The sequence below is a fragment of the Ceratotherium simum genome, chromosome 24, assembly GCF_057802395.1.
Source record: "Ceratotherium simum simum isolate JZ-2026a chromosome 24, ASM5780239v1, whole genome shotgun sequence".
Classification (NCBI taxonomy): Eukaryota; Metazoa; Chordata; class Mammalia; order Perissodactyla; family Rhinocerotidae; genus Ceratotherium; species Ceratotherium simum.
The window spans coordinates 47,719,623-47,791,711 of NC_141923.1; the positions used below are offsets into that span (position 1 = coordinate 47,719,623).

At 40.0% G+C, this 72,089-nt stretch overlaps 1 pseudogene; it reads right to left on the minus strand.

The window, feature by feature from the left end:
- Positions 1–20,256: 20,256 nt before the first annotated feature.
- On the minus strand, positions 20,257–47,372 carry LOC101404884 (small ribosomal subunit protein eS1 pseudogene; annotated as a pseudogene).
- Positions 47,373–72,089: the final 24,717 nt, after the last annotated feature.

Consider the following 72,089-nt stretch of genomic DNA (forward strand, 5'->3'; position numbering starts at 1 on the left):
GGGCTGATCTTCCTCGCAAAAAAAATAAATAAAATATCATTTAATTCAGTATATACTTGTTGAAAATCTCTCTGTGCAAAGCACTAAACATAATACCAAGATGAATAGAACGTCACAGGTTAAAAGACACATATATAGGCAGACAGTTATATAAAAAAGAATAGACAACATGCAATGAAAAGTGGTCACGTAGGAAATTAAGCACCCCAGGAGAATCTTCAAAGTCTGATGGAGGAAACGGCATTTGGGGAAGCATCGCTACGATTAGAGATGATGGCAGATATCCTGAAGAGGACACCTGAGCCTCAGTTCAGGAAGAAGGGGAATGTAGACACAGGTGAGAGAAGGAATGCGGTCTGCACGGTATACGTGGGAAACAACGTTAGTAGAGCCTGAGAGGCCAGATCCAAGGACTGCGAATGCTTATCTGATTCATTCTAGCTGGTCTCTCTGGTATTGTCAAGGGAAGTATTCACCCACGTTGCGTAAATAATCCCAGAAAATGCTGCATCACGTTGCTCATGAGAGAAGCAGCTCCATGGAAAATCAACACCTATTGCACACCAGAATCTGCAATTCAGAGAACCTGCCCTTTAACATTCAATTGGGGCTCAGATTGGAAGCCATTTTTTGTTTTCTTTGTCCATGGCTGATTTTCTTAGCTTTGCCTCTTCCAAGCAGGAGTCGTGCAGGCTGGCTCCAGCAGCAGGTTCCATCTGCTCTGAAGGTTAACTGCCTACACCACTGAGATGCCCTCTCGAGTGCCACCAGGGGCACTTTGTGTAGTCCACATGCCTCTGCGTCTTATATCATACCATCCTCAACATATCCTCCACACTGGATGAAAATCTTTCCATCCCACTTTCCATGATGCGGTAAGATTCAGACAACAGAAACTTAATTTTATTTATCTAGGTGACTAAAAAGCCACAGCAAGATTGGTGGCATGCATTAAAAGGCACATTCCAGCGGCAGTGGAGTTCACGGATACTAGAGCAGGTTGGGGCTGTTAGGAGGATTTTACAATGCTCCAGGCAAGAGGTAACAAGACCTGAATTACAGCAGCAAGACTTAAAAGAAGGGGCAGATGCAGGAGGCATTTGGAGATAGGATCAAAGGGCTTGGCAACTGATTGAAGGTGCAGCGAGAAGACGGCAGAAATGCTGGAGTGGTCCCGAAGGTGTGAGGCTGGGTTAATAGGAGGGTGACAACACCATTACATCAGACAGGGGCTCCAGAAGAGCAGTAATTCTGGCACTAAGGTGGATAACTTATTTAGAAAAAAACAAGAATATGCTTGGCTTCTATTTACTGAATTAGTTATAATTAGGGTGACTATATAATTTTATCCTCCAAACTGGGACACTGTTGGGAGAGAAAGGGGATACTTTCATAACTGCACCAGGACAACAGGTCTAAACCAAGATTGTTCCAAGTACATCCAGATGTTTGGTCTCCCTGTTTATAATACCTTTCAGTGGTGGCTCAGCTGGGGACCAGCGTTAGTGAAACTGGCTCATAGTTCATTGAACTTAGGATCTCAGAAGTAGAGGGCACCCTGGAAATCCACATAATGTAGCCTCCAGGCATGCCCAGAAAGTCCTCTCAACTCCATTCCCCAGGTCCAGCCCCTGCTGGAACAACTGCCAAGCACTGGGACTCACTATGACTTTCAAAAGCCCATTCTATCTTTGGACAGTGCTAAGTGTTCTACCTTATTATCCTTAGCTAAAAGTGACTTTCCTGTAAACTCCACACATTGGCTCTAATATAGTTCTAATAACAATAACACCACCAATATTAAAATAGCAACAGTTATTGAGCACCTACAAAGGGCCTAGCCATACATGTATTATTTCTGAAGCTCTCCAACAACTCGCTTTACATTGAAGCATCCCGTTGTACAGATGAGCAGCAGAGACTGAGAGGGAAAAACCCTGGACATAATCATCCACTTGGAGCCAACACCATCTGAGCTTAGCCTTTATCAGCCAAATCTCAGCTACCTGCAGAAATGTATGCAAGAAATAAATTGTTGTTATAAGCCACTGAGTTTTGGAATAATTTGTTATATGGCTTTATTAGAACAGTAGCTGACTGATACAGTCCACTAGTCCAGGGTTTCTCCATGTGTCTTTCACCCTCCTTGCACAAACAAACCTTACATACAAGACATGTTCTTCTCACAGCAAAAGGCAGGAGTGCAGCCTTTTCTGGATACTCAAGGATACTCAAGCCTCTTCTTCTATCCTATTTGCTAGCATTACATTCACCAAACAAGTCATGGCCAAGCCCACGGACAAGGGAATGGGAGTATACTCTGCCTACCACAAGGCCTGGGCAAGGATGTGGATGTCCAGCACTGCTACAAGAGTGAGGAATGATGACCGAGAAATAATTCAGTCTACCACAAGGATACAGTCAAGGCCAATGAAACGCAATTCCTGGACATTTGAGCTCTCCAAGAGCCAAACCCTATTTCCAACGGAGTGGGTGCTATGATGAAACGGGCCTAAAGTTTGGGACCACCACTCAGAGCCAGAATTGAGCCACCCAGAGTAAAGAGAGCCTATAGGTAGAGCCTAGTGACAGGAGTTGAGCTCTGAATCAATCTGTACCTGAAGTCAGAGCCACCTGTTGAATGTTATTCAGTTTAGTGAGCCAATCTACTCCCTGTTTTGCTTCAACCAAGTGAGTTGGGCTTTCTGTCCCTTGCAAACAATGGAGTCCTAACAGCTTAGTGAATGAGTAAAATTGTCCTCATGACTGAGCTATAGCACATGATTATTAAGCCTGTAACTGCTCTAGCCAGAGATTTTATAGTGTAGCCTTCTGGCCCATTTTTCACTACTGCAATCCTTCGTAGGTGGAGTGGTGGTGTGCAATGCAAGAAACTAGAAGACCGTTTCATTTTGTTTCCTTCAAAATCTTTTGAAACCATTTCTGATCATTAGTAGTCTAGACTGATTTTTAAGGATATTGTAACCTCTTAGAAAGCCCTTTTCACCTTACTTCACTTCAAATATTTCTTCAAGAAAAAATATGGAGGATGCAACTGAATTTACAATTCCAGCATAAAAGCTCAAAAGAAGACAGAGTTAGTATTTTTCAGGCAAAACAAGAAAAGCATTTTATAATTACATTGTATCCCTGGCCTGTGCAATTGAGTTTTTTGTTTCGACTATTTAAAAAATACAGTCCACTAGTCCAGGGTTTCTCCATGTCTTTCACCCTCCTTGCACAAACAAGACGGGTATTTAAAAAAGAAACAATATGGTGTGGTAGAAAGTACACAGTTTCAGAAGCCAGCAGATTTGTCATATCACATTAGTCTCTCTGAGTCTCAGTTTCCCCACCTGTCATAAAGGAGACAGTCTCTGTCTCATGTGAGCTTGTTACAATAATCATTGAAATGATGAATAAGAATGGGATATTATTTTTGTAATAATAAATCATTTCCTAAATGTAACAAGTTTAGAGAGAAATCACTTAGTTTGAGCTACTAGAATATAGTTTATAATGCAATATGCCATCTAGCTAGATGATTCCTACCATTACAACCTCAACAATGGAAACAAGGGGGCCATATCTTCTACTGCATTCTTAGGGGCAAGAAAGCCTTTCCCAGAAGCTCTCAATCAAGCCTCCCTTCATGATTCACTGGTCAGAGGTAGCTTTTATTTCCAATTCTTAAGCCAAACACTGGCAAGGAGAATGGAACAGCTAAGACTGCCTTAGAGCAGACCCGCTTTGCACCCAATACCACATGCAAGAGAGGGCATACGTGAACAATCAAGGTTTATTTCACAAGAAGGGGGAATGGCGCTGAGGTTGGAAGCCAACAGTGTCTGATACAGTACTTACCAAACTTCATTGTAAATTGTCTGTTCATGCATCTGAACCCCTCATTACTCTCTAATCTCTGGGGCAAGAGGGGCAAGGTCTTGCTGTATATCCCTAGCACCCAGTACAATTTTGAGTAAGCATTTTTTGAACTTTATTATCAGATTTTAAATGCATTTCAGCTCTAAGACTCTATGAACGTGTTTCAGTAGTAGGCTGACAATAGTTTTTGCACTTTTCTTGGTGCTGGGCAGAGACTTAGCATGGAGGAAGAAACATCTCATGGTATGTATAAAATTCCTGTTGACCTTCTGTGATTCTTTGATTTTTAGAATGATTTCAATTCCCTACCCGCTTTACATTATTATCTAAAACCTTTAGAACTAATTTGAAGTGGGAGGATCAAAGATGATATATTTTAAATTTGCTTCCCGCCTCACCCACTTAAAGTAAAGAATCCTGCATAGCCCATTAAGCTGGAGGTACTTGCTGACAGGAAGGAAACCATCTGGTGAACAACTTCTGTTAATTATGTTGGAACATACTAACGAGAATAAAGAACAGCCCTTAATGACCTTCCCCTTGGTAGCAGAATCCACTGCAGAGTAGACAGTCATGGCTCAGAGCCAAAAGTTAATGGTTAGTATTGGCACCAAGCACTCAGGCTCACTAGTACTTAATAATCTCCCGTCGATAGAGAAAGTATTTCAGGCATTCGCAGCATAAATCCTCCTAGCACCTGCATGTAACTGAGCTCCAAAACAGTCATTTAGGGCATTGCTTGGAATCCCTTAGTAAATGTGAATCTGGATGTCACCTTCTCTGGATCTCTCTTTGCATTTGGACACGTTGGATGAGGCCAGACAAACATTTGCATTTTGTTTCAACAAATAACAATATCTAAATGTTACTTGGCAAAGCATTGATGCAATTATTTCATATCCCAGAGGGATAAAGATACACAAAAATAATTATCCTCATTATGACCTGGATGAGTTAATTATTTATAGTAATATTAGTTTTAATTCCACTTTACCCTTGGAAATCTAAGCAACCCTGTGTCATCCATGCAAAAAAACAGACTTAAAGCCTTGGCATTTGTATCACGAGGTAGCTAGAGGTGTCAAAACATCAGTATTTCTTGTTTCCTCCATTGCTTTGCTGCTTGATTTGAGAACGAATTTTAAAATGGCTTACATATTATGATAAGATTAAGTAAAATTTAAAAGCAAACTATTTAAAATTTAAAAATTTAACATTAACAAATTTTTAAAGAACATTTAAAGAGAAAACAGAAGTAGGAACATAAACTCAAACCAGGAGTGAGACTAGCATACACATATGCATGTGAAGAAATCCTACACGTGACTGGAGGGGCCCAAACACGGCTCCAGCTTCCTGGCGGCCAACTAGGAAAGGCAAACCAGCGCCGCAGCGGGCGGCTGCAGGGCTCGGGCAAAAGTCTCAAAAACATCTCAAGCATAAGAGTTTCCCAGTGCTAAAAGTAGTTTAAGCTGATTCTATCAGCTAGTGCGTTCACAATGTGTATGCATAAAAAAAGAAACAACCCTAGAAATTACTGCTTCAAATCAGGTGGGAAATGTTATTTTAATAGAAATCTTAAGTAAAAGTTCTGTAACTAGGAACTGTCAACATTTAGCTCCTAAATTATAACAAACCTGTAAAGAATATGGATATGTAATGTATTAAAGTTTGATAACTCTAAATATTAGCCAAGAAACTGCTTTCTATATAATTTCTTGATGTATATTTAAGGCTTTTCATATGTACACCAAGAATATAATTTTTATAAAGGCAGGTACGTCCAAGAGTTTGCACAGAAGTAACAAAATAAAAGTTGTTTGTGCCTAAATCATCCCATCTGTGCCTCTTGGACAAAACTCAATCCTCTTCGCAACCACATGCATCAAGCAATTGGCTAAATATCCTTGTAGACAGGATGTGTCTTATTTGCATTTGAAGTGCTCTTTCTGTAAAATATAAATGCAATTAACTTGTGTTATTTATTTAACCTATCTTTGCATATTAATGTCACAAAAACTGAAAATAAATGTTAGATCATTATCAGCATACCTCAAAATATCTGTGTTCAGAGAATTTAAATGATTTTTTTTAAAAACCACCCTCAACTTTCTTTGAGGCTTTAAGCTTCCCCATCTCCTACTCTTCTTGGTGCCACACACCACTGTCTTTGAAGTTGGTTCATCTGGTAAGAGACTTACTTCAAACTGCAGTGCACACCTACCATTCAAAGAGGGAGATGTTGCCCATGTGACAGATTTAATCATTCCCTTGGTCTCTCAGACATGCAGCTGTTGGTGAATTCTTTTTTGCTAGTGTAATATTGTAAGTGTCTTAAGTTAAAATTAAAGCTGCCATTAAATTTTCATCTTGTTCTTCAAGAAGACTGTTTTCTGGAAGTAGCATGTGTGTACATTTTTAAGTGGCAGTGCCAAAGAGATATTTTATACTACATCAAATCTTTAGTGTTCAGAAAGAATGGCCCAATGTAATAGAAAAGTCAGTAAATAATCCAAGTCATTGGATCTGGGCAAAAGCAGGTCACCTAGAATTATTGGTAAAAATGAAAATATGACTCTCTTTGGCAGTTTTATGCTGCAGATGCTGCATTTAAGATGACAGCATTGAAATACAGAAACACATGTGGAATTTATAGAAATTCTCTTCATGTCCAGATAGCCTGGTCCCTACGAGTCAAAACGTCACTTCTGAAACACATCATTTACCAGTCCTTCAGCAAAGCAAACAACCTTAGAAAAGTTCCCCATAGACCCCACAAGGTGAAGAGCAGTAAAGGGGACATCACCACAGTCAGGAGAGAACAGAGCTTCCGACGTTGCCAGCTTTTTATGGAGGACTTAGAAAAGGAAAGGGAACTAAAATGGAATATCAGATAGAAAAAGGCCTTGAAACAACCAAATGAGTTTTTGGCAACCACCACCAAGTGTGTATCCGGGGGAGATGCTGGGTGTGGTCGTGAAGACTGAGGGACTGGTGGACAGTGGAATGCCTACCCTCTTCTGTCAAGAACAATGAGAGCTCCAGGGACCAGGAAACATTCTGGAGATAATGTTTCACTGTGGTCATTTCCCACTCTCCTACAAATCCTATATCTGGGCCCCTGGTGGGAGCCACTTTACAAATTTCTACTGCCATTTTGGTCAGGTGAAAAAAGTGTATGAAATGCTTAACCTCATTTTAATGGAAGCAAAAGCACAGAAAAAGACATAGAACACTTCTATTACTCCTTAGGGAGGAATTCTAATAAGCTAGTGGTTTCGCTTATGATCTGATATTCAGAATAGTCGGGTTCTAGGGTCAGACAATCTTGGGAGATTCCAGGCTTTACCACCTCCTAGCTATATTATCCTGACTGAGCAAGTTTCCTACCCAATTGAAGCTTCAGATTCACACACCTTCTTCACACATAGTGTTTAAGGAATAAATGTGAATTATATTGAGCCTTTAGCAAAGTGTGTGTCATATAATAAGTGCCAATAAGTTACAGCTGGTATTACTAGAGAAAATACCCTAGAACTCTACATCCCAGCAGGTGGTATGAAATTATTCTCATCTAAGGCAGCAAAGTAGTGCATTAGGAGCATCCCATAAGACATAGATCTAAATACAGGACAGATTTAGAAGACCAAGAGTATTCTAAATAATAACAAACTCCATGCCTTCTTTGACAAGATTGTGATTCAGTTACAAATTGGTTAAGGAACAAAACACTACAGTCCTGAGGTTCTATTAACTGAGGAAAAAAAAATTCATATATGTAAATATGAGACTCTCCCTTTTCAAAAAATGTATTATCATTTTTTATTTTGGATGATCTCTAGATTCTTGGGTAACTTGGGAGAGAAAAAGCCATGATTCAATTTTGTACAATCATTTTAAAAGGATGAGTACAGGCTTTTATCTCGGCTTAGCGATTATTGTGTTTGTCTCAGAGGGTGGAAATTTGACTTCCATGTGTACAAACTCACCTTGTTACAGGCAAATTGCTTAATCTCCTTATTAATCATCTTCATCATCCGTAAAACAGCACAGTAACGTTTACCTACCTCACAGGGTATTGTGAGTCTGTCTTAATTAATGTTTGGAAGATTACAATCCCTAGATGAAAGGAACTGGCAAGTGTAATTATCATTTATTTTTGCATGATATGTTATGGAACAAGACTTTAAGATGTTATTCTTGTGACAAAGGCCAATAAAGATATGCAGATCTGTGCATCTGATTGTCAACAGACAGTCTATAAAGTGATTCTCTTTGGAAATGATATGATGGGTTTCATCAGATTCTAAGTTTAGAAAGTTTCCTTTTTTTTTTTTTTTTTGTGAGGAAGATCCGCCCTGAGCTAACATCTGTCAATCCTCCTCTTTTTGCTGAGGAAGACTGGCCCTGGGCTAACATCCGTGCCCGTCTTCCTCCACTTTATATGGGACACCGCCACAGCACGGCATGACAAGCGGTGCGTCAGTGCGCGCCGGGGATCCGAACCGGCGAACCCCAGGCTGCCACAGCGGAGCGCGCGCACTCAACCACTTGTGCCACCGGCCGGCCCCTAGAATGTTTCCTTTTTAGGGAAATGTTTCCTTTCCTTCTCCAACTGCATGAGTTAGCCAGTGCTGAAGGAAGAGGATTAAATTTGCCTCCATCATTACAGCATTCTACCTTCAGTCTCTACCTGTCACTCAATCATAAAGACTCCTGCGACATTCAGAGTTCATTCTTTTTAAGGTCAAGTGAACGGGAAGGATCTCTAAGGATAAGAAATTAGTAGCTAACAATAGGAACATGAGTAAGGCATTTTTCTGTGTTGACCTGTCTTTTTATCTTTGATTTTTTCCCCTCTAGTACATCTTGTGCATCAACAATTCTTCTTTCCTTTTCAAGGAAAATGCCTTAAACCTTACCATTGAATGTGAAACGTTAGTATCAGAGTCACACTGCAGAAAATACGCACAGTGACTGCTTCCCTGGCCTTCTCCGTGGTGAGGACAGTTGTGAAAGACTATTGCAGGGTTTGATGACACTTGGAAAACAATTTCGAGTCCTGAAGGGAGCAGAGAGCAGACCAGAGGATTTCTCACCAGGTTACGTGTCCTACAGACTTACTTGCTGAAACACGTATCTAGTCACATGCCTGGTCTCTCCAAACCACCTTCCCATGGCCTCCCACAGTCCGCAGATACAGGCCATGGTTTTTCAGGGGCTCTTTACAAACTAGCACCCAGCTTCATTAGAGCCTTATTGTCTACTGCCCTCCAGCCCAAAACGTTTTTTCCCAACCTCAAACTAATCCTCAAGAGTCAGCTCAAAATTTCTTTCTCCCATCATCCCAGAAAGTTAGTTACACCATCTTGTGTGTTCTCACAGTGCTCAAAAACACTTGTGCATTAGCAATTGTGGCATTCACATATAGAGAGAGCATATATGATAATATATAATATATGTCAATTATTTTACTAAATTATTTAAATTTAAATTATGTAAATTGTAGTTTTCATTATATCTCAATTTTTATTTAAACTTTATATACTTATATATTATTTCTCTAAATTATTTGTCCACATACTTATATAGTTTTATGTAAATATTTTAATTAAATATATTAAATATTATTTAACTATATCTATATGCTCATATAAATATACACATATTGATATATGTATATGCTTTATATATTTTCGTTATTGTTTAGCATTTTATTCATATATTTATTTGATTTAGGGTATGTTCATTAAATAGTACATTTTATTTTATTTTATTTTATTTCTTGTTTCTTTTTGGAAGAAGATTGGCCCTGCGCTAACATCTGTTGTCAATCTTCCTCTTTTTCTTTTTTCTCCCCAAAGCCCCAGTACATAGTTGTGTATCATAGTTGTAGAGTTGTAGCTCTTCTGTGTGGGACACCGTCTCAGCACGGCCTGATGAGCCGTGAGTAGGTCCACGCCCAGGATCCCAACTGGCAAACCCCGGGCCACCAAAGCAGAACGTGCGCACTTAACTGCTACACAACCGGGCCATCACCAAGTATTACATTTTAAATAAATATAATTATTTAATATCCTGTCTGCTTCAAGCACTTGGTTTGTATGAACTTCTCTGGGAGTGGATTTCAGAATAAGATTCAGATTCAACTAACCACAATAATAATATCTACTTTTATTGAGCGCCCACTCCATGCCAGACGTTGAGGCAAGTGATTTGCGTACATTATCTTACCTAATCCACACGAGCATTCGGTTAGATCGGTGTTATTGTCTGCATCTATACTTAATCCACACGAGCACTCGGTTGGATCGGTGTTATTGTCTACATCTATACTTAATGCACACGAGCATTCGGTTGGATCGGTGTTGCTGTCTGCATCTATCCGTGCAGAGGTAAGAAGACGGACAAACAAGGCAGCTTGCCCAGCAGTAAGTGCTTACTTAGGCTTCAGTCTAGGTTTCGTCTTCACTCAAAAGACCTGGCCCTTGACCACTTGGTGCGGGGCGCAGGGTTCGGCTGCGCATCGTAGCAGTTAAAAGCAAAGGTTTGGGAGTCAGATGACCCAGGTACAAATTCCCATTCCATCACCTCTTGGGGGTGTGGCACTAGAATAGTCTTCCTGCCCTTCATGGGCCTACTGTCAGAGAGATTGACGTCTAGCGTGACTGCTGAGAGGGAAAGGGGAAACACTTCAACAGTAATTAGTGACAGAAAACTTAGACTTTGTAAAGAATTGACATCTTTACCTCCCCAGTGATAAAACCAGAACGAACACTGGCTACAAATTAAACCTGCATTTCTTCCGCATTTGGACAGCAGGTACTATTATTAGCATCACCTGGCAGACTCTCAAGTCCCACCCCTGACTACAGAATCAAAATCTGGGTGATTCCTACATACAATAGAGCTTGAGAAGCCCAGGTCTATCATTCTCTTGTGCCCAATATCATTAAATCATGGTTCTAAAGACTTGTCTGATCTTCCGTTGTTGTTCCAACAACTTATTTCTAAGAGAGATGCAAGGATCATGAGAGAAATGTGGGGGTGAGGTAGCAGGTCAACCAAGAATCAGATTCTAATATCAGGTTTGTTACAAATAAGCTGTGTGACCTCAGGCAAATTACTAGCTCAGAACTTAAATTCTACCTCCATAACAAGTGTTTTGGAAGGAAGGAGATAGGAAAAAGGAAAATTAGCCCAGATTATTCTAAAGGTACATTTTTAAATTCAAATATTCATTAAATAAAAGACAAAGGAAACATAGATATGAATACAAATTGTGAGGATTTTGTCTCTCTCTTAACCACTGCTGTATTTTTTTATCACATAGTAGTTGCCCAATAAATATACAAACCAAGAATGAATGAATGGTCACTCTTAGATTCTCAGAAGTCTTTCCCAAAGCTAGCAGCACCTTCTGCACTCCTATCACAATTTTTACATGTATTAATTGACACAAGACAATGTAACACATTTTTTTTTTCAAAAGCACTTACAAATTATCCATTACCCTCCCTACTCATAACATTTCTACAGATTTTCCTCCCTAGGCATGCATCTTTCACACAGCTAACATCATAGGTACACAGATTTGAAATCTGCATATTTCTTTATTATGTTAGAGCACTGGCACATGGTAGGCATTCAGTAAACATTTGTGAATGCATATAGCTTTCATAATTATTTTAAGACTGCATAATATTCGCTCAAACTAATGTATCTCAACTTTCAAATCAAGGTCCATCATGTTGGACATTCTAGTGGTTTCTCATTTTTTTACTTTTACAAAAAAACACTAGAGTGAACATTTTTGAGAATGTACATTTGTGGGTCTGTTGAGTGACATTTCTTTGAAATTCGTTGGAGTGGATTCACTGGAACAAAGGGTCTGAGCATCTTTATGGTTCTTGTTACACACTGCTGAATTTTCTTTCTAGTTCCAAAATTCTGAAATTCTTAAAGAATCTCACATTCTCAAGTGCCTGAAGCAAAGACTAGACGGCAACCGCCAGCTACTTGTGCCACCACAGTCTTTGAAAATGGCAAAATAGATATTCCCACAGTTTTTTTCATGGATGATTAAAACAAAATGGAAATCTTGTGCTAAAAATCGGTTACAGCACCCAATGGGTGAAACATCATGTTACACAAATGACCAGAGACTAATTGGATGACCAGATAAACTCAGAGTTGCATCCTTTCCCAGAATCTGAGAACAGTGCTTTGGAGCATGGATTCACAATACTGTTTCTAGAATATTTTTAAAATAGCAAAGAGAAGGACTAGATGTCACAATGAATTAATATCCTAGACTTTCCGATCTGGAGACATAGGTCCAATTTCTCCCCGGTTGAAAGTAAATATGAGTTTTCTGGATTCTTGGAGATCTCTTGCAGATATTTCTTTCACCCCCGAATTTGACAGTTTGATGGGATAATCCCAGCATCTTCTTTTTCTTCGTGACCTGAGAGCTGGAAGCTCAGGTGAGGGGAGGCAGGTGCCATAACTGAGCTGAGGGAGAAGCAGACTCATCTCCCACTTCCCTGACCACGGATTCCTCTCAGGATTCCCATCTTCTATTCCATGTTTCCCTTCAAGAGGCACTGACTCAGACAGCTGTTGTCTAAGAGGGGTGGGAAATAAAGGAGGAGGAGCTCTGGCTTGTCGACTGACTTAGTGATGGAAAGTCGAAGGCCATCAAAGTGCAGCTGCAGAATCCATTGACGTGGCCACATAGTGTTGCAGTCCATCCAGGAGGATCTAACAGAGGTACTCCCCTGACAAGTTTCCCCTCAGCGACACACACCTCTGTTCTCTACTCAAGTCACTTTCTGAGATCTCATCACAGAGACTATGGTAATGTTGTTAACATTCTTTGGCATGATCACCCTTTCTTCTAGGAAGTCTTCCTGCTAAGTCAAGGTTATGTACTCCTTCTTTGTGCTCTCATGACATCCTTCTCCCCATCAGAGAACTTCTCTCACTTGTAATCACCTGTACATGTTTGTTTCTCTCTAGAGACTCCCTGGGAAGAGACTGTGCCTCCCCAATTCACCAAAGTATCCTCCAGTGCCTAGCAGAGTACATGCTCATATCTAGATCCATCCTTTCACTTGGATCTTTCTGGGCATCTCAGTGAGATCTCCTGACTCACCCTGGAAATCATCTGAAACATCTTTGTGAAAAGAAGAGTGGTGTAGAAGATGCTCTCCTGATGGGAGCTGTGAGGAGGGAGTCGTCTCAGGCTCCCTGCCAGCTGCGCATTTCAGCTCCAGTGAACTAGTTTCCCCCAGAAGCTCCATGCAGGTCCTCACATGAGAAGCGTGACTGGTGTGCTGATGGAAAATGACTAGTGATCCTTCTCAAGAAGACAACAGAACAGGAGGAAGCAAATTGATCATCCTTTATTCAACCAATGTCAATACGCAACCCAGGATAATTCCACTTCAGGAAAACTTGGACTGAGAAATTTTTGATCAAAAAAACAACTACATGTACAATCTTACTTTATATCAGCCTTTCTTTCTAGTTAAGTTGGGTTTAAATTTAAAGTATGTCTAAATAGACTTTTAAAAAGGCAGAAGAACATTCTTTCATGTGTCTCCCTCCCAACGGTTTTCCCGTGGGATCCCTGAGTGAAGAAAGCCTGGCTGATCCTAGACTTTCTGGATAGGTGGGCCATCCACTTACCTCTGACACAGGTGCCCTGCTTTCATTTGAGTTCAGCTGTATCAAACTATGAGCATATGTTTCCCCCCCAAAAATTATGTCTTTTAAGGCATAGTAAAGACAATTGAAACTTTCTGTCTCCCCCTCCAGAAGCCTAGGAATAAATTCCTGAGGAAAAATCCAGGAGAGAAAAGGGCAGCCAGCCAGGGAGCAGAAGGGAACCCAGAGAGCTAGTGGAGTCAGACCTGGAAAGACCAGCCTCTCAGCCTCCAACCTACAGTCACAGGGAAATACCAGAGAACCTGTCTCTTTCGCTTACATTTTTTCCTAAAAAGTATTATGCAGAGCTCCTCCTCTGAGCCTCACTACACTCCGATATTTGCGATAATTGCATCTCGCCTCTCTTGAGCTTGGGTGCTACAATCTCCTCCTGGTGTTGGGTTTTTAAAAAAAGTAGGTTTAAAACTGTCAGCAAGAGAAGAGAGCAGGCCAAATCGCTCTCATGCTTGAACCTGTGGGCCCATTTGTTTGTAAGCCGATTGGTATGCAGTGAAGGTAGAGCCGTCTGGGGGAACTGCTCCATGACCCCTGTTCGTTTGGAGGAGATGTTCCTTCTGATGCTACTCCTCAGCCCAGCACCAGCCCCCAGTGGGGGGGGGGGGGCAGAGAGACCCTGAGCACAGAAGAGTGCTCCCTTGTGCACTCGCAAGACAAAAGGATGGCAAGGACTGCTGTGAAAGCAGGCCAGACCCTCCAGCACAACAAACCTGGACAGTAGAGTCCACATTGCAGGTCTGTGTCCGAAATCAGGGACTGTAGGCCAAGGAGGAGGCTCGGGTGAGAGAAGGGAGAGGAGGCGAAAGCTAGAGAGGCTCCAGCAAGAGACTAACAACTGCCCTACCAGGAGCCTAAGGAAAACTTTTTTAATAAAACGAAATTGCTGCCACTTCCATTGCCTCCTCAGCTGAGCCTGTGTGGTCCAACTGTCAGCCAGCATATAAATTCCATCTCAAGGCCAGCATTAGCAGCAGAGGCAGAAAAACGCAGGCTTGGGGAGAAACAGATCTGGGTTCTAATCTTGGTTTTGCTACTTCCTGTTTATGAGATTTTAGGCAAGATAATTAACTGAATTGAACCTCAGTTTTCTGATCTGTAAAAGGAAAATAATTACTACTACCAGAAGGCTGACTTAAAAGGATCTTGAGGGCCGGCCCTGTGGCTTGGTGGTTAAGTGCGCGCGCTGCAATGCTGGTGGCCCGGGTTCGGGTCCCGGGTGCGCATCAAGGCACCACTTCTCCGTCCATCCTGAGGCCGAGTCCCACATACAGCAACTAGAAGGATGTGCAGCTATGACATACAACTATCTACTGGGGCTTTGGGGGGAAAAAATTAAATAAATAAAATCTTTAAAAAAAAAAAATAAATAAAAAAAAAATAAAAAAAAAAAAATAAAAGGATCTTGAAAGTTTGAAGAGCCATATTGGGTACAATTCATTGTCGATCAGCATTATCCCCACCACCTTCTGTAGGCTCCCCTTTATCTCAGGTGCTAGATGCCTGGAAACTACATATCCCAGACTTCCTTCCCACCAAGGCTCTGGATATCACACGATTAAAAATAAAAATCATTTGTGGGATATCTGTAAGGCAGAAGAGAGCAAGAGGCTTCTCTTCCTCTGCCTCCAGTGGTGGGGTGACTGAGTGTGAGCGTCAAGCAGTTGTGACCAGAATGGCAGCTGGCTGGTCTCCTCCACTGCCAGGCCCCAGCGCCAGTGTTGTGGGTCAGCTGCAATTTCCTGCAGCTACCTGATCTCAAGGGGCAGCCTGTGGTGGCACAACCTAAAGGCTAGGAGTAACCTACCTTGCTTTCTTAACTCCAGGCTTTTCCACAATCTAGTAAGCACGCGTATTAGTTTTCTATTGCTGTGCATGCAATTACTTTGCAGCTTAAAATAACACCTATTGATTACCTCACAATTCTCTAGGTCAGAAGTCCACATGGGCTCAACTGTGCTCTATGCTCAGAGTCTCACAAGGCCGAAATCAAGGTGTCAGTCAAGTGGGGATGTTATCTGAAGGTTCTGGGATGAATCTACTCCTAAGCTCGTTCAGGATATTGGCAGAATTCATCTCTTTGTGGTTTTAGGATTGAGGTCCCCAATTCCTTGCTGGCTGTCAGCCAGAGGTCTCTCTCAGCTCCTGAAAGATGCCCACATTCCTCTCCATGTGGCCTCCTGCACCTTCAAACCAGCAATGGCATATCGAGTCCTTCCCATGACTTCGCAGCCAGCAGCAGGACCCCTCACGTCACATTCCCTCACACTTCGACTCTGTCTCCTTTTTCTGCCCTCGGCCAGAGAAAGCTCCCTGATTTCAATGGTTCGTGTGATTAGACTATGCCCATCCAGGTAATCTTTCTCTCTTAAGATAAACCATGCCATATAACATATCGTAATCACAGGAGTGATATATCAGCATATTCATAGCTTCTGGGATTAGGATGGAACAACTTTGGGGGACCATTTTAGAAATTCTGCCTACTATTGCACCTAATTCCTCTATTAAATCACATTCTGCTTGAAAAATCTAGAAAGGTTTCTGTTTTCCTGTACCGATCCATAAGTGATCTGGGATCACAGTCTGCAAACAAACTCTGAAGTGGAAAAAACCAGCCCTTTGGATTATAATAGTCCTACCCTTGGAACATTCTGGAACCTTACCCAGCAAATGTCACTTCAACAAACAATTATTCTGCAACTGTCACGTACCATGTTGTGCTATGTTTAAGGGAATCAAAAAAGAATAAGAAACCCCACCCTTATGGTCTCACGGGCAAAAGAGACACATGAGTAGGGAATTTCGATGTAACATGTCATCAGAGATGATAAGAGAGATTGGGTTCAAAGTTGAGTATCACTCTTTTACTCAAGAAATATTGATCTGACATCTACTCAGGGTTGGGCATTGGCTTAAGTGCCAGTGATTTAAAGGCCAATGAGGCAGATTACTGCCCTAGAGAATCTCAAAGTTGCAGAGGAGTCAGATATGCAATATCACATTATTGCCAGATAACACATTTATTATCAGATATCACAATAAAATGCTGTGTTATAATAACTGCAATTTTTGACTTTTTACAGTTACCTCACACTATGTATATACTTTATATATATATACTTTATATACATTATCCTATTTAAACTTCACCTTAAGCCTCAGAGTTATATACAATTATTTTCTGAATTTCACAGAGGATAAAACTGAGACTGAAAACAATTAAGTCACTTCTCTAGGAAAAGATAGATCTGGGTTTGCAACCCAGATTCAATTCTAACACCCCCTGTAGTGGATAATGTCTAATGTCTGTATTCTGCCCAAATCCCTTAGGGTCCTTTTTCACCACTTTTGTGCTGCCTGCCTCATCCCACCTCACTCCTTACTCCCACTCCCACACCCATGGGCTTCATTTCCCACAACCAGAACCTGACCTCTTTCTTGGGGAACTATCCTTTAAGTCTCCTTTGCCCACTCAAATGGAGAGAGCAAAGTGGCTGCGAGTACACATCCCCTGGGCGGTCCTTAATCAGTAACTGATGGAGGTACGTGTAAAAACACTAGTTCCTCTGCTTTAGGTCAGGACACTCTGAGGCTTGATTGATACAGTTAATAAGTTTGCCTGCAGATATGGCAAAAACAACCCTCTGTGCAACATGGTGATTGCACACTTACTTGTCTTCCTCTCCTCCCTGCCCTCCACCCTCCACCACTACTCTCTGCCTTTCCCCTGGGAATTTCTTTATAAATACTTGCACACAGATCTGCGGGCCTGCCCTAAGACACTCTTGCTTTGACATTCACTCTACCCCACTACGGGACCTGAGAGAAGAGAGTGATTAACTCTGTTTGGGGCAATTGGCGAATGCTTTCCAAAGGAGTCATGTTTCCAGTCATGAAAGATAAGAGAGGTCTGCCAAGGTAGACAAGCGGGAAGAAGCACACTCCAGGCAGAGGGAACAGCACACACAAAAACACAGAGACAGGAGGATGAGGGTAAGTCGAAGGATGGGTTAAGGAAATGGATACGCTGGAGCAGAAGGTGCATGGAGTTGAGGGCTTGCCAGGAGTGGGGGCTCTCGGGTCAGGAGAAGCACCTAAGAGTATTAAGGGAGGATGGGCCATGATCAGACTTATATTTTCATACCACAAATATTTATTGAGAGCTTACAATGAAGGTAGGAAACCAACTCAGGTACGGGGGATATTGCAACGAAGACCAACCTGGTTTACGTACCTCATCGAGTTACAGAATAATCCTTTTCTGTCCAATGCAGTAACCACTAAGTACACGTGCCTGTTGAAAATTAAATTTACTAAAATTGAAATTTAGTTTCCCAGTCACATCAGCCACATTTCACGTGCTCAGTAGCCAGATGTGGCTATTCTATTGGACGGCACAGGTGCAGAGTATTTGCATCCCCACAGAGTTCTGTTGGACACTAGTCTAACCCCGTGACAGGCCAGCTACGAGTCTCACATCTGACTGCTGATCTGTGTGTGGCTGTCTCCTGTGTAGTCTTTTCTAAAGGTCATTGCTTGGGCTTTTCTTGTTTATACAGAAAAATCTAAGAATACTTTTGATTGCACAACCAGGCCTCTGCACAACCACCTGCATTTGGCAATCAAATTGCAGTAGCAGTTGTCAAAAGGCCAGGATTGCACGTTTCCCTTTGAAAATGCATGTGGTCCTTTTATGTCCTGGATGAGAGAGATACGCTCACACCTGCCTGGAAAACCCAAGTCATGCCGTCTGCCCGCCTCAGAGTGCTGACCTTGTTCCTTCTGAATGTTTGTAGCTCAAAGCACTGCCTCCAAAAGCAGAAGAATGTTCGTGAAATAAGCACAAACTGAATTCCTCACTTGGCATTCTATTATTTCCAGGGCTACAAAAATAAGAATAAAATAGCCACTACCAACAGTAATCTCTGAAATCTGTCATGGAATTCAAAACTGACGATTTTTTTGAATTCTATATGATAAACTAATAGGAACTGGAATTTCTCTGAAGAGTCATTTCCCTCTACTTCATCTTCCATTTTCTTACAAGAACCAATAAGCAACAAAGTTTTTACTGATATTTTAGGATAAGTCTATCATAAACATAAAAACTGAGTTATGTAATCGAATATTTTAATCAAAGCATTACTGTAGAGAAATTTAAACCTCACAATTCTGAAGCATGCAGTAGAAACACTAATGGCTGTGGCATTCAAAAACTAAGTTCACCCCAGAGAGGCAGTTGAATATTCAATTGAGAAAAGATTATATGTCTCCCTATTTCTGGTATGATACAATGTTCAGGCTCCAAACAAATATTGCTCACACTCTTCATTGTAATGAGAGGAATTAATTATACATAAGAGAAAATGCTATTTTTTTAAATAACAAAATATCAACTTTTGTTGACTGTGATGCCTGCTGCAGAAGATTAACTCAGTCAGCTTTATAAGATTTTTAGTAGTCTTGATTTGTAATCAACTGGGAAACACTAGTAGACCAGTTCCTAAAGGCGCAGCTGCAGGAACCAGAGGCGAAGGAGCAAAGAGATTATATTATTTCCAGGGGAGAGAAGATGTCATTGCAATCAATAGGCTTGCTTTTACAGTTTCCTTTGTTTTGTTCGTTTTTGTTTTTACTTTTGCTAAGCGCTTGGTTAGTTCTGGCACCTGCAGGCAAAAGGGAACAGGATATGCGCACTCTCCTCTTTGTCTAATTGCACAAGCCTAGAGGCGAAAGTGACCAAGCTGTTGGAGTTTTCCAGTTGATTATAGAGAAGTGCATCATACTCCACAGCATATTCTCACAGCCCTGCCACCAGATGAAAGGAAGAGCATAAAAGCACCAGCAAAGCCAGGACTCTGCTTCTCTTGCTCTAACATACCTCATATATGGCCGGGCACTCGACTGATGTAGGCATTCTGTTGTTCATGTTCGGCCGAGTTCAGCTGAGAATGTCTGAGAGCAGCAGGTGACTTCACTAATGGAACAGATTCACTCATTGTTTGTGTGTTTAATGAATCATTGAGTTACTGATCAGCAGTGAGCAATGGAAGCTGTTCAAACAGAAAGGAAGCCCAGCCGTGAGGTGGTACCCCTGCCACGCTGCTTTGAAGCGATACTGGCCCCACGGAGAGTGTGGGAGGTATGGGGCTTACTCCCCATGGTTCTCAGGAAAGCTGGTAGAGAGAAGAGGGTGTTGTTTCCAATTGGGTGATGAAAGTCAGCTTAGGGGACAGAGACCAAAGGGCCAAACGTAAGAAGAGGAGGAAGTGAAAACATCTGAATCAAAGGTTGAGGTAACACGCAGAGACAGGTGTTTGCAGTGAACTGTGCTGTAACCCTCATCTTGCCCCCTGGTCCCCAGGGAGCAACCAAGTAGGGAAGGACCAAGAGAAGTAAGAAAAAGCAAGGCTTAGAATTCAGATGCTGATTTCCTTACAACGAGTTCACAGGACAGTGGAAATTCTCTGTCATCTTGGGAGGCAAGGCTGACCCTTCTTGGTAGGATTCCCACATGTTGCACCAGGCCTTCCCTGTGAGTAGAATTCGACTGAAGGTAGACCAGAATTGTATTTCCTGGGCTGCACTTTTCTTTTTTTCCCACAAATAAGACTTTTATTTGTCACCACTAAAATCTGAATTTTAAGCGGGGTCTTGGACTCGTGGCTCATATCCATCAGCTCGTTCAACTTTATCACTTGTCTCATCCCCAGGAGCTCTTCTGGAACTGTTGCCTTCACCAGGAAGCTTCAGGAGTTTTCCCAGTTCAAGCTTGGGCTTCTTCAGCATTTTTACTTTTCTAATGAACACATCATAGAGAGGATTAATAGATTGGCAAGCCTTTTCTATGTCTTTCCCAATGCTGTCTGGAATCAATTCTTTCAAGTCATTTGTCTATTCCTCCTTGGCCATGATTTCCATCATCTTCTGCCAGATTTGGTGCACTTGTAGGTGCTGAGTATAAGATGTCTTCCAAATCTGATTGTTGCTTTTTTGTAGGAAAACCAACAGAGAAAAGATGAAGCAAAAAACAATTGGTGGTCTTGACAGTGACATGAGCTTCAGTAATGGTCTGCCATTTTTTGACCATGGAGCACATATTTTCATGGGTAAGATCCATGTCTTGGGTGTTGGTCAGGCAGTTTTTGCCCTGAATATCCTCAGTAATTAGCTTGGACTTCCCAAATGCAACTTTATCGTTCTGCAGAGCAACAAGACTAGCTTTAAAAACATGACCCTTGTGGCCCTCAGATGCAATTTTGCTTCCTTGAGTCCTTGAGACTAGCGATTTTTTTTGTATTTCTTATACTGAACGTAGCTAGGTCTTTCACATCGTGCCCATATTTCTTACAAAATGGACCAACTACTTTCTTCTTGGCTCCCTTTTTGCCACCTTTTGTGGGCTATGTTTCTTTAAAAGGTAAGGGACATATGAGAGATATGGCAGAGTGTGGCTTGGTGAGGAGAGCACTGTGCTATAGGTTAAGTAATGTGTATCTTAGTTTCAACTCTGCCACTGTCTCTGGAGCACCGTTGGTCATATACTCTCTATGGCAGAAACTAGCTAGCTATTCACCAAACTTGTTTCTTTTCCTCTTGGAAACACAGCTAAACCCAGTTCCCAGCCTTCCTTACGGTCAGATGTGTCCATATGACAAGCTTCAGCTTGTGGAATGTGAACCAAGGTACTTTGCAATCAAACCTGGATCATACTCCTTCTAGAGGATCCTCCATGCTCTCTTTTCCCTTGTCTCAAGCTGAATATTGATACCTAGGGTAGCCTTGAAGATCACAGAGCTTCTGTCAAGCTTGAGTCCCCTCAACCGTCAGGAAGGCCAAGCAGAGTCTAGAGCAGCTGGAGTGTCCAGCCTGAGCGCCTCAGCTATAAGCGACCTCCTCCATTTGTCTTAGTGCATTGGACAAACATTAATTCCTTCCATATGTGCCACGAAAACTGAAAAGTGGGGAAGTGTCCCAATGGACTCTCAAGTTTCTTTCAGCCCAGCCGTCTTCGATTCAAAGCCATCACCTCATTTATACTTTCATCCACCCTAGACAAAGACAGGGAGGATGCTCTTCCCGTCCATTCAAGATCTCCTGGAGGAAGAAGTGGGACTTTTCTCTATCACATTCTCCTTCAAGGATAGAGAGAAAAGGGGAAAATATAGAAGAGAGGGAAAACAGAAAGTCTGTCGGAGTCCACCAGTTAGTTAATGGGAGGGGATCACTAGGAAACATAAAGGGCAGTAACACAAAATCTGGGAGACTCAGGCCAGAAAATGAGGTGTCATTTGCCATTGCCTATGGCTGGTGGCAGATCTTTGGGCTATATATCCTGAATGAGGGCCAGAGCAGTGACAGCAAGCTTCTGTTCCACCAGCACATCTCTTGCTGTGGGTTTGTGCTTAATCAAGCCAGCCTTAAATCCTGTTAGAACTGAAGATCTCAGCTATTCCAAAATGAATCTCCATCCATATATCCTCTTCAACAAAGCCTACTTTTCAACACAGAGGAGGATGTGAAAGCTATTGCTCCCTTAGGCAAAGTCATTGCTGTTGGAAAAACCAAGATATATATATACACATATGTCCTGTGTGTACATAACTTACAATACAATTTTCTGATTCTGAATGTTTGCACGTACACTGGAATTGTTAACTCCTCCTAGATGTAGAAGCTGTACCATATGTCCTTGTAGTGGGAATGTGTCCCAATCCTAGAATGAAAGGTTTGCAAGCATTTGGTCTGTGACAGTCAAACCGAGTACTCACCGTTAAGACGAGGCATAACTGATCTACGAAAATGTTTGTAAACCTCCTTTTTTTAAAATGTGGGTGAAGGATAATTCCACATTTTTTTATGTCTTTTGTTAATCTTTGAAACATTTATATAGTGTTTATTATTATATAACAAACATTATGTAACAAACATTGTTCTAAATATTTTTACAGATATTAATTTTTTAATTCCCTATGAGGAAGATACTATTACCACCCTATTTTACAGGTAAAGAAAATGAGGAACAGAGATTAGATCATTTGCCCAAATTCACACAGCCAGTTAGTGGCAGAGCTGGCATTCAGATCCCTGTAGTCTAGTGCCACGGTCTGTGAGCTCAGAAACTACGCCCAGTGGCTTTGATGATGGCCTGCCCTCACCCACATCTGCCTCACACCCACACATCCCCCTGCACGCCCTCAGTGCTCATCCTCCCCTTTCTCCAGGTCCTCCCCGAGCCTCATGGGTCAGTACCAAGAAGTCTGAAGTGTGATCCTGGCTAGGAAAAGCCTTCATGGCAAGGATTGTAGCTGCACATAGGCTCTTGGTAAAAAAGAAATTTCTTTTCCTGATAAAATTTAATTCTTAATGAGAAGCAAATGTTCAAACTATCCCTCTCTATGGAAAATAGAAATCGACTCTACAAGACTGACTTTGCCTCTATGATTTTCTAGTTGTTGTAGAACATGAATCGAAAAGATGGTCCGATGACAGCATATTTTAAACTCGAGCCCCACTTCTTGAGCATTCAGGAAGAGTGTAAGGGAAAGTGGCCAGGACCGTAGGTTGGAAGATCTTATTTCCAGCATTACCAAGGCTGGCTGGCGGAGAGGGAGTGACAAAATTTCAGCTCTCCAGGCTCTGTTTCCTCGTTTTTGGAGTAAGAAGGGAAAAATAGATGATCTCTAGGCTCCAATCCAATTCTAGGACCATTTTGAATTCGCTCTCCCTCTAGTCCACAATGCCTTTTGTGATCTGGCCCCTGACAAACTTCCCACCCTCATCTCATATCCTAACCTCACTCAGCTCCAGCCCCGTGGGCCTCCTTTCTTTGTTCCAAAGCACTCAGCTCCTTCCCAGCGTAGGCCCTCTCACTAGTGGTTCCCTCGATGGGGGCGCTGTCCCTGCAGCGTCACCTGATTGGCTCTTTATTGACATTCGAGTCGCTAATGAATTAACCTCTTCAGTCACCTCTTCAGTGAGCCTGTCCCCAACATCTCAGCCCAAACTATTCCCTGACCCCAGCGCTAATTCTCCATCAATCACCCTGATTTACTATCACTTATCACCACCCGATTTTTTTGTGTGTGTGTGAGGAAGACTGGCCCTGGGCTAACATCCGTGCCCATCTTCCTGGCCGCCACCAAAGTGGAGTGCGTGCACTTAACCACTACACCACCGGGCTGGCCCCTGATATTTTCTTTTTTATTTATTTGCTTCTTTGTTTGTAGCCTGCCTCCTCTCACTAGATATAAACCCCATGAAAGTGAGACATTGTCAGTCTTATTCATCATTATATCTCCAGTACCCACATAAGAGCTTAGTACCCACTGAGCTCAGCAAATCTAGGGTTTGTAATAGAGGCAGAAACAAAGCCTAGGACCTAGAGGCAGGAGGCGTCCTGAGAGTCACGTCGTAGAACAGAGGGGTCCCTTAATGCTACACTTCCCTTTTTTTACTCAATTTAGTGGTTTCAGAGCAAATGTCAGGGTGACTATGCACCGACCCAAATCACAAATGCAGGTTTGTGCATCCTTTCTCTCCTGCTGACCTTCCACCTTTCAGTGACAAGCTGTGAACCTTCAGTGACATCTGTTCAGTTATATGACCTGCCTCACCAGCAGAAAATGGCATGTCTACCTAAGGAGACTAGTAGCTCACTGCTGAGGACAGCTGTGCAGCTCTGGTTCTGCAGATTCTGGGCTTCAGGATCTGAGTGAGGGAGGTTCAAGACTAGTGGCCAGAGGGACTTAGATAGCCTGGATGCTGAGCTCTGAGTGGTGTTCTGTAGCAGCAAGAAAGTCTCCAGGGGTACTGCTACATCAGCTGAAAAAATTAACTGAAGCTGACCCAGGGCTGGCTGCTGCACTGCTGCGAGGGTGTTCCTTCTTCCCTAACAGAGAAGCAGGTACCGCACCAGACTATAGGAAGCCTTCTGTCCCGGGGCTCCTGCCAGACAGAGAAAAGCCTCTGAGGCTTAAGGAAGCCCTGTGGAGTTTCCGGGAGAGACAGCTGCATGCAGAAACTGCTCCTTGCCACTCAAAAGGGAGAAGTGGTGATTAACTCACAACTGCCTCCTCAGAGTCAGAGGCAAGGTGACCATCCCGGTGACTCGCCTGGGCCTGAAGCAGAAGGAAGAGGAGCGACAATGGTGAAGGCACAGGTCAATGTCAGAGTGTCGCCATCTGCATTTCAGAAGTGGGGTTGGGCCCCGAATGTGAGGACTCATCTGAACACACCCACGACCCAGGATAGAGTTTGCTGTATCGTTTTTATGGTTAGTTGACTTTGACTTTTCCTCCTCCCCTCCAACCAGATTCGGAATGTCCAGATCTGTCAAGAGACACCCTCGCACTCTCAGAGTCCTCCGCTCACTCCTCAGGGCCTCCTCCATCAAACGTCTTGTCTCAGGACAGCTCAGGACTAGCGCTTTTCTAGCCTATCAACCAGGGGACAGCTCAGAGGTCCCAGCACTTCCTTGCCCCAGGATTTGGTCACGTTCTTCCTTCAGCATCACTTACACACCTGTGCTGAGGTGTCAGCACACTGCTTCTCTTCAGTCTGCTGTGGAGAAGCACAATGATGAGGACCCATATTCTTTATGCTTCTGGAAAATGGTGAAATCAGCCCTTAGCTTTCTCTTTCTCTCCACTAAATTTCACGCGAGCCCATGATCCCACCACGATAATCTACCTGGTAATTCTTTTCTGCACTTTAACTCTTTGCATCATTTTAAAAATGCACAAGTCAGAACTGCACATACTGCTCTCATAAGGCCCTTGGCAAGTCTTGGAGCCACAGAGGATTTCTTTCCGATTTGTGATGTAGAGCCTCTGCCCTTTTGGCTCTGGAAGTGCGCTGCCAACTCGTGCTCAACCTGCGGCTGGATCTCAGGCCTCTTCCTGTTACACACACTCACCCAATTCTTTCCTAACAGCTGCACCTGCGTTCGTCTCTGTCCCTGGTGACTGGTCTTGTCTCAGCCTCATCCTCCTTCAGAGTTAGCTTCCTAAATTTCCCAAGTTTACCCACGTTGATTGTTCCGTCATTGCAGGTCTCAGAAAACTCAGCCAGCTGAGAACAGATGCCTGCACATCATGACAAAAATAGGGAAACTACCAACTACCAGCTTGTTTGTAGGATCCCAAAAAGGGAACCCCAACTCCAGCCTCGGGAAGGCGCGGACCCACAGACACAGAAGACCGAGCTTGATGCAAACGCAAGAGGTAAGAGTTTTATTAAGCGGAGCTCCGGGCCGACACGTGTCTCTCGCAGGAGACAGAGGAGTCGACCCCGGACCTTAAAGGGCAAATTCTTATATAGGGTTTGGAAGCACAAAGCGGGAAAAGGTTGGCGTGGTCTTACATGATTGGCTAATTTAAAACATTTAAACAGTTACATTTTATGGCGCGAATTGCTATGGCGTGAAGCGATTATCAGGTTACACACACGCGTCCCCATCTGGACCCCCTCCACCCCGACCCTCCCAAACTTATCCCTCTGGAGCACTCTCTTGTTCTCAATTCTTCCCCGAACAGTTTAGGGTGGGTCTTTCATGAATAGAGTCAGTCAGGATTGATAAACGTTCCCTCCTATACCAGGAATCCTTAGGGCGTGGAGGTGCCTGTCTCTAAGGTAGTAACTTTTAAATTTTTAATATAATTTACTTCCTTCATTCCCCACTTCTTCTTTTGTCCCTAGTTCTAATCTTAGAACTTAGTTTTCGGTGTCTACTATTAGTGGCTCATTGCGTGGGAGAGCTTGGTAATGGCGTTGGAGCATCATAGCATGCACTGCATTGACCCTTTTTCTTATGAAAGCAGTAATTCTATTGAAAACACACGGTCCGAAAACTAAAAGTAGACAAAGAATCAGCAAGGGTCCTGCTAGGGAGGATAGTAAGGTCGTCATCCAGGGGGACTTAGTGAACCAGGATTTAAACCAGCTTTGTTGTGCCTCCCTGCTTTGCTGCCTCATGTCTAATCTTTTTCTATTCTGGAGCACTACTTCAGACAGGGAGGTGAGGGACTCCTCTAATTTAGAGATGGACTGTTCTAAAGTCCTGAGGTCTTCATCTATAGCATTGCTCAAGGCAGTTAATCCCCTTTCTCCTGTGACTAAGGCCGTAGTGCCAGTCCCTATGCCCACGGCAACTCCCAGTCCCAGGAGTACAGACAGGGTGAGGGATACTGGTTCTCTTTTCCATAATCTGGATCTCTGGTCAAATTCATCCTCGAAACTATTGGCAGTAAGATAATAAATTCTAGGCACCAACTGCACAAGCACGCAAAAATCTTGTGACGAATTGAATACGCTAGTTGAGATGCAGGGGGTCAGGCCTGTGGAGCAAGCCCATCACCTATTGGGCCCTGGTATCAAAAAATAACCAGGAGTGGTCGGAAGGCTGACTTCAGTCTTATTACATAGAGCCTGGTAGCCCGGGGGAATTTTTTTAAGCATAGTCCTGAACCGGTCCCCGATACATCCATTAGGGTTATCCGCCCTTCTTTGCCCCAAAGACAAGTTGTGTGGTCCGTGGTGTTATTATAGACCCCCATGGTGGCAATTCCTTTATAAGAAGGGGGGGCTGACTGCTAGGCATAGCCAGCATGCTTTAGTCATTTCAGGATTGGAGCCATTTAAGGCGTAGTAAGCTCCCCGTACTAAGTTAAACAGTCTGTGCCATCTTTGCCCAGTAGGTACTGCAGGAGGTCAAATGTCCTTCAGAGAAAACAATCAAGGTAAAGAGATATATTTCAGGGTGGCCAAATCTTGATCTCCCACAGTCCCGCCTTTGAAACTAAAAGTTTCACAGTCCTTTTGAAACTTAAAGAAGTTTCATAGTCCAGAAGCTGAGTTGGTAGATTGTTTCATCTCACTGAACACATTTCATAGTCCTGATGATAGATCAGTTCAACTGAGTTCCTTTTGGAAGGTGGTGATGCAGGTGGGCTCTCAAGGTTACGCCTATATTATGGTATCAAGTCCATCAGCTTCAGTTTGTAAGGCTTCAGGAAAAAGGGCAGGTTCAGTTCTCAGTGATTCCAAATGAAAATGATGGAAAAAATCAAAAACGTTAGTTTGGAGATCTGTAGCCAGATATTTCAGGAGACTGGAAGAAATCAGGATCCAGTCTAGTCAACAGATATAAAAAATAAAAACTTCAAAAGACAATTATCTAATATCTGCAAATGTATACTATAGTTTTATAGTTTTTACTGAAATATAATTTTCTTCTCTCTAAAATTACCCTCATTTTTATTAAGATAGAGTTGGCCCAATTATTAACATAAGTACAGCAAGAATAGCAATTGATCACATAGGCTCTTTTAAATCTGCTTTGCTGGAACTTTTTATAAGGAATCTCACATTGAACTTCAAAGGCCTCTCGAGGCCAGGAAAGCCAAGCCAAGGATTTTGTCATCAGACTTTGCCTGCAATACCTATAAATTTGGGTGAATTCCTCTATTCTGAGGTTTCCCAAAATATTTCAAGGTTCCTTGTACCTGCCAGATAAGTGACATTCTTTACTTATCCTGGTAAGTGCTGCTTGGAACACAAGGTACCAGGCCAATATTTCCATGTGGCTTTATTCCATAAAGTCCAATCTTTATTCCTCAAAAGCTGTATGGTTATATCGCAAATATGATGTTCCAGTCATAACCTTGGTAATATAACCAGTGTTTCCAATTGTGTCCTGTTACAAGGAGAACAGATTCTTATTGAACTTATGCAAATAACTATATTGCCATGAAAACAACAATACTCACTAAGAGTTTCCAAATTCGAGGGATCAGATAGAGAGAAAAAGATAAACATTTTAATTTTACTTACAAAAGTATTATTTACCAAATTGCTATAAGTCATAGCTAGCTCAGGAGAAAAGAGAAAAAGTTTTCCTTAAATCTGAAAAAACAAAACATTAAAAATTCAGCAATACTTCAAATGAAAAATCATAAAAATTATAATCAGTTCATTCAGTCCTGTATAATCCATTCTTGATCCCAATCTTTTTGTTAGCAGCTTCACGAAGTTATCAGTCTCTCCAACAGATTTCTGTAATTTCTTATCAAGTTCAGTTTTATGATCAGAAAGTTTATCAGAAGCCTGTACTTCAGTGTAAATGTCAGAGTCCTTTCTATGAATTTTTCTGAAGTTGAAACATTTTGCAAAAGCATTAGAGCAAAGAAATAAGTCTGTAAAGAACAAGACCTCAAAATGGCAATTGACAGAGAAATTTGGTTAATTTTGTGACATACAACATTTTAAAATAATAATAACCAGAATTATGACTGATAATCAGGACAGATCAGCATTTCAGTAATGTTGTACAATTTTAAAACACCTATATCAATAACATTTACCCACATAATAGCACCTAAGCAGACTTATCATCACTTGTCTGACAATCTTTTCCATGTAATTTAACATACTGAATCAGCCTAATAAGTTTAGTATCTTTCCCCTTATAGGAAGAGAGCAAATTCCTTTGAGAAGTTCCAGGGCCCTTTGAAAATTCTCAAAGAAAAAAGTAAAAAAAGACTTTACGATATGAATTTTGGGGGAGCTTGTCAAAAATATAAACAGTCAAAGCAAACATAGCATTAACAGTCTAAAAAGCCTTAATAGAGACCTCAGTCTTTTGAACACAGGAAATTATTTTAACAAAACATAGATTTTTTGTCTTTTAGGTAGACTTACTCAAAGGTAAAGAAAAATCTTTTGTAACCTCTTTATCAAGTTTAAGAAAATTATCCTTTTAAGAGAAATAAGACCAAATTATAATTTTGTACCAGCTTATTTTTGATATTAAAACTCATTTACTTAATTAAATTTATTTTAATCTTAGCCAACTTGACCATGTAAAAACTCTTTTTCCAGAATTCCTCTTTCACAAACTTATAACTTCCTTTTTACATTCAGAAATTGTCCCATGTCTTTCTTTTCCCTTCTAGTACTTGAGGACAAATTTATCTTTTTTAATCGACCAAACAAAACATTTCCATTCTTTGTTCCTTCTTTATACATCTTACTTTTCTTGTACACAGACATATTTTTCTTAATTTTTTAGTAGCTTCAATCACATATATTAATTAGAAATTTTAACCCTTATAGACTTTGACTTCTAAGTAAAAACTAAGTAAGCAGTTATAAACTTTTTTACATTAGCATTTTGTGGATTGGAAAATTTATGAACACTTCATAACTTCTAGAAATATGTTACTTTATAGTACAATCTTTTAATAAAACACATGTTTACCAATAGACCTAAAACACCTTTTAGTTTTCCTGTAATGAAAAGCCAAAAGTAGACAAATGTACATTTAGCAATCAATGTCTAATATCTTATTTTATTTGGAAATGATGATACTCAGAGAATTTCCATCATAAAATTTAGCAAAACTCTAAAGTTTTAAGTTACCAGAAAGAGTTTGGAAGCTGTAACCACCATAACACATAATTATTGTATAAAGTTCATCCAACGTTCATCTTTTTCACAACTATTTAGTTACTTATTCCCAATAATTATTTAGATTGCCTATAAGACTTCATAAGACTTCAGATAAAATTAGCCATCATTTAAATTACTATTTTTGTTAACCAGTTCTGTAATAGAAATAACATCAGTTTTTTTCCTACAAAATTTCATGCAGTTTTTATCACTTCTTATACCTTTAAACACAGTCATCACTAAGATTTTTATCAATAGGTCTTGGTCTTATAACCTTGGACCAGGGGAGCATTCCCAGTCAGACATTTTAAAACATATTCAGGCAAGGTTGATGCAACCTCTCTATACAAAATCAGCTTAAACATTCCAACCTTTATAATCTCATCAACACTTACACTTTTACATGTTCTCAACTCAACTGCAACCTGAGTCAAGGTCTCAAGACTAGTCAAATTTTTCCCTTCCTTTTTCTAGCCTTAATTTTTAGGTACCAATTAAGCAATTATGTGAGAGCTCTCAAAACATTTTTTTCCCTAATTTAGAAGTTTTTCCAATTCAAAGGATCCGTCGTCTGGCCATTGACGAGTAGGATCTTCACTTGTATATTTATTCCAATAGTGACTCGAACCAATAAGCCTTTTTAAGGAAAGACCCGGAGGTAACTTTCCACGCTTAGAATAAATCTTTCCCATGGACGCAAGAGGCGTCCCTGGTGAGGGCGCAGATGATGTAGCCCCCATGATCCACAGAATTTACTCCCAAAGATATTCAGACTCCCCTGAGAGCTTGGCACAGCCGGACAGAGACAGTTCGGAACCCCAGTGTACTCGACTGGCCACCAAGGTGCACCCCGGTAAATGCACCTTCCGTATGGTGGAGACCAAGGAGAATATTCTCACTGGTCACAAAGCCAAGTTTTCTCAGGACACAGAACAAGACAGAAGGAAAAATTTCATCCGGTTTTTTTTTTTTTTTTTTCTTATGTGCACAATGACAGCTTTAGCCACGCCTTAGGTCTCTTGGAGCCAAAATAATACCTGGGGGGGGAGGTGCCGCAGGGTTGGGGACCTGTGTGCTTTTACAGAGTACCTCATCGTTGCACGGACATTTTTCTTGCAGTTGGCGGGGGACCTGTGTCACCTACCCCGTTCCGTGACCCAACTTATCCTGTCACGGGAGTCTTCTGAAAGTGGCGAGCGCCCTAATGGCTCTTAACTGCTCGACCCGCGCCCACTTAAATTTGCGGCCTTTTTGGCTTCCAAGATGCCCTCGGCAATGACCTTCACTTCATGTGCATAATAACCCACAGCAAAGTTTGTAGACGCCGGTCTGGTGACACCCGCAAACTCACCGGTCTGTGGGGCCGGCCCGGACAGCAGGCTAATAGGGCCTATGCCTGCGTCCTACCCTATGGTATTTCCTTCTTATGACAAAAGACACAGACAAAAGAGAAAAACAGAGACTACCTTTGGGAGGAAAAGGGATCAAGATCAAAAACCAAGAGTACTCTACCAAATTTAAACCAAGAGTCACTAAAAGCCCAAGAAACTAGTTTCCCAAATATTTTCTCCTGCCAATCTAAATTTAGAAAGAGAAAAGAATTCTCACCATTCCCTTCCGCCGGACTCCGCAGATAGAGATTCCGGGGGGGTGGCGGGGTAAGAAATCTTACCTTTTGCCGGCTTTTGTCAGGCGTTCCGTATCTCATCATCTGCAGTAGTCCAGGGAGAAGGCAGGTCCTCCAGCTGTAGGATCTCATCCCGTCAAATGAGGTCCACGTGACGAACAAAAACAGAACAATGAACATCAAAGACACACCAAAACAAACAATCTCGCCCGGTTGGCGTCTCTACAAACCAACCGGCGGCTTCAGATGGGAGGGGTTTCCGCATCCTCCCTGGGAAAAAGAGTGCCGTTTCTTTTTCCACCTGAAGGGTGGTGGTCAGGCTTTCCTGACTCCCCTTGTCCCTTGGGGCGTCCCCCAGGGTTGCAGCCTGCAGTTCCCAGCACGTCTGCCACTGCAGCCGCTTGGCCCTCATGGCCCGAAGCGGCGGCTGCCCAGATACCGAGACCAAAATAATGCTTCGCGGCGCCGCACACACTCATACACCCAGTCACTCAGGCTTACCTCCAAGGGGTCTTCGGAGTCTGGGGTGACCGCGCCGATCCCGGACGAGCCCCCAAATGTAGGATCCCAAAAAGGGAACCCCAACTCCAGCCTCGGGAAGGCGCGGACCCACAGACACAGAAGACCGAGCTTGATGCAAACGCAAGAGGTAAGAGTTTTATTAAGCGGAGCTCCGGGCCGACACGTGTCTCTACTTGGGAGACAGAGGAGTCGACCCCGGACCTTAAAGGGCAAATTCTTATATAGGGTTTGGAAGCACAAAGCGGGAAAAGGTTGGCGTGGTCTTACATGATTGGCTAATTTAAAACATTTAAACAGTTACATTTTATGGCGCGAATTGCTATGGCGCGAAGCGATTATCAGGTTACACACACGCGTCCCCATCTGGACCCCCTCCACCCCGACCCTCCCAAACTTATCCCTCTGGAGCACTCTCTTGTTCTCAATTCTTCCCCGAACAGTTTAGGGTGGGTCTTTCATGAATAGAGTCAGTCAGGATTGATAAACGTTCCCTCCTATACCAGGAATCCTTAGGGCGTGGAGGTGCCTGTCTCTAAGGTAGTAACTTTTAAATTTTTAATATAATTTACTTCCTTCAGTTCTGCGTGTCTAGATACCGTTTTGCTTCCTTCTGTCATACAAATTTGCCCAGTTCTTTTCTAAACATCATGAACTGCCTTGGATTTCTGCCCCAAGGTATAACGCCCTCACCCGATTCTATCCTCTTTCAGATAACTGGCTTCCCACATTTACCAAGTTCTCTTACAGCTTTCTACCCCTTTTCTGGGAGGTTTTGGCGGACTCAGCCAGTAAAGATTGCCTGGGATAGGCACAGTTTACATTTGTAGTTTCAGCATGATTATTAGAGTTTCCTTTCATTCTCAAAACTCTCTTGGTGTGGATGGTAAGTTATATGGTCAGCCCACCGAGAGGGCAGCTGACTCCCTGCTGTCCTTTCTGACTGACGCTGAACCACCCCGCACACCTGAGGGCACCTCCACTCTTCCAGAACTTCAATTAGAGGCTGTGCATTGTCCTCCCTCCAGGACTAGTTTTGGTGGTCTGGAAAATGAGTATCTAGCCCCTGGCAGGGGTGCCATGGCACTGCCTAGGACTTTAGGGTGATCTCTCTAGCTATTAGGTCACATGAGGGTTAGTTGTTGATTGCTCTGTATACATCACAAAGATGCAGTGTAGGGTAGCAATTAAACACTGGAACTTTGGAGCCAGACTGCTCAAGTTCAAATCCTGGCTCTGTCACTTTCACCTATATCATTTAATTGGGGCATATAAACCCATATACATGGTCTTTATCAAGAGAGCTCTGAAACAGAGTATTTACACATGCACAGTCCCAGCACTTACTAAGTTGGATGTGTGATCCATGTCACAAGATCTAATAATATGGACATGTCACAGGTGACTTGGCTCTGGGCCAGCTTGCTCATTCTCCTCTACTTCATGGGACAGTCTGCTTGGCAAAATCTCTCCAGTACTAGAACCTCCCCTCTACAAGATAGACCCCAAAACCGTTCCCCTTTGGATGCTCAATAAAGGTTGAATTATGTCATTCATTTATTCATTCACAAAGCACATGTTCTCTCAGGCACACAGAGCTAAGGGCTGGAGGGGATCTAAAGAAAATAATGTCCATGCCTAACCTCAAGTAGTTGACTACTGAGCTGGGGATAATAGAAGTATGCACACAAACATTAAATGACTGTGTCAGACATTAGACCCTGAAATGTTACAAAGAAATATAACGATTAAGTATCAAAGGAGTGAGATCTCACATGAGATCTACAGGAGTTCAAAGAAGAGACAGATTATCCAGGAATGAAGACACTGAGGAAATCAAGACCTAGAATAAGGTAGAAGTAATGGATTTGGGAAGAAAAAGATAAATGTTAGATATGCACTAAACTTCAGATTCAGACTAAATCTGTGATTTGGCATCAGCTTCAGCCTTGGCTTCTAGAAGGCCAGATGGCTAAATTTCTACTTCAGTATCACTGTTTAGTATCCTGGAACTTGTGAATGATCAGTGATCCTGTGATTGAGCAGTTTACAATCACATCTAACGAGCATAACAACACTGGAAGATGACCGAAACATGACATTTGGATTAATTTTTGTGATAGAGTTGCAAACTTTTTATTTTGCTAAGTAAGTACATTAGGAAGGACAACACTTACTATAATTTCATAAAAGGATATTTTGACACCAAAAAAGAGGGTAAGACATAATCAGACAACTTTAGTATCTCAATATTAACTTTCAAGTATGGATTGGTATTCTAAATATCATTAGAGCAAAAGAAAATTACCTTATTTGTTTTATGTGCTAATATAATACCAGTCAACTGAAATATAAAAATATACTTTATCATTGTAAAAGTAAAATGCTTTACTAATTAATCTTGATTATAATAGCTAGTAATTTGTGTAAAAAATTAATGACTTTCTAATAGGTAACTATAAAATAATAGAGTTTGACAGCTAATACAAATGTTAAGAGAAAGTGCATTTCCTAGCTAAATTAGGAAGAATGTTATATATTCTTCAAATTTTCAAAAATTTAAATAAAAAAACAAAACAAAATAATAGTGATTAGGTCTGTTGTAATTCTAACCTATGTATAATTGTTTACTGTACTGTTGAAAAAGCTTTTTCTTAAATTATATTCTGCTCTTCACACAAACTCAGTGATGTTGTTAAACGTGCCTCTTTTGTGTCTCCTGCAGCAGATACCTAGAGAAGGAGAAACTGCCAAAATCTCATGTTTAAGTTTGACAGCATTAAGGATTAATGATGAATTCAACTAGGGTTCTGCTTTACCTGGTTCCTGAAGGGTTTCTAGATCTCAAACAATGATCACCACAGTGAATCTTATTGAAGAAATATTCATAGAATGGAAAAATCAGGAAAGAAAGATGTCATGTAATTGTCATTGCCAATGGAACAAACATGAAGATGCCATGAATGATTTGGAAAAAACAAACATAGGACGTCTTGGCACACCGTTCGCTGTGTGCTCAGAAAGTCATTCTGGGACAGAGAAATGGGACAGAATAACCAGCGGGCAGCAGGAAGATGGTGAGCCACTTGATCAATCTTCTTCAGCCAGAGACAAACTCCTTGATGCATAAGAGATTTGAGAACCGCCATCCTTGTGCATGGTATGCCAACAAGATGGAATAGCAGCTAATACACGTTAAAGATAAAAAAGGCCACTTGACAAAAGAATGTGTTAACCTTTTACAGATAGCAGTGCCAATACAGCAAGACTTACTGCCACCAAGATACCTGCAGGGAAGGAGCTTGTGTGCTGAAAACTGCTGAAGAAGTAGCAAATAAAGAGGTGACTGGAGAGGGCAACAATTCCTGCGTGGTACCTTGTCTAAAGATCCCCCACCGTTCCACACCAGGGTGTGCCTGAAATGAGAAGAGAAATGCAGAAGGAAATTCTGAAATAGTTTTGTCACCTGGAGAGCCAATGACCTTGTCCCACTAACATATTTCTATATCCAAATTTTAAGGGCAATTTTTGTCTCAGGTGATTAAGGGAAGCAGCAAGAACATGCAAATTACTAGAAATAAACAATTTAAATGAAAGTAAGAATCTTAAATTAACTTTTAAAAATAGAAAATAACTTCTTCAAGTATTTTTTTCATTCAATAATCATTTATCGAGTACCTCTGCAGCACTGAATCTGGAACCACACTGCCTGGGTGCAAATCCCAGCTGGGTCACTTGCTGACTGTATGGCCTTAGGTTCGTTATTTAAATGTTCCTCAGTTTCCTCATCTATAAAATGGGATAAATTATAATACCAACTTCATAAACGGCATTAATCATAATACCCATATTTTTGTTTTTGCTTTTTGAATTTTATTATTTAAAGAACCAAATAAAAGGGAATATGCACAACCACCAAAGTGCAGTTTTCCATTAAATAGAAGAGAAATCGAATACTTTGTATTAAATATCGTCCAGCTGAAAACAGAATATTAGATCAGTAAAACAACAATGGCGATTTGCCTTTGTGTTTTACTTCATTGTCTGTAGGCCAATATCTTGAGCATTCAGTGAGTTAATATTTGTAAAGCACTGGGAATAGTACCTGGCAGATAACACACATGGTGTAGAGTTTGTTAAAATATGCCTGGTACATAACCAGGCCTGGTACACAGTGCACAAGGTACCTTTTGTGAGCTTATTTCAAAAAACTTACATCATTACCATCAATCAAATCTTCAAGTCCAGGAGTTGAAGAGACATAGTTTGTTATTCCAATCAATTAGTTTTAGAGAAAGAAAAGCTTAATCACCTGGTGGCAACACAGATCAGCCAAAAAATACCTTGCTTCTTCATTGACCTCAGTTGAAATAAGTGAAGAGTGAATACTGAATTAAATTAGACTGAATAGAAGAGGAACCAGTTAAGAAGACAAACCCATGTGGTGCCGTGGATGCTAATGGAAGAAAAAGTATAGAAAAAGGGGCACGTGACAAGGTCACACACTTCAGGAAAGTTGAGAAGGATACAAGCTAAGAAAGGTACAGTGGTTCTATGGATTAGAAGACCTGAAATTGGCCCTCAAAAGGACAATTTCAGCAGAAGTTTTGGGGAAGCCAGATTACTGGAAGTTAAGGAGGGTGCTGTCTGGGAAATTTAAAGGCAAAGAGAAGGAAACATGGAGGATGATACCTGCAGATGTCAGCAGGACTAAAACAACCCTTGCTCTATGGAAACCCACCTGATTAAAAAGGAGGCACTGGAGAAGGAGAGACTGAAAATGTATAGAAGTAGGAGTATAACTGGAGAAGAAGATTCCAGGGGAGGCTAGATGGGAACACTGGCATAGCAAATGTGAGGTGGGAAGAGGGATTGTGAGGGGGCTCAGGTCAGATGTTGTTGATTTTCCTGGTAAAGAAATAGGTGGGAGCAAGGGTATAAGAAGTCTCCTTGGGAAATTAAGGAAACAGAAAAGTTGAGAACTGCTACTATGAGAAATATGATATGACACTAACTTGACATGAATAAAAGGATATCCAGTTAACTCTGGATACCCAATTGAGATACAGTAGGGATTTGTGTTGAGCCCAAGCACAACCTCTGGTCATGATCCATCTTCTGGAGTGGTTTGAGATAGGGCACATGGAGAGCACAGGCTGGGAAGAGCCAAGGCTATAGAGCAGAGGTTTTCACATGGAAGGATTTTGCCCGGCCTTTGCCCGGCTGACCCAGACTGAAACAATGAAGTGAAGACAGAGGTGGGAAACAGGGACAGATTTAGGAATTGGAGGGTACAGTGAGAACATAGAGTGGCTTGCTGGGCATGAGGTGGGAAGACAGGGCATTATTATCAGAAGGGCAGTCAGGGAGTGTAAGATCCTGGAGGTGGCAGAGACAAGAGGGCCAAGAATCAAGTCTTGAAAAATGTGCAAAGGAGCAGGAAGAAGGGAAGCTAGTAAAGAAAATCCAGAGAGAGACTCATCAGAGAAGAGAGAAAAACAAAACATGGTAATGTTGTGGAGATCAAGGAGGAAGAGAGTTTCGAAATGAAGGAAGAGTGCACAGTATACTGACACACAACAATCCTGACAAGCACACTGGGCTACATGATGATTACTGAGTGCTGGTTACAAGCACGGTGCTAACAGTTTCGTGGGCATTGCCCTGCTAAACTTTCTCAGCAGCTCAAGGAGCCAAGTACTGTTGTCACTGCTGCCTTACAAATGAGGAAAATGAGGCACAGCTGTGTGAAATAACCTATCCAAGGTCACACAGCAGGAGCTCCTAACCTTGACCCCGAATGGCTTTCTACTTTAATAACTGGACATTATGTCTGAAGCAGTCTCTATATTATTACAGTTGTTTTGCAAATGTAGTATCATGCGCACGTATTATCTTGATTACATTTCAGAGCAAATAATGTAGAATTCAAGAGGAACTGAGGCCAAGAAGTTATCCTTGGATTTGTGCATTAGGAGTTTGTCAGAAACTGATGGCAGAGCAGACAGGTGGAGGTACAGAGCACATTGCTGGGAAAAATGACTGGGGGGGGGGGAAGAAGGCACAGAGAGTGGGGTTAGGATCATGGGGACTGGAGTTTGGCACAAATGGTTTCAAATCCAGGCTGAGTCACTTAGTTGTGTGATCTTGGGCGAGTTATTCCATGTTAACTAAGCTTCACTTTTTTTAGATATAAAATGGTAATGATAATAGTACCTAATTCATAGGATTGTTCTGAGAATGAAACACAATTCCTGTAAATATTTTTGCTCAGTGCTTGGCTACCTATTCAAAAATGTTCTTACACTGCAAATTGCATATACAATATGGTTAACTGCACTGTAATCTGTCAACTTTGTTTTTAAAATTCTCTTTGACTTAGGCATTCATGATATAGCCATGTTTTGACAATCCTCTTACTACCTCTGTGCTGTCTGGTTTCTTGAATTAATGTAGTCCATTTCAGAGCACTTTTGTATATATTGGTTTTTTCTCAAACAAAACTTTGTGAGACAAGTACAGTAAATTCTGTTACCTACTCTAGGTAGGGAATGATGCATCCTGATTAAACAAATATTTTGTTTTATAGAGAGCTATCATATGTACCACACACAGATAATCATTAATCATTTTTTTTTCACTAGGAAAGATTCGCCCTGAGCTAACATCTGTTGCCAATCTTCCTCTCTTCTTTTTTTCCTCCCCAAAGCCCCAGTACGTAGTTGTATATTCTAGTTGTAAGTCCTTCTAGTTCTTCTATGTGAGCCACGGCCACAGCGTGGCTACGGGTAGGTGGTGTGATAGGCAAACTGATAGGCAAACCCAGGCCGCCAAAGCAGAGCACACCAAACTTTAACCATTAGGCCATCAGGGCTGGATCAGATGATAATTTTTCAAATAATTGACATATAATAGAACACATTTACTAAAACTATGCTCCTCGTAATGTAAGCACTCTTTAGTGATTCAAAAAGTCAACTTAGGCTTTTTACTGTCTTTCTTATCTATGCAATATCATCATGAGCATTTATTTTCACCTTCCCATAGATGTGCACAATCCCATAGTGTTACATTCCATGTAACAGTGAGCATCTGACCTCTATGCTTATAAATATATGTAATAAACATTTACATGTACATTGTTTTCAAAAAGACCAAGTACCTACAACACTGAAAATGTAGTAGAGGGATCAACTATACACATAATCAGGGCCAACACTTAGGATTAAGGAAATACCCAGAGTCACCAATAACCTTTGGAGATCAGCACCAACCTTCCAGGTTGTTCCTCCAGATCAGGGAAGTATGAGTTCAGATAGGCCTGGGAAACAAAGGATGGCCTAGAAATTAAGCACATCAGTTACACTCATTGAGACCTGAGAATTCAGCTTTTGGAAGTAGAAGCTATGTTTTAGATAAACTCTATTTTTAAAAAAATTTTTATTAAGGACCTCTGAACCCCAAAGGACCAAATTCCGACCTTGGATTCTTAAGCAAAACTGGGTCTGAAATCAATACAGGCACTGTTAGAAAGGATTTGAGGATTGAATCAGAGAATAGGATTTGGCTCCTAGGACACAAACCACGCTACTAATCCCAGAGAAAGGATTTACTCGTTTAAAGGATTATAAATTTTTGAAAAGCATATTCTGTTGATAATACTTTTCATTTCCTGCAAATCAAATTACTGAGGGATATTTCCGTTGTGAATAGAATTGGACAATGTCTTCATTGTTGTTGTTTTAATTTCCTTTGTATAAAAGGGTACCAAATTTCAAAATAATCAGACACGATGTTTCTTGGCCCAGAATGACTACACATCTGAAGACTCAAGCAAATAAATTGGAAATAAAGCCCACCAGCAAACAAAAAGACAATTATATCTAAAAGAAAATCTCCTTGATTTCTGATACTGACATTTATGAAAGTATAAAAATACCTGCAGTTTTACATGACAATGGTAGCACAAAGAGATCTGGACCATGAACGACAAGCCAGCAGGCTTACTTGGTAGGCTCTTCACATCCTGGCTACTTCCCACTCTGGACTCATTTTACTCTAGTGAAACAAATGGCTGTAAATAACGTTGACAGATAATGTTCTAGTAATAGGAAAATTCATTGGTTCTCAAACTTCCTTAATGGAACTGGCCCTCCAGAAGCTATTTGTCAGGCTCAAAAGAAAAAGAGAGAGAAAGCAAGAGGTCATCTTTGAGGTCGTCTAACGCTTTGGTCCCCAATGTTCTCAATGCCTCCCTCTGTGCACAGACCTCAATTTGAAGTTACCACCAGCCAGAGGCCTAGAAAATCCACTCACTGAAGACCACGTCTAATTCTTCATTCTAAAAGGCACCCGATAGTTTTCTCTAGAGAATTAGTCCTCATCAGCATCGTCATCATATTTTACTTACACTAGCTCGGCATAGGACCATCACCACATGATAGCAATAAAGATTTGACCCTGTGGGTTTTTTCTTGTTCTGAATTTTCTGCTGTCGCCTTCACAATGGGCCCACCATTTCTGAGAAAGGAAAGGCAGGGTGGGGGTGGGGAATGAGACTGCCAGAAGTCATAGCATAATGCTATTATTCTGAATTCTCCCATGACAGAGCCCTCACTGGGAAAGACAATTACATGCCAAAGGATGATAACCTCACGGGGCAATAATCTTCGGAGATCCTGTGCCACTATGTAGAGGTTATTAATTTGATTACCTTTCAGAGAAGTAGCCAAACTTCAAGGGCTCTCTCAGAACCTAGTCAATCCTTTCAAGGCTTGCCCATCTCTAATGAGCTGGGTCTTTTCAGCAATCATCTAACCACAGGATTTCCTTAATTCTTAGTTGGTTGCATAAGGACAAAGATAAATGTGAATTTTTCCAGCTGCTTCTAAAATAAGATCAAGACTGAATTAATATGAATAGAAATACTCTTTGTTCATGTAAAGGGTAGGGGAAGAAACCACATGTGGGGATTTGCCGACACCTGCTAAAATGTACATTGTGTGTCCCACATTGAGGACACAAAAGTGGAAGAGACAGAATAATGAACTTCTAGAACCCAAAACTCATAAGATGGCAAAACTCCTTCAAATTCATTCAGTTTCAGCAGGAGCTAGAAAACTACAAAATTCCAAAAATAGACTTAGTTATAAAAGGAATATTTTTGGGATTCTTAAATCCCATCACTTCTTTAATGAAATATGACAACTATGTTATTTCTAAAAACAAGGATTGAAATACGTTGGAATATCTCCAATCTATCAATTTCCATTCTCCTCGAGCTCTCATTTGTATAGGAGTATAATGGGTTATGGAAGCGCTTAAGACTCTGAGAACAGCGAAAATTTTATGACTGCAGAGGAAAAACATCTTACTTGAAATTGCACAGAAAAGTGAGAGCTTCATACTGAGTGAGAATCTTCATGTAACAGAAAAGGAGGGTTCCCTACTTATTAAATTAACATCTCATCGTGTACCAGTAACCCTTATTTGGGACACATTTATAGTTACTAGATACCCTCCAATTAAACGACATCTGTGTATAGAACACTATGAATTAAAAATAAAAAAACAAACAAAAAACTTGACTTGTTGTTCTGTCACAGGACCTCATAATCTAATGGGGAGAAATAGCTCCTATGGAGCAAAGAACACACAAGATCTCAATGACAGCTATTCCAAGTGATAACACACAACCGAGGAACAGACTCCCTGAGGCCCAGTGGAAATTGATAAGAACAACTGAGGTCAGTCAGGGATACCTTTTTCAGGGAAACTTGCAGTTTCAGGCAGATTTGAGAGGGTAACATGGCTGGATGGATAGAATAAGGGAAGATATTCCAGTGAAAATGATGGAAGTTAAGACCCTGAATCACAATCCATTTCATCTCTTTGTTCTAGTTCTTCAACCTTAACTGGAACCCAATCTCCTCCTCCTAGTAAGTAGAGGAAGAGTAGATATTGCTTCAATGGTTAAGTTATAAAGATTGCATTTCTTGTTAGGCACTGCAAAGTAGTGTTTTGTTAGTGACAAGCAAATCAAATCAGATCAAACTGTTCAAACTCAGTTCACACTTTTTTATAATGTAACAAGATAGACAGGGGTTTGGGGGGAAGATTATCATTTGTTTTCTTAGTATTCCATCTTAGCACTCCAGCAAGTGTCTTTACTGCTTATCATGGTGATTCTTTTCAATAAATTCTTTAATACATCAAAATACCCCACTAAGCAAAAAATCTTCAGGTTGCTGATCCACCTTCAAGACAAATTCCTTTGGATTTCTTCTTAACCAATTGCTTAAAATTCCCTTACTGTCCTCTTATCTATGGTATATAAATTCAAATTAAAATTCAACCTGTTAAATCCATAAATCCTCATAGTCAATTAGATGTTCCTGTTATATATGTGTCTAAGACTAGAGACTAATAATGAATACCATGTATTGGGCACTTTTCACAATCAGGGCCCCGACCTAAGCCCTTTACATTCATTAGTTCATTTAGCCCTAAACAGTGTTTCTAAATTCCCAACAGATATTAATCTTTAGGAAACAAGAAGTCAGAATTTCCAAGAATTCTTGTGAATTCCTGAAATTCTAAGTTATTCTGTATTTTATGAGTATTTACCAAAAGAAAGTACTTTAGTAGTAGTAGTTGTTTTATTTTGTTTTGTTTTGTTAGTATTTTAGTAGTATTTACAAAGAACTATACCCTGCAGTGAATATTCAGAAACTGGAAAATGCCAGCAAAAATTATTGGATAAAGCTAGAAAAACATAACATTCAGATGTGCTAGCAAGATTAACAGCACTCCATAGAATCATATGTTAAAATTGCTAATTTAAGGACTTATTTTGCTTCCAAACATGTTATTTCTTAAAATACTACTCATAGGATTTGTATAAAGTATACTATGCATACAAACTTGTTGATATTTATTTTATTCACAAGAATGACTCACTATTAGTCACAGAGAAGGCCACAAACACTCTCTTGTTACATAGTTCATTAAATTTCTATTGCTGTGTAACAAATTACCACAAATTTAACATCTTAAAACAACACAAATTTATTATCTCATAGTTTCTGTAGGTCAGGTCCGCTGGGCCAAAATTTAAGAGTCAGCTGAGGCCACAATTCTCATCAGTGGAGTGGAGGTCCTCACCAAGCTCACTCGTTGTTGGAAGAATTTATTTCCTTCTGGTTTAGGACTGAGGTCTCCATTTTCCTGCTAGTTGTTGGCTAGGGACCACTCTCAGCTCCTAGAGACTGCCCTCAGGTCCTTGCCCTGGGACCCCCACCAGAATTTCAGAACCTGGATCTTCTTCTCTCTTCCAGGCCAGCTGGAGCACTCTCTCTGCCTCCCCCTTCTTTAACCAGCCAGAGAAAACTCTGCTTCTGAAGCACACACGTGATTAGGTAAGGCCCAATTGCATAACCTCCTATCTTAAAGTCAACCCATCTGAGACCTTAATTACATCTCCAAAATCCCTTCACAACAGATTAGTGTTTGATCAAATAACTTGGAGAAAGTGTGTACACACCAGAGGCCTGGAAACTTGGGGACCATGGTAGAATTTTGCTTGCCACACAAGACGGTAGGCACAAGCTACATACACTGGCCATCTATGTAATTTAAGTTTTCTAGAAGCCACATTAAAAATGGAAAAAGAACCAGGCAAACTTAATTTTAATAATATATTTTATTTAACCCAATATTTCCAAAATATTTCAATATGTAATCAGTGTAAGAACTATTAGTGGGATATTTCACCTCTTTTCCATACGAAGTCTTTAAAATCTGATGTGTATTTTACACTTACAGCACATCTCAATTAAGACTAGCCTCATTTCAAGTGCTCAATAGCCATACATGCTGTGCTGAATTGAGCAGGCTTAGACTGCGGCTGCTTTTCTCCTACATGATCCTGTCCCAGTTCTGGAAATATCTGCTTTAACTTTCATTCTGAGTGTCAGCAGTTCCTGTTCTTGCTTTCAATGTGAATCAGTGACTATCTTAAAGCTTATAATATTTCTATGTTGATTATTAAGCTTTAGTTATCACAGGAGAATTATAATAGTTTGCCCTGTTTGATTTCTCAACTAATTTTTCAAGATACAAGATTCAGGAAAACACACATTTCCTGAGAAATTCTGGGAAGGAATTCCCACATGGAAATACTATGAGATATATACTACAGAAAGTAAAACTGAGGCTCAAAGAAATGAAGTCGTTGCCCAAATCGCACAACTAGTTTGGCTGTCTGATCGTCCTCTTGGCTACAATACAATATTGTTAAGTCTTGCATAACCAGAAGGACAAGCCACCCTTCCTCCTCACTCCCCATTCCCGCTATGTCGGAAGTTAATTCTCACCTCAGACTTTAATCTGAGGAACACCTGGGAGCAGTATTTTCACACTTCAGCTAAATCCCTGGATGTGTAAAGGAATATCCAGAGCTAAATTTAAAATGGAGAGCTGGAGATTGCAAAATTACTCTGCTTAAAAACATAGAGGTAAACCCATACATTTAACGATCAGTTAGTTTTTCAACAAAATTTAAAACTTTGGGGCTTCAAAGGACACTATCAAGAAGGTGAACTAACAACCCATAAAATAGAAGAAAACATTTGCAAATCATATTTCTGATAAGGATCTAACATTCAAAACATATAAGAACTATTATAACTTGACAATAAAAAAGATAACTCAATTTAAAAAATGGGTAAAAGATTTGAATAGACATTTCTTCTAAGAAGATATATATGTATATATGCCAATAAGCACAAGATACTCTACGGCATTAGCCTTCAGAGTAACGGAAATCAAAATCACAATGAGAAATCACTTCACATGTGCTAGGATGGCTATAATAATAAAAATAATGTGTGGCAATGGCGTGGAAAACTTGGAACTCTCATACACTGCTGGTGGGAATATAAAACGGTGCAGCCACTTTGGAAAACAGTTTAGCAATTTCTCAAAAAGTTATACATAGATATACCATTTGACTCAGCAACTCCACTCCTAGGTATATACCCAAGAGAATTAAAAATATATGTTCATACAAAAACTTTACACAAATGCTCATAGCAGCATTATTCACAATAGCCAAACATTGGAAACAAACCAAATGTTCATCAACTGGTGAATGGATAAACAAATGCGGTCTATCCATACAACAGAATATTACTCAGTCATAAAAAGGAAAGAAATACTGATACACACTACCACACAGATGAACCTTGAAAACATTACACTGAGTGAAAGAAGCCAGACCCTGCAGACTGTATATTGTATGATTCCATTTATATGAAATGTCCAGAATAGGTAATTCATAAAGACAGAAAGTAAATTAACGATTACCAGGGGCTGAAGGGGATATTGAATTGCTAATGTGTATGGGGTTTTCTTTTGTAGTTATGAAAATGTTCTGGAATTATGTAGTGGTGATTGTTGCACAACTTCGTGGATATACTAAAAAATCACTGAATTGTTTGCTTTAAAATAGTGAATTTTATGGTATATGACTTGTATCTAAATTTAAAAATATTAGAGAATGCAGAAGAACTTGGCTTTTGTTCCTGAGAGGAAGGAGACAGAAAAGGAAGCAGGAAAAAGAAGAGAAAGAAAGAGCTGTTGAGGAGACATGGCTGGAGACAGAGCCATACTTGCTGAAAGGGACAAGGATAATTTTAAGATTAAGGATGTCCAATATTCAGTGTTAAGATGTTACAATATTAAAGCCTCTAAATATTAATTTAGTATTGCAATATTAAATTATCGAAACCTCAGTAAAGTCTGATAAATACATACGGACTTCACACGAATGGTTCAGATTTTCGGTTTCTTTGTTTGCTCAGGTCTTTTTCTGTGTGTGAGAGGGTGGAATCTAGGGAAAGCTCAGAGTTCCGCGTGTAGGTCAACACACCGTGGAGCAGGAGTATGATGTGGGGGTGACGTGACCATCCACAAACAGAACTAACACGGGAGCAGCTGGAACTTGAAGCCAGAGGTGGGCGTGAGAAGGTGAGCCCTTGGAAATTTGCAGAAAACTTGGGAAAGGTGCTCAACTTCCCACAAAAGTGGAATGGAGTTATCTATTTAGATAATATCCTCTAAATCTGAAGGGCAAGAGTGACTCCAGGGGACTTGTGAGTAATCAGTAAAATTCACCTGAGAAAGATTAGTATTGCTTCTTTCATATGAGATTTAGACCAGGCCTGCCCTCATGAGGGCTGCGTATATTTCACACCTTTAACCTCAGTTTCCCAGTTTCTATAAAGTGAGAAGGTTGGTCTAGATCCTTTTCCATCCTCAAATTCTTATACCCTGGAAAATTAAAAACAAGCAGCTTAAATTTTCAATCCAAAGATTTCTGGGTTAAAAAAAAATATTTCACCAACAATTTACCCTCAAATCAACAAAATTTCACATCAGTCAGTTAAGAAAGTCACAAGGACGCCAGCAGTACTTGCTAACAGAGATATAAAGAGCAAAGCTCTTTTTCAATGGGACATGTAAAGCAGGGGAGAACATCCTACAGACCTACAATTCTTAAAATCAATCCTTAAAAACTTAAGATGCAGGTCCATATCAGTGTACTTAGAAACGGTTTTAAACTGAGAGTCATCTAATTTGCAAAAGCAAGAAGGGTAACTTTCTGCCTAAGTGGTTTTCTTTTCTGCTTTGGCAACTTTTCTCTATCTGGAAAGGAGACCCCACAAACAGCCTTGTTCCTATAACCAAACACTTTCATATGAACCAAATCCAAGAGAAATCAATATAAAGCCTTTATTTCTGTCCCTCGACACTGAAAAACCACAAAGAATGTGTGCAGTGGTCAAGAACAAGGCTCTCAGGTCAGAAAGGTCTTCTTCCATCTAGAATGTAGACTCTGTGAGGACAGGGGCTTTGTCTTATGCATCATTATATCCTCAACACCTAGAATACTGCCTGACCCAGGTTACTCGTTTAATAAGTGTTTATCAAATCAATGAATGGGTGAAATATCAACTCTACCACCATGGCTTAATTCACGGACCCTCCATTCCCTCATCTGCAGAATGCAGATAATCACGCTTCCCTCATAGGACTTTCTACAGCGCAGTGTGTGCAGTAAGCTCAGCACAAGGGCTGGCACACAGCACTCACCCAAGCCATCGCGCCTCTCGCCACTGCTTTTACAAAACCTCTCTTTGCAACGTCTCTTGATACACATTATGAAAGAATGCTTGTCACATGAATCTGTTACATTATAAAGATATAACAAGAGCACACTATAAGGATAAAGTAATTTTTGGTTCAAAGCAAAGGCCAACTCAAATAACTCAGAAAAAATAGTTTCAATGAGGGAACCACTGTTTGCACATGAGAGATCTAAGACTGCAGGGGCAAAAATGACATTTCCAATTCCGATCTCACATGGGCCCTCAGAAAGCACTTCAGGAAGAAAAAGAGTATTGTCATCTTTTTTCACCTCCTACTACTGTCATGGGTCCTAAAGTATCCACCAGACCCTATTCCCATCTTTACAACTTTAGAAACTTCAATGGAAATCAGAGGTATTGATGGGAAATCTAGGAATGGAGGAATCTTGCCACCTTAATTCATACCACAGAATATCTGATTGTTCACTTTTGCAAATTAGTAAGTGAACAAGCCAATTTAAAGAAATAAGGACAATGCCACATAAAACACACTCCTCTTATTTATCTTGACAAGGCGTGGTTACATTTTAATGATTTATGTTAATGTTTTATTGTATAGTGGTTATGCCCTGAAGTACATTTTATGAAACTAATGAAGTCTTAGTAATCCCAGACATCTTCTTCAGTATTCTCTCATTAAGTCCTTGCCGAGAATTCATGTGGGGGAGAGCACTAACCATCGTGTTAGCACGGAAGTTTGTGAATCAGTGAAATGAAAATCAGTCAAGTTCTACACTGGTGAGGGGTCCACAGGCAGTTCCAATGAGGTTCTGTCTTTTCACACAAAAATAGTCTTCTGGTCTTCATTACAATGAGAGATGAGCAAACTCTGCTGTATTTAGGGTTCATCAAGCATCAAACCATTTTTTTTTTCAAATGTTTTGGGTTTGCCAAAATCCAAAACACGTTTTGCCCTCAGCATTTTTCTGTTCATTTTCAAACCCCTGCGTATTTTAAGGGAAATTTAATCCTTATGTTTCTGACTCATTTACACTTAACACGTGAACATGTTGTTTCATAAGACTTATTTGAAGTTTATGAAGCCTTGTAAGTCTTCTAAAGCCCCTTTTCCCTCGTGGCAGGAAGCTGTGTCTTGCAAAGTCATGTGAACTTGAATCCCCAATGAGTGGAATTGGTTTGAAACTCAAGATTTGTTAAGACACAATGTTAAGTTGAATTAAATCTGGTAAAACCCATCTTCTCTCACATAATGACCATCTTATACTTTGGTGTATCGCTTTTAACAATGAAATCACTGAGGCCGCAAAACAGTCATTCTTCCCATTCCTGTAATGGATACTATGAGCTGGTTTTCCATAAATGAGGAAGGAGCCGAAGTCATTTACTATCTGTGGCCAATGGAGTACAGTTTAACTTCTAGACTTTCTAGTTTCTACTCATAACCCTCCATGGAAGCCATTGTCTCCTGGCTGTTCAAGCTAAATGGCCCCTCTGAGGTCCTTATCCTTATCCTTTTTGACCTCCCCCAGCCTCACAAACGGCTGTGTGTTGTATGGAGAAGTCCATACACACTGGCATTCGACAGGACCTGAGTTCAAATCCCAGTGCTACCAGTTCTTGGAAGGCTTGTGGGGCGGTGGGGGAGGGCTGTCTGGACAAAGAATCTTTCTTACCCTAGAGATTCAGAAAATGAAACCAAAACAGTGATCAATGCATAGAGTTTTAATCCAGATATTGTGGCAGTATTGGGAGTGAGAGAAGGATAAGGTTTCAGTTTCTTCCTTATTCCTATGTTCAGCCCTCTCATGTATCCTTTATCCCTAAGCAGTTACTTCCACTGCAGTGGGACCCCACATGGGTCTAGGAGGTTGGTATAGATGGGGCACTCAGAGCCATCTCCAGATTCTTCCTGGAGCAGATATAAACCATGGGCCTCCTGATGTTTCTCGGGGCCAGAAATGATTTGGAGTGATCAATGGTAAAGCACAAGGATTTTAGAGTTTATCAAATCTAGGCCTGTATCTTGTCTCTGCCACTTCTCAGTCGCTTGATGCTTGGGAGGTTAACTATATCTTTGAGCTCTATTTTCTAACTGCAAATGGAGATTTAAAAATATACTTATAAAATGATTGCACAAATTAAATGAAATCAAATGTGGTAAGTGCTTAGTGAGCACGTGTTAAAAGTACAGTGAAAGGTAGTTGTATTCATTGCTACTATTGTTGCTGTTCTTGTTTTTAAACCAGCTCCTGCAGGATTTCTGATGTCTGGAGTCCTTCTCCACACTCTTTACAACCCCTGTCCCCATCTCAATATTTGGCTAGGACTGAATATCCAAGAGTGGTATTTTGCTCTATTTATTTTTTGTTACTATTGGATCTCTTCAGGGTGTCAAATTAGCTACAGGTGCCTCCCTCCTGTCTGCCCACATGGTCCATTCTGACAGACATTAGGATAATCTTTAACCTAACCTTTAAGCAGTGGTCTTCAGTACCATCTCTCCTTAGGCACAACAGGTTGAATTCAAATATATTTGCCTTTCCTTTGAGATTGTCTTCTGCTTTTCTCCATTTCAATAGATTCCTCCTGTCTATTCACTCCTCTGTAAACTGACTCATTTATTGATGGCCTTCTTTCTGCCTTCATGCCTTCAATACCATTTTCTTCTATCATTTACTTAGTGCTTTCTCACTTCTCTTCTCCTTCAAGGAGTATACTTGGTTTAACTCATATCTTGTTCTCAAAACCAATCCCTCTGTCTTCCTCCACAGATTAATAAATGACCCTACCTCCTTCCCAGACACTCAAGCCGAAACTCAGGAGACACTTTGGTTTCTCCCTTTACGTAATCCCCTGCATCCAACCACTCTCCCGATTCCACCTCAACAACAAATGTATTTATTTATCGTCTCTTCTCCATGCTCACCACTAACACTCCCGGCTAATCCACTATTCCCTGATGCCTGCAGACCCGGAGCACTTCTCAGACTGCTGAGCTTCTTTCCCTTCTTCCTCTCCCACAATCCCTTCCTCACGCGCCAGACAGAGTCACCCTCTTAAAATGAATGTTCCATCATGTGGTCCTTCTGTTTGAGGACTTGTCATGGCCTTCCAATGTTTTTACGGTCCTACAAGGCCCGTATAATCGAGCATATCTCATTTCACACTCTAGCTCACCATGCACTACACATACTAACCTTTCAATTCTTTAAAGGTGTTGGTCTCCTTTCCACATGGGGTCTTACCTCTGCCGATAACAAGGCTCTCCCATTCTACCCTAATCGATTCAATTCCTATTCTTCTTGTCAAAGCTGAAACATCACTTCCTCTGAGAAGCCTTTCCTAACCTTCCTCACACACCCTCACAGCACCCCAACCTCTTCTTTGTGACACTTATCACAAGTATCGCTGAATAATTTGAGGAATGACTATTTGTTTACTAGTTCCTAACCTCCAAGGAGTGTCGTGAGCCTAAACTCCAGGAGGGACTGTGTCTTTTGTTCACTGCTGAATCCTCATTGCTGGCAGGAATGCCTCAGCCTGGTTTGTTCTTAATCAAAATGTATTGATTGAATTAACCCTGCCTAACTCTGTGCACTCTTGCCGAATATCCATTCCCATGTGAGTTTCAGTTTGCAAGGCTGAAATTTGTACTAGTCTAAAAGTCCTTTATTGGTTGTAGTCGAGGTACTTGATCTGGTGCAGGATTAGACTGTAAGCTCCGTGTGGGAAAATGCCACATTTTCTATTTCTTTTGTTTTCACCACATATTAGCTACTCCTAATACAGTCACGTGCTGCATAATGACATTCGGTCAATGATGGTCCCATTAGATTAGTACCATACAGTCTAGGTGTATGGTAGGCTATACCATCCAGGTTTGCATAAGTGCCTTCTTTGATGTTCACACAACGATGAAATTGCCTAACTATGCATTTCTCTAAACGTATCTCTGTTTTTAAGTGCTGCAAGACTGTACTATGAAATCTTATTTACTAGTGTTTACTGGCTGGCTGATAACTCACACTCTTCCTGGACAACTGTTTACTTATCTTCAAGATTCATTCTTTTTACAATGTCCAGTTTTCGACATAACTATGGTTACATATAGTTGATAGATTCTTCTATCAACTGATTGACAATACGAAATCCATGTTGCTAAAGTTCAATAACTGTTTTAAGTTTTTAACAAATTATTAGCTAGATGTTAAGTAACTTTATGACTTTGACAAATTATTTTAATTCTATGACCCAATTACATGAGAAAAGAAAAGCTATAAAAAACAGAAGCATTTAAAACATATTCTTTAAATTCATCTACCGATTGGATGAGGGCCACTTACATTAGGGAGGGTGATCTGCTTTACTTGGTCTCACGTTAACCTCATCCAGAATGTTAATCTCATCCAGGAACACCTTTGCAGACATACCTACAATAATATTTGACCAAATATCTGGGTACACCATGGCCCAGTCAAGTTGGCACATAAAATTAACCATCACATCATAGTTTTCCTAAATCCTGCTTTGTTTCTAAGAATTTTTTCCTTTTTTTTTTTTTTGGTGAGGCCGATTGGCCCTGAGCTGCTAACATCTGTTGCCAATCCTCCTCTTTTTGCTGAGGAAGATTAGCCCTGGGCTAACATCTGTGCCCATCTTTCCTCTGCTTTATATGTGGGACGCCTGCTACAGTGTGGCTTGATGAGCAGAGTGTAGGTCCACGCCCAGTATCCAAACCTGCAAACCCTGGGCTGTGGAAGAGGAGTGTGCGATCTTAACCACTACACCACTGGGCCAGCACCTTGTTTCTAAGAATTTTTTAAAGATTATTCTGTCAATTCTTAAACTAGATTAAGTCCCCTCGCTCTTCATTCTTACAGTCCCCATCCTTTCTCATTCATCACATTCATCATTCTTGTAATTAATCACATGTTTAATGTCAGTAATTCCCCTAACCTATAGTTCCATGACTGCAGAGGATGTATTTCGCTTGTTTCTGACCACAGGGCTAGGTCCCAGCACTGTCCTGACCCAGAGGAGGGACTTGATAAACATTCATTGAATTGAATTGATTATGTTCTCTTTCCTTGGTTTTATGACCTTTAAACAATTTTCCAGGTCTGTATCAATGCTGAACTGTATCCTAAGTACAAGTGATGACAGTCCTCTTCCCATCTGTTTTCTGCTGAGAAAAGGTACCATGTCTAAAATTTTTCTCAAATTTTGGGTTTAGCAGAAATCCATACTAAGTCAAACAACCAAAATTCTGGATCTGTTGCCTGTTCTTCTAACACACAACAGTGGTTTCAATAGCATACAAGCCAGCCTGTCATTGTCTACCCACAGCGCACTCAGAGAGGAAACTCTCCCTCGTAAGGAACAGCACAACTAGGTGATTGTTGCTACAATGATTTGCCACTTCAGCTTTGCATCCTGCAGTGAACTGTAGTATCAAATGAAATAGAAGAAAAACAAAAACAAAGGAAATTCTGGTGCAATGCTCAGGTAAAACAAAACCTGGGGTTCTCTCGCCTTAAAAAAGTCACAATAAGAAATGTTCCATGTTTAAACTTGAAGTACTATGATATTTCTCTGCACTCTTGCTGCATTTAAACCATAGCTGCTCTTCTGTTTTTACTAACAGATAAAGTCCTAGCAATACCCTAATTCACATTCATTTTTAAAAAAGAAAAACTACAACAGTGATCATGAGCAAAATGCTGCCCTAACCTTTAAAGTGTCACACCTGCAAATGTAGCTATTTATCACTTCCTTCTCCTTCAGCATGATAGTAGAGGAGGAAGCCTAAGACTCCTAAGACCTACTTTTGATTCTTGGCTCCATCTCTTACTAGCCATGTAACTTCAGCCATCAACTCATTGACGTGTCAGATGAAGATGGTAATGTCTTCCCTACCTATGACAAACAAGTTGTACAAATTACGTGAGATATCATATGTAAACATACTTTATAATTATGAAGTGCTAAACATGTTAAGCTAGTATCAATGCCACGTTATACAAGTATGTTTAATTTTTAAATAAAGGTTTTCTCAAAATGAAAGAATTTTCCATTAAGATATAATTCATAAATTGTACTTTTAAATATTTTCTTCATTTCCATACTTAACTTTTTTACACTAACTTCTTTTCCTAACTCCAACAGTGTATCTTGTACATTATAGGTAATGAACAAATAATTTGTTGAATGAACAAATGATTGCTTCATTTTTTCAGGGAGGTAATTAGTTTGATGAAGCAACACCCTCAGTTATTTTCTTAGCCAATGCACCTATAGGCAACTGCAATTTTCAGAAAGAGCTTTAAACTTCAGGGAATTCCACAAATCCCATTTACGTTAAAGATGCTCCAATATGAAGCATCAGTCAAGATGGTAAAGCAAAGGCAGTGCTGGTGCCATGTTCAAACTTCTTCATGAGGCTTCCATTTTAGAAAAAGATCCCTTGATGATTTATTTCCACAAGGGCATCAGAGACAGCAGCCTGCTCCCACCATCTGGGTATAATAAATGAAGAATTTGAGTCATAAAAATTTCTACCCAATTTAAGATGCACAGTATTGCTTTTCTCAAACTGACTGCCCCTGGCAGTTCTAGTTAATACTTCCGTTCAAAATTTAAAAAAAAAAACTTAAAAGCCTGTTAAGCTGACATTTAAAATAATTTGGGAAATAATGCTGAGATTTAATCTCTTTTACATCAAACCTTCTGTGAGATATGATGGTGTAAGCTCACCTTAGTTCTTCCCCACTTACAGCAGACCTGCTGAGAAGCAATATGGAGGTAGAAATCAGTTTCCTCAGGATGACAAACGATGAGACAATGTGCGTTTTAGATTTCCCCCCTGAGCAAGGCTTAACCAGCAGCAACAGGGGCAAACTCGCAAAGGGGAGTGGATTCTGCAGAGTCACAAGCAAACTGAGTCAAGAGCAAAATGGGATTTTTTTTTTTTAAACTGCTATTCCAGACTTTGAATCTTTGTCAAGCAATGCTCCATGATTTATTTCCAGCTCATGGGAAAATATTCTCTACTTAACATGGCTACTGCATATACAATAGATTCTGCAAGAAACTGGTGTGAACCAAGAGTATAGACTCTGGAATTCACAAAAATGTATCTTCCCCAAATTGACCATGAATTGCCTTTGATTAATAGATTTTTTTTGAAGAAGGAGGAGGAGAAATAGCAGGAAAAAAGAAATCATGATGAAAGAAATATCTCTTCTACTGCTCCTTGGCAAAAATTTCATTTCTTATACAGATTTTATTAAGACAAACAAAATTTCAGACTTTCTAAATTTAAAAACAAATAGGCAAGTGGTTTATAAACTTGGCTTCTGAAGGGAGTCAGTAAGTGCAAGGCACATTTATTGCACTACCTGCTGCCTCATCCAGCTTGGTGGTGAAACATGTTTAATAGCATGTAATGTGACACAAGTTTGGGGGCAAAGAGAACAAAAAATGCAATGTCTTACCCAAGTGAAATAAGTGGGGAATTCTGGGTTGGTAGATTACCCAAATTGGATTTTGGCTAAGTGATTGAAGGCAAGATCTCTAAATGGATAGAAAATGCTGCTGGACCTTTACTGACCAGGGCAGATTAAGACTCTACACTATAGCTCAGTTGAAAGCCAGCCCTTCCAACAGTGGCCCCTGACACCAAGGCTGGCACAGGCCTGCTTCAGAAGAAAGAGTGCCAACATGTTGAATCACCAAATCATTTCCTAGAGCAGATTTTTCTTGGATATACCCCATGCAGTTTCATCAAGGCATGGATCCTGTTTCACTTATGAGCTCATAGCTCAAAGTGATGTCTATATGAATATTCAGAGAAAGGTTTAAAGGAAGAGCCAAGAATATTTTTAAAATATCAAGGTGCCAAAGGCAATAAAGAAAAATACTAGGCTTCTAGGGCTGGAGCACTGAAAACAACACCAGCACAATCCTCATATACTGCTCTAGCCACATATGCCATTTCTAGTGACTGTCACCATGCTTCTTATATCCCATATCTTTTTCTTGTTTTAGAAAGCCTGTTTAAAGCTATGTGCTAAAGGAAACTCTGGCAGCACCCTCAATGAGACAACTTTTGTAACTTTATCTCTCTTGGACCCTATCTGTTCCTCCGATTCCCAAGTGTGTAAATAGCACAGTGCCCAACACTTGGTAGGTACACCATGTCTACTGTAGAACTCCTGGTTCCTTTCATTACACCATGGACCTGGCTAATGTAAGAACATCCTCTCCCTAAGCCCATTCCCTGCTTTCATGCAGTCCTTCATTTCTATCATCACTGTGGCGTCTTCTACACAAGATGATTCCCCTATTGAAGGATACTTCGGTAGAACACTTGCTTCAGCTACAGCAGCCAAAAATCCAACTCAAACATCTCTCTGCTGGGACGATCTTAAGGTTGCCCAGCAGTTTGCCTCTTCCTGTTGAACCACATCCATCTCCTCACAGCCAAGCCTCTCCAAATCCTCTGCGTGGTTCTCCTCCATTTCTCAGATTGTAGTACTTCCCTAAGTGTTTATATCTGCAGGAGACAGAGAACTATATTCTTATCTGCCACAGCAGATCGCCATCATATTTTAACTTTCTTCAAGGAGTTTAGAGTGAAGAATTCTGGACTAGGATTTGGAAAACCTGGTGTCTAGCATTGAATGAAGGAAACCACTTAACTTTTGTTTTATTTCCAGATAGGGAATAAAGTTTCCTATCTCAAATATCTTATAGTAGCAAGGATCAAGGTCTTTAATATAATTTGAAAGTGCATAAAAGTACATGGAATTATGCACATGAAAACATAAATACATACACAAATTTAAACAATTTCAAAAGTATTAGTTGACTCATAGTATGGAGTTAATCTTACAGTCAACCAAAATTTACCTGCAAATGGCCAAATTAGTCATATTCAAATTAAAAGAGCCTTTTAGTGCCATTCAAAACATTTACTAGTATTGCCCTAAAAAGATAAACACTATGATAGGTCTTTGAAGTCGGAATTTGTTCTGCTGCCTTTCTCCCCCATTCCAGACCCTTCAAAGTCATCAAAGCAACGTTCTTTTTAAGTGTGAATGTCTCACAAGTGGCTTCTAATGGATTCACCCTTCACTCTGTTCCTCACTAATCAGAGGTAACCTGACTTTTACATTCCTAATTATGCCTCTTTCAAAGAGCATTAAGGCTAATACTGGTTTTAAATGGTCGTAAATACATCTCTGCTTTTGACCGGGGCTGTTCTGACCAACATACGTCCTGATGTTAGAGCAATTGCAGGGACGGTACGTCCCAAGGGCACCTAGCAAGTAGGGTTTTTCCAGGGTCACTGCCCTTTCTTTTCCCCTAACCACCTGCAGGATGTTCCTTAAGTGGTTGACTTCCTTAGACACCTCACAGAAGAAGAATCAACGTTTTTCAAAGGCTCACCCTTGCCTGAAAGAGTGATTTTCAAATTTAATACACCTTTAAAACAAGAAAAGAACCCTTGGGAGACATGGTTAAAAATGAATATCCCTAGGCCCACACCCTGGATATTTTATTCCATTTGGGATGAGGCTGGGGATGTGCGTCTTCAATAAGTAGCCTGACTAGTTCCGGCATAGGTGATCTGCATTGAGGGAAACACTGTCCTACAGAACACTGTCCACTCCAGGCCCCACTAACTTTCCAGGCTTATCTCCCACACTAACTCCCGACTCCCACCATTAATGTGTGCCTTCATGCACACACGCACACACACACTCACACACACATGCACACGCAACGTTCACACACATGCACACGTTCACATACGTGCACTCACACACATGCACCTGCTCACACACTCTCACTCACATGCACGTGCACGTGCGCGTGCACACACACACACACACATGCTCACACACGCACATGCACGTGCACACACACATCGGGCCACAGAGGATGATGCACAATCCAACCTTTGTGCTTTTCTTGTGCTCTCATCTTTGAAGGCCCTTCTCCATCCCCCCGTCGCATGAAATCTGCCTGTTTTCAAGGTCTTGCCCAGCCCCTAGCTCTGAAGCTGGTCCTGATATCCCACTTAGAATTCCCTCCTTGAAGTTTCTGGAGCACCCAGTTTGTATGTCATTTGACCCTTACCAAAATATTCCTTACATTGCATTTGTTTTTTAGCCTATCAGTGTTCATTATTAAACTGTGAAATATTTGAGAATAAATGTCATATCTCATTTACCTGTTTAGTCCTAGCAGAGGACTGTGAACATAATAGTTGCTGAGTAAATGTTTATAAAATTAACCTACGTTAATTATGTCTATTATGGTATTTAAAATTAGTTATGCGTCTCTCCTGCCTTGTCTTGGAACATTGAGGCAGAAACCATCTCTGATGTAGATATATCACATGGCCCAACTAGCCAGAAATAGACGTTGCTCTGTCTGCATTTTGAAAGGGCTGCTTACTTTGTTTTGCCAACTTTGGGCACCAGAATCTAGCCCATTATAGACAAGCTATAAGCACAAGTATCTAGATATAAAAATATTTAGAGTTGTTCATTAATGAGGAATTTATAAAAATACTAACATATTTGCTTGGAAACTAAATGATCCAATAATTAGAAGACACTTTATATTCATCAAATTAGCAAAAAATTTAAAAGATTGATAATACGGTATATTACTAAAGAGATGGGGAACTGAGCACTCTCGTATATGGTGTGAGAGTAAAATAGAACAGTTTTGGAGAACAATCTGATAGCTTCTATTAAAATGCAAAGTTTACACTGACCCAGTAATTCTATTTCTCTTTCTTCCCTAGAGAAATTCACATACAAATACATAGAAAAATGCATAAAAATATTCATTGCAGCATTGACTGTAATAGCAAAAGGTCTAGCAATATGGGAGTGTATAAATAAATATTGGTACAGTCACACTATAGGACATTACTCAGCACTTAATTATAAGATACATCTACATGTACGTATGGAAAGATCTTTAAAACATAGTGTTGGGTTTAAAAGGAAAGTTGCAGCAACTGTATTGTAGAATACTCTATACTTATTTTTTAAAAGCTGGTCCTGAAAGTCAATAAGATAATATCCACATTTAACTACAGTGGCAAATGTAAACCTATGTATAAAAAGGTGTGGAAGAACATAACACAAACTGGTGACATGGGTTATCCCTCCTAAGGAGATGACTGAAATCAGCACAGTGCATGTGGGGGAAGCACGGCAGCCACGAGTGGACTTCTTCTTTGTTTGTATTATCTGAGTGTACTTTAAATGAGCTTGTATTCATATGTTACTACCATGTTGGAAATGTTTTACATAAATGACTCGTGCTATGAAATGATAAATATATTCTACTACATATTTGGTGAGGTAGAATACTATATTGTATGGTTAGCTCACCATACAGACGTTATATAATTAGCTTAAAGCTGCAGTTTCCAAAGGATGTGCAGAGGTTCTGATGCTAATTGCCAATTCCCTTTCACAAAAGACTGACACAGACACTTAACTAGCCTATTGAAAACAGAAATCTCTGTTTGGTCTGGTTACACTCATTTTCTTCCTGTTTCCATGTGTTCTCTCCCCAATGTCTTCATGCTTACATGCTACACTTGACCTGTGTTACCATTCTCCTATTTCAGGACCAATGACAAACTACAGAAGTCCTGACTCTCTACATCTATGTATGTATTAGTCCGAGTTCTCCAGAGAAACAAAACCAAAAGTCTGTATACAGAAATGTGGAACGAGACTTATTAAGAGGAACTGACTCACATGGTTATGAAGGCTGAGAAGTCCCACAACCTGCCCTTCACAGGCTGGAGGGCCAGGAAAGCTGGTGGTGTAGTTTTACTCCAAAGCTAAAGGCCTGAGAAACAGAGGAGCCAATGGCGTTAAGCCCCAGTCTGCCTCTGAAGGCCCAATGACCAGGAGCACAGATGTCTGAGGGCAGGAGAAGATGGATGTCCCAGCTCAGGCAGAGAGCACATTCTCCCTGCCCCTTGTTGTTCTATCCAGTCCCTCAGTGGATTGAATGGTGCCCACCCTCATTGCGCAGCGTGGTCTTCATCAGTCTATAGATTCAAATGCTAATCTCATCCAGGAACACCCTCATAGACACATTGAGAAATCATGTTTTACCAGCTATGTGGGCATCCCATACCCCAGTCAAATTGACATAAAATTAGCCAACACACCACAGCTTCACCCACTGCTTTGCATATCAACCAGGAATGGCTGTACAGCACTGTAGCTCTTTGTCTCTCTCTAACATGAGCTGAAGGTGCTGCTTCTGAATGTTGTGTCCTCTGCACCCTAGAAGAAAGGAATATTTTAAACTCCCTTTTCCTGGAAAGGTCATTATGATTGGGGGTTGAGACTAAAACGGAGTTTGTTCTGCCTTTGCTCCTACCTCTTGAAAGAAACAAAAAGAGGTCAAGATATTTTCTATTTTTGTGAGGCCTGAGGTTTATACAATTTGGGGAATCTCTCTTTAGAAAAACAAATAAAAATTACAAGTAAAAATCGCTAGGGTCCCGCCCAGGCTCTTAGAAGAGACATGCAAGTATAAGGTCCTAAATCTTAAGTTTCATTAGCTTCTTGGTAAGTTCCCTCTGCTCAACATGTCATAGCAGTAACACTGGGGTGGTTTAATCATTTCACATTCATTGTCAGGTGAGTCACACAGTACTCTGGGTAATTTAGTAAACACTAACTACCCGTGATGATGGTGACAAGAATGGTGGTAAATTGGAGTGTATGAGCACACATTATGCCCTAAATTATTCTAAGATAAAAACGTATATCCTTTAGGTCATGGATAATGTAAACTAAATCCTTTTATGATACTAAAAGAAAAAAAAAATAACCCAGTGCCTTTTGAGGGCCCACAAATTTTATGTATGCAGATATTTCCCATTTTCTGACAAAACTGATTCAAACAAAGGAACAGTTATATTATCTGTGAGAGTTTATCGATACAAATTTTATATATGTTTTAGTTGACAAATTTTGTGATTGGTAGATTATCTGTAGAAAGTGGAAATTACTTCCCTTACACTAATATGCAATTGATGGAGTCTGCAGCATCCCCAGTGCCCCATACCTTCAGAGATCATACATTGAAGTTCCAGGAAAAACATATGGACAATTGAAATAGTAGTTTGGATTTGGTTTAAGGAAAGTTGCTTATATTTGAGGGTATTATCTTAGAACAATGTGGATCTTGAGCCAGCCTTAATGTTATCACAAAATAATGGGGGAGGGTGGGGAGAACTCACCATTCACTAAAGACTCATGAAAGAAGCAATAGGAGTTTGAGAAAAACTTAATAGCAGACCTTCTTTTTAATATTAAATGGAGAAATTTAGGCAGATTTCAAAATTTGTCATTACATAAACATTCTGATAAAGTAAAATTAACAATAATCTCATTCTATTTTTATCATGTCAGCCAAAGATACATTTCTCTGCATCTTTTCTCTGGATTTGCCAAGTAATTTCTCTAATGCGAACTCCAGCAATCCTAACCACCATCATCATCATCATGGTGATAGCTCCGATTCATAGGAGCTCCCACTCAATCATCCGCTCTGCTGAGCACTACATATGTAACCCAATCCTCACTGTGAGATAGATGAGATCCCACAAAGGCACCTGTTCCTAAAAGACCATCTTGATAACTATGCCTACATTGCACGTTAACTGTTTTTCCGTTTCCCTGGTGTATCATTAGTTAGGACTCTTCCAGTTACAAGTGCCAGAAAACCTTAAAAAATCTCATATGACTAAAATCCAGGTAGGACCACCTTTAGCAGAAGCTTGATCCAGCAGCTCAATCCATGTAACAGGAAATTTGTTTTTCTCTGTCCCTCCATACTGCCTTCCTCAAGGTCAGCTGTCCTAGAAGCTCCAGGCTCTCCCCTTGAGATTAAAAAAAAAAGTTGCTAAGTTCCAGGCCTCACATTCTCACCACAGCACATTGAATGACAACATCCTCAGTTGCCCTTGGATTCAATCTTTTTGGCCCACGTTGTCATGTGCCCATCCATATGCAATCACTGTCACAGAGGAGCAGGTGAGATAGGGCGATTGGCTTAAGGGTTCAGCTCACCCTTTGGGCTCAGGGTAAGATGATATGATGCTTATCTCATGAATGAGAATGAGGTTGGAGTAACTTCCCCAAAAGGAAAATCTTGGTGCTATTGGCAGGAAAAGAGAACAGAGGCTGTGGGAAAGGGGTATCAGCACCAAAAATATGTCTACTACACCTGCTAAGTATTATTCCCGTTTAGGTAAGAGAATTGAAAACTTTCATGTAGCATCTGTTCACGTACATTTAGCTAAAAATAATAAACAAAACTGTTGATCTCTCATTCTCTCTCTACTCCCTGAATAAGCAGGAAAAATTTAATCCTTATGTGCAATTTAGAAAATCCTACTAAGAAATGTTGCATTTAATTACTATGTATATGGATTTTCTTCTCTATGGGAAAACTGTGGTGACATTATGACCATAGAACCTAAAATCTTCTCATAAAGCAAAGACTGACTCTATGTGAGAGAAAAATGGCACCAAAATAATGATCTAGACATAGTGCTTTAGCGTTCTTTCCAATCTTTCTAGAGAATTTTAAGTCAATCAGGCTGCTTGCACCCATGTATGCCTTCATACTATATATATTTTTAAATTTTCTTATACAAATACTTTTTATCCTTTTATCAAGACTTTACTGAATTGCCAAAAACATAACTGTATTTGGAATTATTTAACATTGTAAAGAATTGAAATGTGTTAAATCTTAACACATCAGAGTTCAAGATTGTTATCTTTATCGCCAATAATGTAGCCCAAGTATGAGAACAAGATGGCATATTCTGCTGTGTGTCTTGGTGAACTAGGTATGGGTCTGAATTTTCACCACACTTAACAACAACAACAAAATGTTTAGACTTGAAGAAAGAAACAAAAAGGTAAAAGGAATTTTCTTTTCATATGTTAACAGAAGATTTATTTGAAATATTTTTTGTGGTGATGGTCAGTTTACACTAATGCAAGTTGAACGGTCACATATTCAACTGCAGTAAATACTACAGTCTTCCAAACTGGATGTACCAATGTACACTCCATCAGTGTTGAGAATTCCAGGTGACCCACATCCTTGCCAACACTCAGTGTTATCACGTAAAATCTTGTTTGGACAATGTGGAGGTGCATCTGAGAGGAGAGGAATAGAGAAGATCAAAAACTTTTTCAGATTCTTGTAGGGATTTTCTGACTAAAAAAAAGTGCCGTTCAACTTGCATTTAAATGAGGTGGTGGAAAATGTTTTGGAGTGGGGTGAGAGAAATCTGAGTTCTTGTCTAAGATCTGTCACTAACCGGCTGTGTGACTTGGGCAATTCATTTTACACCTCTGGGTTTCACTTTCCTCATTTGCACAATGAGCAGGTTGGCAAAGATTATCTTTACAAGTTCCCAACCCTGAACTTCTTAGAATTTTGTGAAATGAGCATACTAAGTGGGGAGCTTAGTTTACCTAAATATCTAAAATGGAACATTATCATCCATTTCCCTCCTAGGAAATTGATATCAGGTGATGGAGATAGAAAGTTTGTAGGATGATTCAAACAAATTTCCATGTACCTCTTTAATTTGTGATTACCTTAAGTAAGCAATTCCCTTTACACTTTTATTCAAAAATAACAAGCTGTGTTTGAAATGCCGGTATACACCATTTATTACACTCTCCAACCCAAACACAAAAACATTTGTACTTATGTTATGACTTCACCTGGTGGCTTTCATTTTCTCCAACATAAAGACAGGGTGAAGCAACGTAATAGAAAAATAGAAAACATCTTTGTCGGAAAATGAGCTTGCAGCTGTGTAACTGGAGCACACAACCATAAATCAGAATGTCAAATCCAAAACACATGACTTTTTGCAAGTTCTCCATGTGTGCTCTAATGTGATTACAGCCTGGTTGCTATTATGATTTAAAACAAAGTCTTTCATGCTAGAAACAAAATGCGGAATGTGAGCCGCCTGGGGGAGAGAGCTGCAAGCTAGCTAGCAACATACCCCTTGCTGTCAGAGAGGTGGGCTACAGGATTTCAAGTACTGGTTTGTCAGGTGTGAGAGAGCAAGAGGATACAAGAGGAACCTTGGCAGAGGTCTTAACATGAGGGACAAATTAGCCAGCAGTATTCAGCTCAGCTTGACAATCTGAAATTAGCTTCTTTCTCCCCCCCATCTTTTCTTTTCCTAAGCAGAATCCTGAAGCCAAATACGAAGATTACAGAAGTCATTCTTTCCTGCCTATCACATAAACAAATGGCCCAGCTGTTATTGCTAAGATTCCAGTTTTAAACTTGGACTTTCTTGTATAAACTTCAATGTAATGGTATTTAAAGTGTCATAGGCAATAAGCATCTAATCCTACTCAATAAATTGTAGGCTCAGTTGCATGAACTCCTAGAGCTGTTAAAGACAGCTGTGCTTTTTTTGTAATTTAAGTCATTTCCAAATTGGGCAACTCTCCAGGTATATTTTCAGACAAACAATGTGCGCTAGAAAAAGTGATGTTCTGAGTCTTTCAGCAATGGAATAAACACAAAGGAGTAAAAGCTGAGATATAAGACGGTGCAAACATCATTTCTGACCACCCCAAGAGGGCAAGCATCAAGGTCGAGGGGCTAGAAAACTGTTCTTACTTCCTAGAACTATTAGAATATGAACCAGGGCATTTTCCCCCAAATAACTTTTGCTAGTCCAATTACTTTTGTAACTGGTTGTTGGGCCAATGCCATAGATGGGTACCAGTTTGGAAGATAAGAATTTAGTATTTCTCAAAATAGAACCATGAACTCCCAGAGCAATGACACAACCCTGAAATGGAAAAGCTCCTCCCGTAGCTGATATTTAAAGGATCAGAAGAAAATGGTTTCCACTCTGCTATGTCATTGAAATAAATCATAGTGAGACCATAGGGTAAGAGAGAATTACAGGAAGTCATTTTATCCAGTGCACTGTCTCTAAGAGGGCTCACAATAAAAGTATTTAAAGAAGATTCATGGGTGATTATTTTCTATCTAAGTCATCATTAAGCATTAAACGAATCCTTTTCTAGAACAGAAGAGGTCTGAGTGGGCAGGGCAGGGAGCATGTTTCTCAACATCCACCCCAAGTTGAGTATTCTACAATCAGCTGATATGCCTGAGTAGGAAGAAGCCCAAGTTCTTCCTCATCATGGTTTGATGATGGTGAGTGGTCTTCAGGGAGGCCATCGCAATGTTTGCCACCTGGATCTGATTTCAGAGCAGAGAAATATTGCTGCTGTTGTTGTTTCACTTCGGTGGTTCTTTTCTCATCAAAAGTTGATTTGTGCCTACAAGATATTCTTACCCACCTTTGTTTTACACAGTGGTAAGGTACTGTGTATTATCTTTTGGGCTAAACACATCTGCTGTCTAGCTCACTGTCAACAATGCAGAGAAAAGCTCAGGGAAAACATAAATCTCAGACCTAGAGCCCACAGTGTAGTTCCCCTGAGTCCCTCTGTGGTGGGTTGAACTTCATCATAGACAAACTAGGCTTGAAATGAATCAACACCTCTTTCAGTTGCTGGAACATAACACAAGCTCACAGGTGGAGGGAATTTCAGGCAATGACTCGGGATTACTTTCGGCCAAGGTGGACAGCTGGACAGCTACACCCAGTCCCAAAACTCTTAGAAATTACCTTCTGGACCCCTTTCCCCACGCACTCCCCCCAAATGACAGTTTGACATGCAAAGTAGAAAATTCCTACTGAAACTTGCAAGTTAAGGCTTCATAACTAGAAATTCCCTTCCTCCAGGGATTCTGATAGGATTTCTGCTGTCCCCCTTTGAGAAAACTCAGACCTGTCGCATCAGTGGCAATCTTCACCTCAGGCAAAAGCAATGGTCCATTTGTTTCTAGCCCCATAGAGCAAAACCCCTTTGGCTTTGTTCAATTTTGAGGGGAAACTCAACAGCTCTGTACAGATTAAAGACCTCACCAAAAAATGTCTAAAAAACTAATCTCTCAGTGTCACTTCAAACAAGTATAGCACACCAGACACATGGTATTTATCAAACAATTTAGTCTCTCAGCTAGCCAACCTATTGCGTCCCATTTCTCTCATTTAAAAAGTCTCTAAAAGCCTACAAAAATATTGTCAAAACTACAAATAATAGTATTTAGAATTTTGTTCTCAAGGCAATTTACTCAATATCATGCATAATTAAAACACTCTTTAATTTTCATGAAAGTGTCTTGAAAGGAAGGACATGCCCCATAGAATGGAACGGTGGGCAGATTTTTTTTAAGCTAAAAGCTAGAAAATGAAATTATTGCAACCATTTCTGTTCTACTTTAATTTTCACCAGCATTTTGCTAGTTTACTTTAACAAGTAATGTTTGATTGAATTCAGGCCTGCTTTTGTTTACAAAAAGAACCAGAGCCAGCAGTTGTGGCCTGGCTCATTCGCACATCCACTGCCTTGGTCTCCTCCCCTTTAAACAGAAATGTGGAGTTTGTGATTTATTATTGATTTGGTTAGTTCAAATGATTTTGATGGCTAAAATCTACCTTACATGTCATCCTTGAGATTTTCACCAAAAGTACCCAATCTGTGTCTACTATACAAGGCCAGAAACGACCCCCCTAAAAATGCAAACATGTTTCTTTAACTCTCAAGATTTCAGATACCAATTAAAGAAACTGAGAATAAAAATCCACAGATGGAAGAAGAGGAAAGCAATAGCTTTAGAAACCAAACTGGCCCATTCAGAAAAATAATGTCATGACAGCAAAGCAAAATGGTCATTGTTGCTGGCAGGTCTCTTTGAGTCTTGATGCACCATCCTTGTTTGCCAATCAGGTAAACCAGTGATTCTCAAATCCAGCAGAGCATCAGAATCATCTTGGAAGCCCTATTCCTAAATCACCTCTTCTAGAAATTCTGATTATGGAGATCTAGAGTGGAATCTGTATGTTCACTTTGGTTCTGGAGGTCTACCAATCTTTGAAACATTGGTATGGTCTTTAGGTATGTTAATGTCACCCTGCCCAGACAGTCTCATCTCTTCCTCTGCTTGAATTCTCTACTCCAAATCTGAAGGTCTCTTCTTATTCTAGGCTGTGAAACTGTGTAGTGTTCCTTGTATAGTCAGGTGACAGTAGGTATGGAGAGAGGGTATTGCCCTGTCTCCCTTGTCACTCATGTACAAAATCCACATACATGCTACTGTTGGGGCTTGCTCCACAAGATTACTACCTAACACTAAGTGTCACTTGACTCTCACATGCCCACAGTCTGTCCTTAGCATTCCATCTCCATTCGGTCTTCCATTCTCCTAAAAGCAAGGCAAAGCTCATTCCCCGTCTCCTCCACCCCCATGCAATCTGCTACCTTTTTGTGATCTACCCACTTCCCTGCAGGTTGCTTATTTAAACATAATCTCATTTGAAATAAAAAGAAAATATACCTAATACTACAGGTATTGAGAGAACAACCAATAGCTCTGAGAGGGAAGGAGCCATGCCCATCTTGCTTATTCCTGTATCTCCAAAGCATAGCCTAGTATATGACACATGGCAGATGTTCAGACGTATTTGTTGAAAATACAAATGGATGTCCAAAGTTAAATTTGCTCATAGAGACTACTTTAATAACCTATGACTTTTCGGAATGCACCTTAACCATGTGGAATCATAAAATCTTAGGAATGGAAGGGCTGATGAGGAAACCAAGGTCATTCAAAGTTGTGGCTTTTTTAAGGTCAACAGCACATGGATGGCAAATCTCAGACTAGCAAAGAGTCCATCAGTGTTTGTTGTTATTTTTGTGGTTTGGTTTTGGGTTTTAGTACTCATCTACAAAATAATTAATAATTCTTCCTGTGTCTTAGGATAGAAGGAGACAACATGTAAGGATAAGATTCCTAAAAAACGCTTGGAAGTGTTCCTGACACATTGCAAGCACTTGATACATTTAAGCTTTTGTTATTTTATTTATCTTATTTTTTAAATTTTACATACAGTAAAATTTTTTTTTTGGTTCACAGTTCTTTGGGTTTCAACACATGCATAGGTTCTTGAAACCAGCACCACAAATGGATTCAGCATAATTCTAACATCTCAAAGTATTTTCTTGTACTGTCCCTCAGTAGTCATAACTCCACACCCACAAAACTCTAGTAATCACCAATCTCTTCTCTGAACCTAGAGTTTTGCTTTTGTCTGAGTGTCACATAAATGGCATCATACAGTATTCAACATTTTGAGACTGGTTTCTTTCAAGTAGTGTAATGCCTTTGAGATTCATTCATGTTGTTGTTGTGTATTAGTAGTTTGTTACTTACTTTTCCTGAGTAGTATTCCACCATATGGATTTACTACCCACTGAGATATTTTTAGATTGTTTCCAGTTTTTGGTGGTTTTGAACAATGCTGTTTTAAGCATTCATCTGGAGGTTTCTGTTTTAAAATAACTTTTCATTTCTTTGGGATAAAAGGCTAGAAATGGGATGGGTGGGTCATGTTTATGTTTATATATGGGTGGGTCAAGTATATGTTTAACTTGTAAGAAACTGCCATTTTTCATTCCCACCAGTGATACATGAGAATTCTTGTACAACATCCTGCTCTGCATTTGCTATTATCAGTATTTTATTTTAGTCATTCTAACAGGTATATAATGGTAATTCATGATGGTATTAATTTGTGTTTCCCTAATGACTAATAATGTTAAGCATCTTTTCATCTACTTATTTGCCATCTACATATCTTTTTTGGTAAATGTTAGCTCAAGTCATTTGCCTATGCTCTTATCGAGTTATCTGATTTTTTGTTGTTGAGTTCTATAAGTTCTCTATATTTTTGGGATACAATTTTCTTGTCAAATATGTGATTTGTGAATATTCTCACTGTTGCTTTTCATTTTCTTAGCAACATCCTTTCAAGATTTTTAATTTTGGTGTAGTAGAATTAATCTTTTTTTTCTTAGATTGTGCTTTTGGTATATATCTAAGAACTCTTTGCCCAGCCCAAGGTCAAGAAGATTTTCTCCTATGATTTTTTCCAAAAGTTTTATAGTTCTACATTGTATATTTAGATCTTTTTTGAGTGAAGTTTTGTATAAGGTATGACGTATGAGTTGAGGTCTTGAACATATTTTATTAGATTTATACCTAAATGTTTCAATTTTTGGAAGCTATTGTAAATTTTATTTTTTATTTTACTGCGATCATACTGGCTTGTAACACTGTGTAAATTTCAGGTGTACATTATTGTATTTCAGTTTCTGTATAGACTGCATTGTGTTCTTCACCAATAGTCTAGTTTTTATCCATCACTATAGACATGTTTCCCTATATCCCTTTCATCTTACCTGTACACCCTTCTCCTCTGGTAACCACTAATTTACCTACGTGTTTGTTCATTTACCTTCCACATATGAGTGAAACCATATGGTATTTCTCTTTGTTTGATTTATTTTGCTTAGCATAATACCCTCAAGGTCCATCCATGTTGTCACAAACAGCACAATTTTGTCTTTTTTATGGCTGAGTAGTATTCCATTGTATATCTATATACCATATCTTCTTTATCCGTTCATCCATTGATGGCCACTTGGGTTGCTTCCATGTCTTGGCTATTGTGAATAATGCTGCAATGAACATAGTGGTGCATAAATCATTTTGAATTGTTGATTTCATATTCTTTGGATAAATACCCGGTAGTGGAATAGCTGGATCATATGGTATTTCTATTTTTAGTTTTTTGAAAAATCTCCCTGCTATTTTCCATAATGGCTGCAGCAGTTTGCATTCCCCCTAGCAATGTATGAGGGTTCCCTTTTCTCCACATCCTCTCCAACAGTCATTATTTCCTGTCTTGTTAATGATAGCCATTCTGACAGGTGTGAGGTGATATCTCATTGTAGTTTTGATTTGCATTTCCCTAATAATTAGTGATGTTGAACATCTTTTCATGTGCCTGGAGGCCATCTCTGTATCTTCTTTGGAAAAATGTCTGTTCATATCTTCTGCCTATTTTTTGATCCAGTTGTTCATTATTTTATTGTTGAGTTGTATGTGTTCTTTATATATTTTGCAAATTAACCCCTTGTTGAATATATGATTTGCAAATGTTTTCTCCCAGTTGGTGGGTTGTCTTTTCCCTTTGTTGATGGTTTCCTTTGCTTTGCAAAGCTTTTTAATCTGATGTAGTCCATATGTTTATTTTTTCTTTTGTTTCCCATTCCTGAGTAGACTTGGTATTCGAAAAGATACTGCTAAGAACAATGTCAAAGAGTATACTGCTTATGTTTTCTTCTAAGAGTTTTATGATTTCATGTCTTACATTCAAGTCTTTAACCCATTTTGAGTTAAATTTTTGTGTATGGTATAAGATAATGATATACTTTCATTCTTTTGCACATTGCTGTCCAGTTTTCCCAATACCATATATTGAAGAGTCTTTCCTTTCTCCATTGTATGTTCTTGGCTCCTTTGTCAAAGATTATCTCTCCATTGATGTGTGGTTTTATCTCTGAGCTCTCATTCCTGTTCCATTGATCTGTGTGTCTGTTTTTCTGAAAGACCATGCTGTTTTGTTTACCATAGCTTTGTTGTACAATTTGAATTCGGAGAGTGTGATACCTCCAACTTTGTTCCTTTTTCTCAGGATTGTTTTGGCTATTCGAGGTCTTTTCTTGTTCCATATAAATTTTAGGATTTTTCATTCTATTTCTGTGAAGAATATCATTGGGATTCTGACTGATATTGCATTGAATCTGTAGATTGCTTTAGGTAATATGGACATTTTAACTACGTTTATTCTTCCAATCCATGAGAATGGAATATCTTTATATTTTCTTATGTCTTCTTCAATTTCTTTCAATAATTCCTTATAGTTTTCAGTGTATGGATCTTTCACCTCCTTGGTTAAATTTATTCCTAGGTATTTTATTCTCTTTGTTGTGATTGTAAATGGGATTCTATTCTTGTCTTCTCTTTCTTCTAGTTCGTTATTAGCGTATATAAATGCAACTGATTTTTGTATGTTGATTTTGTATCCTGTGACTTTACCGTATTTGTTTATTATTTCTCATAGGTTTTTGGTGGATTGTTTAGGGTATTCTATATATAGAATCATGTCATCCACAAATGAAGAAATGAAACAAGTGAGAGTTTCACTTCTTCCTTTCCAATTTGGATGCCTTTTATTTCTTTTTCTTGCCTAATTGCTCTGGCTAAAACTTCCAGTACTATGTTGAATAAGAGTGGTGAGAGTGGGCATCCTTGTCTTGTTCCTGTTCTCAGAGGAATGGCTTTCACTTTTTCTCCATTGAGTGTGATGTTGGTGGTGGATTTGTCTTATAAGGCCTTTATTATGTTGAGGTACTTTCCTTCTATACCCATTTTGTTTACAGTTTTTATCATAAATTGATGTTGAGTCTTGTCAAATGCTTTCTCTGCATCTATTGAGATGATCATGTGATTTTTATTCTTCATTTTATTAATGTTATATATCACATGGATTGATTTGCGGATGTTGAACCATCCCAGCATCTCTGGAATAAATGCCACTTGATTGTACTGTATGATGCATTTAATGCTTTGCTATTTTCAACTCACTAATATGTTGTTGAGGATTTTTGCATCTATGTTCATCAGTGCTATTGGCCTGTAATTTTCCTTTTTTGTGTTGCCCCTGCCTGGTTTTGGAATCAGGGTCATGTTGGCCTCATAAAATGAGTTAGGAAGCATCCTGTCCTCTTCAATTTTTCAGAATAGTTTGAGAAGGATAGGAATTAAATTTTCTTTGAAGGTTTGGTAGAATTCACCAGAGAAACCATCTGGTCTCAGACTTTTGTTTTTTGGAAGATTTTTAATTATTATTTCAATCTCTTTGCCTGTGATTGATCTATTCAGATTCTCTGTTTCTTCTTGATTCAGTTTTGGGAGGTTGTATGATTCTAAGCATTTATCTGTTCCTTCTAGGTTATCCAGTTTGTTGGCATATAGCTTTTCACCCTATTCTCTTATAATCCTTTGTATTTCTGTGGTGTCCATTGTAATTTCTCCGCTTTTGTTTCTGATTTTATTTATTTGAGTCTTCCCTCTTTTTTCTTGGTAAGTCTGGCTAAGGGTTTGTCGATTTTGTTTACCGTCTCAAAGAACCAGCTCCTAGTTTCATTGATCCTCTCTATGGTTTTTTTAGTCTCTATTTCGTTTATTTTTGCTCTAATTTTTATTATTTCCTTCCTTCTACTGACTTTGGGCTTTGTTCTTTCTTCTTTTTCTAGTTCTCTTAGGTGTAGAGCAAGCTTTTTCATTTAAGATTTTTCTTGTTTTTTGAGGTAGGCCTGTATTCCTGAAAATTTCCCTCTTAGTACTGCTTTTGCTGCATCCCATAAGTTTTGATATGTTGTCTTTCCATTTTCATTTGTCTTCAGGTATTTTTTAATTTCTACTTTGATTTCTTCATTGATCCAATAGTTGTTCAGTAGCATGTTGTTTAGTGTCCACATATTTGTGATTTCCTAGATTTTCTTATAGTTGATTTCTAGTTTTATAGCATTGTGGTCAGAAAATGTGCTTGATATGATTTCAATCTTCTTAAATTTATTGAGGCTTGCTTTGTTTACCAACATATGGT